Genomic DNA, 72,089 nt, shown 5'->3' with positions numbered 1-72,089 from the left:
ACTGTTACTTATTCTCCATAAAATTGATTTTTTATCGTTTAAAACAAAAAGAAATAGTTGTTTGCCTCCAAAGTAATGTAGCCTTTGAAATTTGGACAATTAAAAATCAAAATCACTGCTGGACCGCTGGTCCAAATTTTAGAATGTCCCCCACACTTTAAACCTCTTATTAAGATTAACGCTTCCACCTTCTTCACTGAATCTGTAGTAACAAAGTATCAGGAGCAGAGAACGAAAGGATTTATAAAATCTAAATCTTCAACTCCTAGTTTCAGAGCGGAGACTCCGATCCAAGTCCCAACGCTTCAAATATGAGACTTAAGTTCTTTACCAGCCAGCTGGATGTACTCTGTTGGTTAATTATCTCTGTAAACTTGTTACTCATTGTTCGACTTTTGTAGACCTGCCTAAAGTCTTGGCTCCGCCATGGCCGTCCATCTGGCCGGTGTGTAGACCTAGTAGAGCTATGGAAAGTTATTCTTGAAGGACAACAAGTGAAGAAAGTCAGAAAAGTGAATCTCAATCTCAGCTACTTACTATATATTGATTCAGTAAGGAGGATGAATCTGAAAAGAATCTCTATTGTGGTGTTCTAACTGGTACAACCATATTTTATTGCCTCTGGCTTGTTTTGTCAACGATACCAACATCACCACTTGGATTATTAGTTGTCTCTTTTTTGCAAATATAGATGTCATCCCCCATGCCAAATTAATAATATCTCTGGTAAATAAGGACAACTATGCCTGCCTTCTTGAATACTATAGTCAAGGATATTAAGTTTAGGTTATTTCCCAAAATCTGTGGTGCTCCCCAAACTATTGAAAGTTGAATCGAAAATGCTTTAGAGACCCCGGTTTTATATCCCATCCCTTATACCCTATTAGGTGTCAAGTTTGTATTGGTCCACTTTTAAAACGGATCCCCTAGTTTTCTAGGCGGGACAGGGTGAGAAAGAAATCAACGGTAGATGTTAGTGACTAAAATGACGGAGTATATAAGCGGGGGCTCTCTAGCACTTCCGTTCCGAAGTTGAATAAAACTTGAGACCTTATGTGCAGCAACTCAGTTACAGTATCCTCTGAGTCTCACATTGGAGAACCATCTGCTGAAGTATGTAGCTCCATGGAAAATGCTAAAAGAAAAACTAGCTAATTAATGAAAAATAAATCACCTCGTAAAGATCAGTATATTTTCACTTTTTTATTGTGAAATTTTTACTAGATCCTTAACATCAAGGATGAGAGTTAGATTCTGGATTAGTCCTAATCGTTCTAGGATGAATGGCACATCATTAATTTGTCATGTCGAAACATAGGGATACCTGTGAAACTTCAACTAATATTCCTGTTAGCTGGAAATCTGAAATGAAATTCTCGCCCCCTCACCCACAAGGAGAAAGAGGGGAACAATGAACTCCATTATACGCAGACAATGAAAATCTAGCTAGCTTAATTAATTGGCATTATTATATATACTACTATATTGTGTTAAGAGCCATGATTAATTAGCTCTACTTTGAAACAGAGATGAGGGCAAATTCATCACAAGCTTGGCAGCTTGTCCTTTTGAAATGACAAACCCAATCCTCTTAAAACAAACTCCGTGGAGAGCCAATTAGTGTGAAATTATTGTTCATCATTCTCTAGACACCCTTGGACAACTCTACCACCTCTTGGGACAAAAACAATCAAATATCTCATAATTAATTGCACAAAAAATATCTTATTGAAAGTCCAGAGACACCTCTGCTGTATGATCCGATTTTCATACAAAATACATATATATGCCACTCATACACTTTGTGAAGATACGAAACCATTCCTCATGGCCCCATTTGGAATATGAATATCAGCTTCATAAACCCTTGATCCTCACATAATTTTTTTGAAGTTGCATTATTATTCAGTGTATTAATACTGATTTTCCATTTCCATCGACGAAAAAGGAAAAGAAGAAGATATATAATTTTCCACTGGAGAGGAGCAATAAGTCACATATTTTATAAAATAGTCAAACATATTATTAGATAATGGCCAATCAATAAAAGACATGCAATGAATTTGATTGGTCGGTTAAAATTCTATCTCTCAATTCTAAAGTCAATACCAACCATTGTGTTTCAGCATTTCCCATTTTTCTTTTGTAGCACCTAGCTAGCAATGATAATAAGCTTAATCAATGACAAAACATACAGAACTACAGTCTACAATCACTCTGGGGATCAATAGAAGAACAGCCTTGAAAGAGGATTTTAAGAATCTGCACAGCATAACACGCTAAAATTTAAATCAATGATAAAACATAAAGTACTACAGTATAATCTACAATCACTGTGGGGATTAGTAAAAGAGAAGCGTTAAAAGAAGATTTTAAGAGTCCGCACAACACAACACGCTAAAATTTAAATCTGTCAGGCATGTTATACAACCTGATAGTTGTTTGCCAAGTTGATGTATAGAAGTTTTGAATAAAACTGATTTTTCGGATTATTATATTTTAGTTACTATAGCTAAATAGTGAGAAGCTAACAGGAGTACATTATACACTGAACGTCGAAGTTCTTTCCTTAATTATACTAATCTGAAGGTGTCAAATTTTACGATCTCGAGTTTACTTGCATTCTCTTAATCAATCAATCAGTTGCTCCCGATCGAATTTGCACAAACTCGAGATGGTGCTTGCAACGATCTCGAGTTTTCTTCCATAATTTTTAAAAAATCTTAATTAGAAGAAAAGATAACAACAAATGTTAATTAAATTTGCTAAATCGATGACGAAGCTGCCCCGAGAGACGACTACTCGAATTATTGAAGTAATTATTACTAATTTAATCCCCAAAGGCCAAGTTAAACCATCTAGGGGAGGTGACATCACAATTTTTATGTATGTAGCGAACATGATAATCTCAAAACAAATTTTTAAAAAACTTAATTATGTGGAAACTGGGAACTCATTAGTTTATTCAATTATTTGAGGAGTTTTGCACTGTTTGTGACATCCATGAGCCACACACTAACTTACAGCTTACACCCTATAAAATGGAGAATCTCAACACCTTATTCCGGACACAAACTCATATATCATTCTCTCTATCTATCTCTCCCTCTCTCTCTCTCTCTCTCTCCGTATATCCCTTCATATTCTTTCTGAACTTAATAGCACTTTGAGTACTCTTAACTGCAAACAAAAATGGTTTCCACTGATGAAACAAAGAGTACTACAACTCTTTCAGATTCTCGGGATTACAAAGGTCGACCTTCAGATAGGTCGAGATCTGGAGGATGGCTTAGTGCTGCTATGATCTTAGGTTCGTCTCCCGTGTAATGTCCATCACTGTGTATATTTAGTTATCACTGTGTAAGTGGATTATATACTGACTTATGTATATGTTTTTGTTTTTGCAGTTGTGGAATTGAACGAGAGATTAACAACGCTAGGGATCGCAGTGAATTTGGTTACGTATTTAACTGGTGTGATGCATCTGGGAAATGCAACTTCAGCTAATGCAGTTACTAACTTTTTAGGGACGTCGTTCATGCTGTGCTTGCTAGGTGGATTCATTGCTGATACATTTCTAGGACGGTCAGTACAATATAACTAGCTAGCAAACCGCAGTTTCGATCTTGGTTTTTGTTTTTCTGATTCTAACTACCACTGTTTTGTTGATCTTGTGCAGATATCTAACCATAGCCATCTTTACCACAATTCAAGCCATGGTATGATAAATAAAGGATAGAAGTTAAAAATGATGCAATAATTATTATTTTTTTGAATGAAGTTTCAATAAAACTCGACTAAGTGCAACTTGATTATCCGTTGAAATACAAATTATTAAAAAAAATAAAAAATAATAAGAAATTAGTTTCAGGTATAGCAATCTGCTCCAATGAATGATTCTCGGATCATAGGTTATTCTTTTTGTAGTTTATTTTTATTTAAAATCTGAACTATTTTCTAACCATAAGGTAATTTTTGATTCTGAATAGGGTGTGACGTTATTGACAATATCTACCGTAATTCCAAGCCTTCACCCACCAAAGTGTGCAGTGATAGGCTCGTCGGAATGTGTTCCAGCAACTAGTACTCAGCTCACGGTTCTTTACATGGCACTTTACTTAACGGCTCTTGGAACCGGTGGTCTGAAGTCAAGTGTATCTGGTTTTGGTTCTGATCAATTCGACGATTCCGATAATAAAGAAAAATCTCAAATGGTGAGTTTTTTCAGCTGGTTTTTCTTCTTCATAAGTCTTGGATCATTACTGGCGGTCTCAGTACTTGTTTACATACAAGATAACGTCGGAAGACAGTGGGGTTACGGTATTTGTGCGGCGACTATTGTGTTAGGCCTCGTTATTTTCTTATCTGGAACGAGGAAATACCGTTTCAAAAACCTCGTAGGTAGTCCGTTAACACAAATTGCAACGGTATTTGTTGCTGCATGGAAGAAACGTCATTCCGAGTTACCGTCGGATCCGTCATTTCTTTTCAACCTCGACGAAAAAGTACAAAACGACGGGAAGAAAACCCAAAAGCAAAAACTACCTCATAGCAAACAATTCCGGTACGTAATCCGGAATCTCTTAAAAGTTAAAAAGTGCATAAAACAAAAATCTAATTTTGCATTGAAAAGTTTATTTATAACAGTGAGAGTTGATCACAGAGACATCTAGATTCCAGACAGTCCAATATAATTTTTGAGAAAGGGGTTATGAATTGAAGTATTTCTATATTTAATTAAAATCTGGTTTGAGACTTTGAGCTGGTGAGATATTTATGTCATTTATCTAATATTAGAGTCCTGATAAGCACTCCCCTTCCAACCATACAAGTCACCTCTGAGTTGAAGAGCGCCTTTGAGCTGAAAATATACCCGACTACATATGAGTAAAAAATATGTCTATTTAGCAGTCTACGTATTGTCCACCCTCAGCGATCAAGTGGCATGTTTTTATTTTTTTTATCCCGTATCATTTTAGCTAATAATTTGTAGCATGATTGCTGATGATGTAACAAAACTAGTATATATGGGAGGGTAGGTATGTTTAAAGAGAATGAGACATAAAAGTGACGAAATCCAAAGAATCACGAGTAGATAGCCTATTATTGTTCTCCTGTCCCATTCAAATCTCCACTGGATTTTTCATCAGCAAAAGTAAGTATATTCTCATTCTCATAGCATGTGTGTATTTTATGTGCAGTTTTCTCGATAAGGCGGCAATCAAGGATACAGATGTAGAGCAAAATATGCAACATATAGATAGCAAGTGGTCTTTATCAACTCTAACGGACGTGGAAGAAGTAAAAATGGTGGTGCGGATGCTACCAATATGGGCAACCACCATACTGTTTTGGACTGTTCATGCTCAAATGGCGACATTCTCTGTCTCCCAAGCAGCTACCATGGACCGTAGTGTTGGAAAGTCTTTCCAGATTCCCGCTGCTTCACTAACGGTTTTCTTCGTAGGTAGCACTCTGCTGACCGTCCCAATTTATACCCGCTTAATTGCTCCGATCTGCCGGAAAGTACTCAAAAACAAGCATGGTCTCTCCCCATTACAGCGTATCGGTGTAGGCCTAGTGCTCTCCGTAATTGGTATGGCAGCGGCTGCTCTAACGGAAATAAAGCGTCAACACTCAGCACGAACAAATGGGTTGACTAATGATCCAAATGCCACTATACCGTTAACTGTATTTTGGTTAATCCCACAGTTCTTAATAGTTGGTGCTGGTGAGGCTTTTATCTATACAGGGCAACTTGATTTCTTCCTAAGAGAGTGTCCAAAAGGGATGAAAACTATGAGTACCGGTTTATTTTTGAGCACACTTGCAATAGGTTTCTTTTTTAGTTCTCTCTTGGTTTCGATAGTACACATGATTACTGGGGACGCGCATCCATGGATATCCGACAATCTAAACCAGGGGAAGCTGTATGACTTTTATTGGTTATTATCTGGGCTAAGCATGCTTAACTTTGGGGCATTTTTGATTGCTGCAAACTGGTACGTTTACAAAGAGACTAGATTTGCAGCAGAAGGAATCGAGCTCGAAGAAATTGATGATCATGCACCATGCGGTCATTAAAATAGCTAGAAGCAGAAGAAGTTCCAGCATATTGCATGTCATGCATGTTGTCATGACAAACAAATAGGTTAATTTTTGGGTTTTGGTTTGATCTTTTGTTGTTTCTTTCCTTTCCAGTGGTGTAAATGACTGTAAGTCAGTATAAAATGTCTATGGCATGTGTGTACAAATTCATAAAAGTAAACGCAAGTTTATCAAAAAAATAAATAAACAATATTTGTGTGACAATTTCCCAAACTTCATGTAAATCTCATCATATTTCCGTGCTCGTCTTTGAAAAGTCGAAATCCAAAATAAAGATCAACTAGGGTTTTACACAAAATAAGTAGAAATAAGAGAGACGAATTTAACATGGTCCGGAAAATTTTCTTATATCTACGGACGAATCCTAGTAGGGAAAATATTTTATTGATCTATCGATTACAATGATTTCTGATCCCTTTTGGGACTTGCTGCCTTACCGGTGTATTTTCATGTATTAAGGTGTGTCCTCTTTAGAGTTGAGATTCTCCATTATTTATACAGTTGAATATCTGGGTTAAACCCTAATTTCGAGATAAACTTCATATGGAAGTAACTTAGCTAACAAGTCTTCTGAACGTTCTAGAACTTTCTTTGCAGCAACTTGGTCAACAAGCAATCCAGAAACTTCTAGAACTTTCCCGGTGGATTCTGGAACTGGACCGGTGGAGGCCAAGCTGTCATGGACCAGCGGATTTGACTGTGGGCCTTGACTTTGACCAGTGGGTTGACTTTTTGATGTTGACTGTGGCTGTCGATCTTCGATTGGCATACTACCTTGGATGGAGACATAGATGGAGACTGGCTGACAGCAGGATTAGTAACATGGCTGGAAACTAGATTGTTGATTGGCTGGTAGCACGACTGGCAACATGGCTGAGAGCATGTTTAACAAACTGGACAATAGATTGTCTCACCGTATAGATGAAGTATTTGACTACGAGCATATATTGATTGATCTGGATGAATCGAGTCCATGAGCCGAGTTGGGTGAGTCGGGTCGGACGAACCGAACTGCTAAAGTTGGCCCAAAAAAAATGGATCGGCGGACCAGGTCGGGAGAGGTGGGTCTTTACCACTTGATGTTGACTTTGATCGTTGACGAATAGTTGATTTTATCCATTGATTGGCATATGACTTTATGGAAAACTGAGTTGGCTGATAAGCTGCATGAGTTGACTGGATGACAGTTGAATGGTGGACCAGAGTCACCAAACAATATTCTAGCCCAATATGTGACAATTTTATAATAATACAAACATTGGCAGAGTCACGAAACTAATGAAGGAACAAAATTTGAAGCCAAAGATGAATAATTTAAATTGTCACAAAACTAATAGAAGAATAAGATAAAAGAAACATTCAAGATCGTTATATTTTGTTTGGATACCATTTAAGTAGCTACTTTTCATCTTCTAGAAGTAAAAAGTTTAAAAATTAGTTTAAAGAACGTAATGATTTCTGCTTCTGAAATAGAAGTAGAAAACACCCTCTTATGAAATGATCATCAAATTGGCAATCTTAGATTGATAACCAAATTTTAATAAAATCATAAATTTTTTTTAATAGCATTTTTTTTATCGACGCTTAATTGGGGGACCTAGAAAATAATTAGGGGCCTCAGCCATTTTATTCTCACCCCAAAAAATCTATTTTCACCCCAAAATATAGTGAAAAGACTGTTTTACCCTTCACTAAAACTAAAACTCAAAATTCTATTAACCCTTAACTCTAAACCCCAACTCATTTTCATTTTTAAACCCAAAATTTTGTTAATATCACTTAATTTGATTTTAACTTTTTTTTTCAAATTTCTTGTTTGCATTTTTTTTTCTGAGACTTGCATGAAAAGTCGTTAGGTAGTGAAGTTTTTTAAATAACGACTCTTAACAATCGTTAAAGTTTCAAAAACGACCCCAAGAGTCGTTACTATTTAAAAGTTGTTTCTTGCCGACTCTAAACTGTCGTTAATATTTATAAAAGAGTCGTTATCTATTTTTAAGAGTCATTAATGACGCAAATACATTAAAGAAGTTAACGACTCTTTTATAAGCATTAACGACAGTTTAGAGTCATCAAGAAACAACTTTTAAACAGTAACGACTATTAGGGTCGTTTTTGAAATTTTACTGTTAAGAATCGTTATTGAAAAACTTCACTACCTAACGACTTTTCATGCAAGTCTCAGAAAAAGAAAATTGCAAACAAGAAATTTGAAAAAAAAAGTTAAAATCAAATTAAATGAGATTAACACTAATTAAGTAAAATTATCACTAATTAAATCAGGATAGATTAGTCATTACCTAAAATATTTGGTTAAGGGGTATTGAAATTAGGTTTGGGTGACCTTTTTTGTCTTCTAGTGTGAGGCCCCTAATTAGTTTTCCGGGCCCCCAATTAAGCATTGTTTTTCATTTTCATTAGAAAAAGAACAAGTGATGAAGAACCTGGCGAGATTGGGATATACCCAGATTAATTGGGGTATACCCATTTTATTCCTATCAGAACTAGTGTGCTAAGGGGTGTCTAAAAGGTGTTAAAAGACTAAATTTCCCATACTAAAAAACCATGCCGACCAAAACATATTAAGGAAAAAAATCAAAATCTTTCTTCTACACTCTAACTATACATGTGAAATAAAAAAAAAACGAAGAATCGAAACGAACCAAAAGTCGGCAGGGTATTTTTTGTCGACCTTGCCGACTAAAATATAGTCGGCAGGGTATAAGGTTGAATACCATGCCGACTTTTCATCTCTGAAATTAGCAGTTACAGGGTCGACAAGATATCCATCTCTATACCTTGCCGACTATATTTTAGTCGGCAGGTTATGAAATTAATACCTTGCCGACTAATCATGCATTTGTAACAATTTCTCTGTATGTAAAAAATCCTATAGTCGGCAGAGTATTTTTTTATCGACCTTGCCGGCCATAAGTTGTCGGCATGTTTTTCATCCGCAGACCTTGCCGGCCAGATATAGTCGGCATGTTCTTCATCCGTAGACCTTGCCGACTTTTCATATTTTCAGAACTGAAAATGTTGATTCCTTCTATAATTTTGAGTATAAAATCGCCCAGCAGCTCTACAATCCCATGTTTATAACTGTTTGGGTAATACGATTTCATTTCCGTTACGAGTAGAATTCTTAAAGAAAAAAATCTCAAAAATCTACCCACATCCATGAGTCCAATCTAAAATAAAACCTAATTTCAAAATTTTAATCAACTAATTAAATTAATTATCCTAATCATATTTATTAGTGTTAATTAATTAAGGATAGATTAATCATTTTTGTAAATATGTGGATAAGAGGCTTTGTGTTTTACTTCAAAATAACCTTATTTTGTCTCATTTGGTATACCCCAATCAAGGCTGGATGAAGAAATAGAGAAAAAATAAAAGACTTAATTTTCCACAAATTTTGGAAAAGATCCTCATGGACGTCTCGCCACTTTACATTACAAAGGGTCGCATGGCCATGCATTATTATAGAGGCGATTGTGATGAAACGAGAAACAAATTTTCTACCAAGGAAGTTTCATTTTTCAACCAAGATAGGCCACATTAAGAAGAAAGCTCCAAGAGTTTGTTTCTTTTTGTAGGTAACTACGAAAAAAAGCTTGAATGGAAACAAACGTAGAGATAAAAGCACATCGAAAACAACTCCATGTTTGGTAATTCAACTATTGACCTTATTAGTCCAAGATGTACAACAAAGCTTCTTCTGGACTTATACTGTGAGCCAGAAATTTTACTGCCCTCTTAGCCTCCTGTTTGTTCTCCAAGTTGTTAATCCATAATTTGACACCGATATAAACAGTAAACAATAATGAAGGCTTTTGAGCAGTACCATCAAGAATTCCAGCTGGCTCCTAAGTCTTTGGACAAAGGTCGTAATATTGTCTATTAGCTTGTCGACGAATGGTAACAAACTTACTCTCTAACTGGCTCCTAACTCTTTGGACATATGCTCCAAGTTGCATTTCTAAACTAGTCACCCATAACGATGAGACTGTTACTTATTCTCCATGCCCATGGAATAATTTTTTGAGCGTTCAATACAAATAGAAATAGCTATTTAGCTCCAAATAATGTAAGCCTTTTGGACCATTAAAACTTAAAGATCCCTGGTCCTAAACTCAGTTTGGGACCGAGTTTAGTGTATAGAGGCAAGCAAGAATAAGTAGAGCAGATTGCCCCCATTTTACAAATTGGCTGAAAACCCCCCTATTTATAACTATATTCCCAATAAATATCTTTAAACGTGATATTCATCGTTTTTCTTAAGTCAAATTCTTTACCTGGTTCCGCCCACGGTAGGCCAACCCCGCCGGCCATCACCAGTCTGTGTGGCCACATAATGAAGCTAAGGAAAGTTATAGCTGGAAAGACAAGAAGCGAAGAAAGTCAGAAAAGTGAATCTCATCCTCAGATACTACTACTGATTCAGTGAATAAGGAGGATGAATCTGAAAAGATTCTCTACTGCTGTGTTTTCTGTTAACTATACCACCACGATATTTCCTTGCCTGCCTCTAGTTTTGTCAAAGATGCTAGCATATGTTTTTTTAATAGTTGGAGGCAATTTCTCCCCATCTCCAAAATGCAGATGTCACCCATCGTGTCATGCCAATGCCAATGCCAATGCCAAAATAATAATAATATCTCTGCTGCTAAAAATGGCCGTTATACGACCACTCTTAAAACTGGTCAGATTGGGATATATCCATTTTATTCCCAACCATAATAACGGGTTAAGGGATGTTTCACTCGTACGAGGTTACCTAATTACCATCCTCTTAATAAATACTAATACTTATTTTATTTTTTGGGTTGTACATCCAAACCTTATTCTTAATTTTCTCCTTCATCATCAATTAATGATTAATTCCTTTCTCCTTCTTTATATTTCATCGTTTTCAGATTAAGAAAAAATTGATCGATTAAATTTTTTTTATCGTCAATTAATTCTTTTAAACTTTTTATTTTGGTCAATAAGCTAATTTCAATTTATTCAAATCAAAAACGAGATTACATGGTCGCTTACAAGAATAGCAAAAACATCAAAATACAAGATAATCAAAATCCTAATACAAATGAAGATATCAATTACAAGTAAATCGTAAAAAGAGAAAGAGCCATAAACTTCAAAGATATCCAATTTTTTTATACGTAATAGGGAAGGATGATGGTATAATCCGGAATCGATTCCGGCCATTTGATCTGATTTTATTCTTCTTCAATATGAGATGCTCCTAAAAGAAATGAGTAATTCGCCCAAAATCTTGTAGGACCAAACGATCCTGGATGCCCTAAATCTTTTGGATTGAATATGAATTTAAAATAATACTGAGTTGAATAGTCGATGTTCTTGAATCGAGAATAGCAAGTCAGGAACCAGCGTTCAAGGTTTGAACAAATCGCCCTTAAAGCGAAGAGAAACTCGTCCAAAATGGAGAAGAAAAGCCGGTCCAAATAGCAAAGAAATATGTCAAAAGATAAACAAAAGAAAAACTAATTTTATCCAATTAAAACTTAAAAAGAAAAGAAATCTTGCTTAGATCTGGTCCAAAAAGGAAAACCATGAGAAGTGGAAAACAGAGTCTAGGTTTGTTTGTTTTTTAAGAGAGAAGATGAAAGGAGACGAGAGAGAAAGAAAAAAAAAACCCTATCAAGTACTTTGTATTGTTGTTTGAATGGCATATTAGGTCGAAAAAAATAAAATAGTTGAATTGCAGTTATACGCTCGTCATGGTATCTCTTCGACGATCATGATGATTTTTTATATTTATTTTCAGTCATCAAGGTTGTAGGATGAATAGCGTGACGACTTTTCAAAGAGTTCTATTTCTGAAAGTAACATTCACAGGTTCGTCATGGTCTTCATCCATAAACCTTGACGACTAGTGATGTAGTATGATGATAGGTGTCTAAATCACCTTAATATTTATCTATTGTTTATGCTTTCTTTACTAAGTTTTCTTGTAAAATATGTTTGCTTTTGAGTGTTTAGGTACTTTGGAGTCATTTGGAACAAAAGAAGAGAAAACATGGCAAAAGTGTTGTAGGCGGATTATTTCTCATTATTTGCTTTTATTTCTTCACCTCTATCTGAAAAGCATGTCGGCTTTAGTGATGCAAATTCATTGTCTGAAAAGCATGACAACTTTAGTGATGAAAAGAAATTGAAGAGAAGAAGTGGATTTGAGAAGTAAAAGATGGCTGTTGTTGGTGGAAGAATTCAAAGAAGAATGTATTCATTTTGAGCAAGAATGGCAATTTGGTCATTCTGCAAGCGAGTGATATTCGGAGCCAATCAAGGACCATGGACAATCTACATCACTAATACTAGTTCAGAAATAATGGGGCACCCTAGTTTGGTGGCCTCTATCCAAGATATGGGTGCCTAGATTCATCCCGGGTATCTTATTCAGAGCTGGGGGTGCATATATCCACAATCATTCCTACACAAGACCTGAAATTCAGAGTCTATCCTATCATTGGTTTCACCAGAGATGAATTTGAGAGAGATTGAGAAGGAAAATCAGAGAGAAGGGTTTTACTTGAGTTTGTTACAGAAAGTTGTTGCTAAAGAAGAATTCGAAGATGAGAGGTTAAACATATCAGTTGAAGAACTAGGGTTTGCTGTTGAGAAAATGGGTTTTAGGTTGAATTCAGGAAGAAGAACCAAAGTCTGATGTCACTGAATCTTGAGAAATGGTGGAGATATAAATAAGCGTTTTAGGAGTTCATATGGTTTTACAACTGGGTTTGAGCTGAATTGAGAATTGGCAGAAGAATTATTTGTGTTTAAAAATGGTGGTTCCAGTTAGGGTTTGCCATTTCTGTAAAATCAGATGAATGAAGAATTGGTGGAAGTGATGTTGCTGTAGGTTTGAAATCAGGGAATGAAGATGGTCATGCAGTAGCTACGATTGGAGGTTTTGCTGGTGGTTGTTAACAAAGAATTGCAAGTTGTGCTGTTAATGTTGAGAAGGAAATGGAGGTTGAAGTGCTATGACATTGTACAGATCTGGGTGACCTGAACTGTTTACTGTGGTGGAATTGGAGCTATAGGGAAGGTGACTTGAGTGGAGTTGAATAGATTGTGGTGGAATTCAGAGGAGAAAGAATTGAAGCTACTGGCTGAGTTCTAAGGATCCATATGGCGCTTTTGATTCAGGTGGACAAGATGTTGGTACAGGGTAGTGCAGCTGCTACTGAAAATGATGAAGTTGTGGGTCTGATAAGACTGTTGGAGTATGGAATTGCAAATGGTGGTAGCTGGTGCTGGTACATAGAGTTGTTGGTGATGTTAAATGTGAAGAATTGGTGATGAATTAGAGACGAGTTTGATTCTGATTTCAAGGTGGAGGTGAACTTACAATGCGGAGAAGAAATGGAATATGCTGCTAGTATACAAAGTCAAGGAGAGACTGAGAAGATGGAAGGAGGTAGCAAAAATGGGTTTGATGCAGTGAACTAAACTGCAGATGATGTTGGATGGAGGCAGTGAATGTGTTGAAGTTGTTGCCGCTGAGAATTTGATTGTGCAGGTTGGAACTGGTGGTTAAATGATACTAATTTGAAATGGAAGATGAGAAGGGGATCTGGTGCATAGAAGAACAACAAGTTGTTGCCACTGGTGGTTTCTCGCAGTTGCAGTTTGAAATGGAGGAACTAATGTTGTAGTTTAATGTTGAAGCTCAAGTTAAGAGATGATGTTATTGCAGGTTGAGTCAGGTGGTTACAAGGGAGCCGTGGTGGTGGAATGGCTTGGCATGAATTCAGATGACATGATGTTGTTGCTATAGCAGCAAGAAGTTGTAGCTGGTGTTGGTGACGAGTGACAGAATCGACTCAAGATGCAGGAATGGTTCGAGTTTCTGGCAGCAGTTGAGAACAAGAACAAGAAGGTTTGATATGAACTGAGAATGCAGGCAGTGATGGCAAGAGTCGCTGTGTGTGATGGAGAATGGAGAAATAAGAAAATGGTGAATGATTACAGATTGAATGCTTGAATTTCCTAGATGTATGTGTAGGAGTGTTAGCAGGAATGGAGCTGAGAAAGGCCTGAAACAATGGCCGGAAAATCACCAGAAACATCCATAACTCGGCCAGAACTCCTTTCTGGTGAGTTGACTCACCTGTTCCGATTCGATCCAGAGAAGGACTTGGACCTGTTTTGATTGGGATTGGCTAATGGGATGTGAGAGATTTATCTGGAGTCGGGAGCAGCACTGAAAAGTCATATAAGAGGGTTTGAGAACACGACTGAATAGAATCTTTGCTTATACTTTTGTTTTAGGGTTTAGAAACATGAGTTTTCTCTTTATTCTTGTTATGAACTTCATTAACATGAGTAGTTAATATTATTATTGGTTATGAAATAATTTAATTTCACACAACATGCTTTATGATATGATAAACTGGTTTTGTCTCCATATTATCGATTATGATTCACTATTTATACTGTTACATGATTTGAATGCCTGTTTGATCGAGTCGCGAATCGGTTGAGTTTGTTTTCATCTCTATTGCTATATTAGGATTTGTTATACGCAAAAGTGATAAATTCCTGATTACAAGTAGCATGATTGTGAATATTTCTTGTAGTGATACATCCTAGTACTCACAAGTGGATCATAACCTTTGTTAAATCGGATTAGTGCTTTTACACGTTCGGTTGCTTTGATTGGCCTGATTTCATAGAACTTAATGCATCTAGGGAATTAAACTTGATTAGTGCTTTTACACGTTAGGTTGTTCTCTAAGATAGCATTCAAATTCGCATCTTTTAATGTGTTTGTTAAGGACAAGAGGAGATTTGCGGGATATACTTGCGATCAAGGTATCCTAGGGCCTTTGATAAAAGAGAGATTAAATATCAATTCTAGTTATTGTTAAAAAGCATGTTTGTGAATGAAGATAAATCTTTCACCAATATTTGTTCTATTTGATTTGCTTGTTTATTTCTTTATTTGCTTTCATTTTATCTTAATTTATAAAAATCAGAAAACTCCCCCATTTGTTTGTATAAGAGACCGAAACATATTGACAACCTAGTCTTCTCTGTGGGAACGAACTCTTTCTTATCACATACTTCATTTATTTCAGTTAAGTAAGAAAGTGAAATTATTTTTGACGCATACGACTGCGATCATATGAATATTTGTTAAGGTTTGAAATGCGTGACGACTAGTGAAAAACTCTATTGAATACGTTGCATTGTTGTTTGAATGACATATTAGGTCGAAAAATTGAAATAGTTGAGTTACAGTTATACGGTCGTCATGGTATCTCTTCGTCGATCATCACGACTTTTCATATTTATTTTCAGTCGTCAAGGTTGTAGGATGAATAGCATGACGATTTTTCAAAAAGTTCTATTTCTGAAAGTAACATTCACAAGGTCGTCATGATCTTCATCCTTAAACCTTGGCGACTAATGATGTAGTATGAATACTTGTTGAGGTTTGAAAAGCTTAATCATGACGATTAATTGCTCCCAGAAAACAAATTTTCCTGTGTCCAATTTCTTTGTTGGTCGTCATGATGTTGTAAAAATAACATGACGACTAACAAACAGTCGTGAGTGTGCTGAATTTTCGATCATGACGGCTATGAATTCGAAAAAGATAAAGATTGGTCGGCATGTTTTGTTTTAGTCGAGCGTGCCGACTAAGTTTGGTCGACATGCTTTCTTTCGATGGAGAATGCCGACTGTTCATGGACTGAGTTATGAAAGTACTCAGTCGGCATGCTTTTTATTAGTCGAGCATGCCGACTTTTCATTCTATGATTTCTGAAAGTGTTGATTTCTTATGTAATTGGTGAATCAAATCATTGAACAATTGTACAATCTCTTTATTAGAAGTGTGTGGCTAGTGTAGTTTAGCCATTTATTAAATATTCTCAAAAAATTTCCAACAAAATACAAAAAGTTCAATCTAACCAAAACAAAATTTCATAACTTTAAAATTCAACTAATTGATCTAACTAAATTAATTAAACTAAAAAGGTTGATTAGTACTAATTAAATAAGGGTAATTTAGTCATTTAAAAATATATATGGCTAAGGGGCTTTGGATTTTACTTACAAATGACCGTATTTTGTCTTATTGGTTATACCCCAATTAATCTGGGTATATCCCAATCTCGTCAGTCTCTTAAAGAGTGTTTTTAAATTTTTTTGCTTGATAAATAAAATTATGAAAGAAGGAAAGCAATTTACAAGCCTACGACGCACAAAGCCACCAAGCATGAAGAAGATACAAGAGAAAGAAAAGTTAAACCAAGAACTAGCCAAGGAGTGTATCATATATTCTGTCGTCTTTATAGGTCATCTCCTCAATCTTTGGTGCTCCCTAAACTAATGAGGATTGGAGACTTTGTATGCTACAACTCATTTACACCCTAAAATCTACAGAATCATCTTGCTTCATAAATAACTAGATTATTTACGGAGAGTTACCAATCCAGTGAATCTTGTAGCGGGATTGTTTTTTTTATATATATAGTTAACATTCCCTCTATAATATTTGGTCATTTCTTACGAGACTTAAGCTAAATAATTCCGTTCCTTATACAAATATAGTACCTTTAAACCGTGTTAAAACCGATCACTCCAGACTCGGTTGACCTAAATCGGTTTTCGATGTTAAAATTCGACCTGTTAGAAACTTAGATATCCGATGGGTATATAGATTTGGATTGGAATCTTATTGGGCTCAATTGGTATTCCTCGGTTATTTATCTTTCTGTTAATCATTTAGAAATTTTTTAATATTTCGTTGTTCGGTGATGTTTTCTCATTTTTTATCTTTTTGTATTTTAATACTTATTAGAACATGAATACAGATATAATAAATAAATAATTTATAAAGATAATTCGGATTCCAGCCAAAAGAAAACAGATTAAGTTTTTGAGCTGGGTATCCAGGACCAACGGACATCCGAGACTTTTATCAGATTCGTTATAGGTACACTAACTTAGGAATCCGATTCAGAGCCGTTAAAAACTAGACCGAACTTTTATAATCGGCTCAGATTGAAAGATGGAGTCTAGCTAACTCATTGAGTCCCACCCTAATTGGAATAGTTCACCATTATAAGAATGAATATATATGGATGGATGCCACATCACACATCACGTCAACAAGCATAATAGATTTACTCAAGAGCAAGTCCAATTGGACTTGGCAAAATTGGCCATATTTTTTTTTGAAGCATAGATTTTATTACAATAAATTTAATTTACAACTTGTCATGGATATGTGGTACTCACAGAGTCTTGAAATAAAATGTGACTGATAAAGGATGGGATTGCCTGGTCCCAGATTTTGGTTGAATAGTTTCCTGCTTGGCTTCCATCCACTGCTTGATTTCCTTTCCTGTAGTTGTGTTGTATAGCGACTTGTGGGATTTGCCTAAGTCTACTTTTTATTTCTTCAATCATTCCTGCTATGTGCCAAGGTGGCGAGGTAGTTGATGTGATGAAACATGGAGGTTTTCCGCGTCTGTTTCAAAAAGGATTCTAGGCCATTGTCTCTCTGATGCTGTTCTTGAAGCCAATAGTAAGGCCCAGGTTTCTGCAGTTAGTGCTGTCGTAATTCCTTGTGGTTGAGCCATAGCTATTAAAGTTCGTGCATCAGAGTCTCTACAGACGAGTCCAGCTCCTGCAAATCCCGGGTGGCCTCTGGATGCTCCATCCGTTTTAATCTTAATCCAGTTGATATTTGGAGTGGACCAACCTACCAATATTGTTGCTATTCTTTTATCTGTTATCGGGTGGTTGAATGTTGGTGTATCTCCTGGTATGATTGATGGTGATGCGTGCAGTGCCCAAGAATATTCTTGTTGTAGTTTTTGTACCCAGGCTACGATTTCTTCTGGTGTTGTTTGTTTTTTTTGGTAAACTAGATCATTTCTGGATAGCCATAGGGTCCAGAATAGAAAACATAATGAGGACATTATAGAAGTTGATGTTGGATGCTGCAGGATTTGGGATATGGTTGTTTGTGGAGTTAAGGTGAAAGTCGGGGTAGGGTTGGTGTTTGGTGCATTTGAAAGTTGATTGAATAAGATGTTCCATGAAGAAGCCGTCGTTGGACAATTAATTAAAAGGTGGCATGCTAATTCCGTATCGGTATTGCATCTTGGGAATATGTTTGAGTTGGTCTAATGGATTCGATGTAAGAGAGAGAAGGTCGGTAGTCCTTCATTGATGGCTTTCCACAAGAAAAGCCGAATTTTTGGTGGACATGGTAAGGTCCATAAGAATTTGGTTGGTGGTAGAGGTGTGTGGGTTGGTTGACCATGGGTTAGACATTTGTATCCCGAAGATGTGCTATAGTTTCCAGATTTTGAGTGTGGCCAGATAGTTTTATCTGGGGTATTGTTTTGGGGAAGGTGGATGTTGATGATTTTCTGAATTGTTGGATTGGGAATGGTGTTCAATTTTTCATGATTCCAGGAGTAGGAGATTGGATCGATGATAGCTTCTACCATTTGGATTGGGTAGCATTGTGTTGGATCTAGATTGGGAGAGTGTGGAATCCAATTAGCCTCTATCGGAGTTGATAAACCATTTCCAATACGATGGAAAATTAAATTTTGCATGGTATGGATAATTGACGCGAGTTGTCTCCATTGAGGACTGGAAGAGGAGGGAATGGAAACGTTTCCTTGTAGAATTGGTTGTTCATTAAGGTATTTGGCACTGAATAGACCTCCGCATATGGAGTTAGGTTGTTCATGCAAATTCCAGATTCTCTTCATGAGAAGGGTTGTGTTATGATCACTGCTTTTTCTCATTCCTAATCATCCTTCGTCTAATGGCTTTGTTTCTTTATCCATCCTATAGGGTGTAGTTTTTTTATTGTTGAGTCATGTCCCCAGAAAAAATTCCTGGTTATACGATCTATTTGTTTGTGTATATTTTTGGGAAGGTTTTGTGTTTGCATTATGTGATTTGTGGTTGGGGTTAGGGAGGTTTTTATGAGAACGAGTCTTCCTGCCGGAGTTAGGCATTTTGTCATCCATCCTTTTGCTTTTCTGGCTAATGTTTGTAGGAGAGGAGTGAAGGTTTGATTTGATGCTCTTCCTTGTTTAAACTGTATGCCTAGATAGGCTGGCGGTTTTGATGTGGTCGGCATATTAAATAATTGTTGAAGATCATTTATTTTGATTGGGTCTAAATTAGGGTGATGGATGATTACTGATTTGGCAGTATTAATTACCTGCCCTGCAGAGGAGCTATAGGCCTGGAGTAGGGTTTTAAGGTGTTGGTTACTCTGATTTGATGTCTTATATGTGATCAGAAGATCATCTACATACATTAGATGGATTATGTGAGGTGCTTTTTGTGATATGTTAAGTCCTGGAACTAATTTTTGGTTTTGAAGGTTTCCCAGGTTTGTGGATAGGATTTCGGCACATATGATAAAAAAATATAGGACGATAGTGGGTCTCCTTGTCTGATGCCTCTACTTGGGGTGATGTATCCATGAGGTGTACCATTTATTTTGATGGAGTAAGTAACTGTTGTGACGCAAAGCATAATATAGTCTATAAAGGCTGATGGGAATCCAAGTTTTGTAAATGAAGTTTTGATGAATCCCCAGTCTAGGCTGTCATAGGCTTTTTGGATATCTAGTTTGAGAGCTATTTTTGGATCTTTTGTGGGTTTTGAGGTTCTAATGTGATGGAAGAGTTCCCCAGCAATTGTTATATTGTCGTGTATTGATCTTTGCGGCACAAAGGCACTTTGGAAAGGGCTTATTAAAAAGGGCAGAATAGGTCTAATTCGGTTGACTAATATTTTTGATATGATTTTATATGTGACGTTGCAGAGTCCTATTGGTCTGAATTGTGAAGGTTTTGAAGGGTGGTCTACTTTAGGTATTAGTGTTATGTTTGTGTGATTCATGAGAGGGTGCATATTAAGATTGTTAAAGAAAGCTTTAACCATCGGTATCAATTGAGGGTGGGTTGTATCCCAGAAAACTTAAAAAAATTTACTTGTATAGCCATCCGGACCCGGAGCACTTCCGGAATTTATGGAGAAAAGTGCTTCTTTGATTTCTGCTGTAGTTACTTCCTTCGTAAGTTGGTCTAATTGTCTAGGAGTCAACCTTGGTCTGATGTTTGTGAACATATCTTCATTTATTTCTGTAGGTGGGGATGCATATTGCTGAGAATAGTGATCTAGGATGAGCTGAACTACGTCTTCCTTTTTGCTAATCCAGTTGTTTTGTGGGTCTTGTAGTTGTTGAATATTGTTATAAGCTCTGTGAATGGTAGATTTAGTATGGAAAAAAGTTGTGTTGAGATCGCCTGATTGAAACCAATGAATTCTAGATCTTTGTTGCCAATATGTCGCATGACAATGTAATAGTTCTTCATGTTCTATTTTCAATTATTTTTCTTGAATCAGCCAAAGTTCTAGATCTGATCCTGTTGGGGAAGCACATTGGTTTTGGGCGTTCTTTATCTTGGTTGTTGATTTCTTGATTCTAGTTGGTAGGTGGCCAAAGGTTTCCTTGTTCCATTATAAAAGAGTTTGTCCTGTTGTAATGAGCTTTAGCTGGAGGTTGAGTGTAGGTTCATTGTCGTATTGTTGTTCCCAAGACGATTCGACTATTCGTTTGAGTTGGGGATGAGAGAGCCAGAGGTGTTCGAATTTGTAGTTTTTTGTTCCTTGCCAATCTATTGCTTTCTTCTGAAGTAGTACTGGGGCATGATCAGATGCTATTCTTGGAAGGTGAGTAACTGCCGCATGGGGGTTTGCCGTCCTCCATAGTTGGTTTGCTAAATCCCTATATGATCTTTTTAGGATATTATCTTGACCCATTTGGTTGTTTGTCCAAGTGTATGGGTCTCATCGGAATCCTAAATCTATAAAACCCATCTGATCCATCAGAGTGAGGATAGGTTGAGCTTGAGCATATGTTACTTGCCTTCCTCATTTTTTTTCCTGATTGATTTAAAACGTCGTTGAAATCTCCTATCAATAGCCAGGGTGTAGACGGATTAATATTGCTGAAGATTGTTGGAAACGATTGCCAAAGATTTTTCTTTATATCCGGATGTGGAGGGCCATAGATACCCGTGAAGAACCATGGTTGTTCTGGAAGCAGTGGTGTAACTTCTGTGTGTATGTAGTTTTGAGATTGAAGTAAAATTTGGATATTTAGGTTATCTTCCCACACTAAGCGAAGTCCTCCTCGTCTTCCAATTTTCGGTATGTTGAAGTAATTATTGAATTGATGGAATTGTGTTAATCTTCTTATGTGTTGATCGTTAGAAAGTGTTTCAGAGAGGAATAAGATGCTAGGATTGTGAATATTAACTAGTCCTTTAAAATGTTGAATTGAGGTGGTAGGTTTATGCCTTGAAAATTCCAAGCAAGTATAGTCATAATGAAGAGGATGAATTTTTGGGTGGGATTTGCAGTCGGAAGGATAATGGAGATTTAAGTATGGTTTTGAAGATAGGTTTAAATGGGTGGCCCTATAAAGGTTTTGGTTGATTGAGTTGTGATTCTTGTGAATGAGATGAGAGAAAATTGTAGTTGCTTTGAGGTTATAGAAGTTGTAGTTTTACCGGATCTGAGAGAGACAACACTTACAAAATTATAATACAACTAAAACTGAACAAGTGTGCTTTATAATACAGCACACACAAGAAAGATTACAAGAGACGATGGAGAAATGTTAAATATATAATAAAGTCTGACTATTGCAGATTCAATAGACCTATTACACAATTGAGAATCTATTGTGCGCAGAAGAAAAAAAAAAACAAATTAAAATAGCAGGGGAGTTAGACGAGTGAAAGAGTAAAAATACCAGCTTGGGAAAGATGATAAGAAATAGTAGTTTAAGTGGACTTACCTGGGGACTTAGGTTGATCAGAGGAGCTTAGGGCTAGAACTGAGGATATAATCTTCATTTGGACACAAATATTTGGCAAATAAAACCACTTAAAAAGCACATCAGAATAAAAAAGAGGTTCTAACTATTAAGACTGCTAAAACTGGCAGTAAACTATCACTAGAACTCACAAAATTAAAACAGAATTGAACAGATTAGGACCACGCAGCAGATAAACAACCCAGATCAGGAAAGGAAACAAACACATAATTCCCATGAAGAAATTCAAAACTATCTAAAGAAACTTACATGGAGAAAAGGGAAATAAGAGAGAAGCAAAGGTGAAGAACTCGCTACAATTAAACAGAAAACTATATGAAGGATCAAGGGTTTAAAAGGAACATAAAGCATTCAAGGATTATCAAAACAAGGCTACAATCAAAACAGAGGAGAAACAGTTCTAATACAATAACAAAAACAGTAGTATACTACATCAATCCAAACTGAAGCAACTACTACACAAGCAAAATAAACTCCAATTTCGAATAGAGACACAAAGAAGCACAAGACCCATTATAAAACTGAATACAGTAGTATACACATCTTCATCCAAACTGAGGCAACTACTACAACAACTCTAAATAAGAATGGAGATACAGATAATCAAAGGTCCAATACAGTAACTAGAAACATTATTAAACAACATCCACACATCAGATGTTACTACAATACAGGCAAAAGAAATAATAGGACCTGGCAAAGATACCACCATAAAACAGCAGACAATAAGAAATGAGCACCAACTATTAGGAAGGATTTCACTTTCCTTCAAATTCAAAGTATCCCTAACAACTCAAAAAAGATACTCCATCTTAAAACACCAAATTGACATAAATCACATAACAAGGTTTTTAAAATTTCTTTCAATACGAAGTAATCATTCTGGAGACAACACATTAGAACATCATACATCAAACCAAGGAATACAAATCATATAATCAAGTAGTTTTAACATAACAAAGAACAAAATCCTAAAACCAACCCTAAGCAAAAGGTACAATTATGAATCATAGAAGATTGCATCAACTTCAAATTATCAAACAAAAAAGGAATTAAATATCCTAAACCAGTAATCATAAGAGAGGCAAATCGAAAGGAAGATAGCGTATCTGGGAGTTCAGACAAGAGGAACATGCACTTGAAAAAGAAAATACATAGACCTTCTTCTAAACATCAAGACAAAGAGATTTATTCCAATCAAGAAAACAGATCTAAGCAAAGCTAGAAGGACTAAAAAATCTAAAAAAACTTACAAAATATTGTGTCTTTCATCAGCTCCTCAATCCAAAACCCTCAACTATTAATCATTATCCGCCCCCAGGGTCCTAAGGTTTACTCTTGTTTGAAATCTGTAGCCATGGAAGCCATCTTTTGGGTTTGATTTAAAGATTGGGTCTAGGGTTTTTGAAGTGAAAGAGGTTCGATATCATATAAAGGCTATTAAAATTGGTTTTTCTGTGAGTATTATGGGTTAGAGTCAAGATCTGACGATATTGATCAGAGGTAGCAGAATTTCAGGGATAAATTGAGTAATCTATTGTCAGAAAAAATGGGAATCGGTGAGATTTGGGTGACTCAATTATCGCCCGATTCCATTATCTCTCCTCTCTTCTTTATTTCTCCCATCGCAAAAAGACATTTTTTACGGTGAGAGAATAATTTATCTGTGATACTGAACAGGTAGTCCCATACATAGAAAGCTACAATTGTTTACAAATTTCTTCGGATTTTTATTTTAGTTCCTTAAACGTCTCGGATTGTGTCTCAAGTCAACAATCAACACTGATGTCGTGGTTTTTCTGAAACCAAACTTAAAGTTGTTGTTGAGAAGATGCGTGCAAGTTTTAAAATAAAAAAGATTATAAAAAAAATGAGAATAGTAAAAAGGAAAGAAATGCGCAAGTTTAATTAAGAAGTTAACCAATGAAAAAGAAATTTATCTATGAACTTCTCGTTCTGTACTGCAGGGATTTGGTCTGACTCTGATGGATTATGCATGTAGAACAATTGAAGAAAGGGGATCTTATGCATCTTGCATTTGGAAACCGAATGGAGTGGTTATAAAATAATCTTCCAAAGTGACTTAAGACCAACTCTTTAGTTTTTGATAGAAATATATGTAAAAAAAAAGACAAAATAGATATAATATTAGTGAAAATTTTGAAATTGAACCATGTACTTGTATAGATTAAGTATCAGCTTTTTTGTTAATGTCCAGATACAATATTGTTAAGGCAGCCAATATTGCTACTTTCTGTAATAGAAATGCCATGAACATTTTTGAAAGTTAAAAGCTAAAGTAACAAAAACAATTAAAAAATTGTTCAAAAGCGTATCGAATGGAAGGTACATCAATTGAATATAACTAGGAGGCCAAAGATTGTCTAAAATTTTATTAAAGTTTTCATTGACAAAGTTTATATCTTGAAAAATATCAGATAATACTATGCTTAATCAATGAAAATCTCTTTGTATTTGCGTCGTTGTATTATCATAACTAATTTGAATATTTCTTATTTTGAAGCAAACCACATTGGACTAAAGCAACCACATTGGATAAAAAAAAACACGAATATATACTTTGTTAACATAACAATAATCTATTATCATTAGATTAAATTTAAATTATAAAACTCGGTAATTAACATCCTCGTACAATACTCGGGTGGTGGATCATTTATGAAGCAGAAGATGTTAAGTCTATGAAGATCTCTGAGGATGTTGAAACAAGTTTTGTAACCAATGCGCCTGGCGCGTCTGGGCGCTCAGGACATAACTCCCCCGATGTGCCATGATGATGCTACGATATGGGCCTTAAAGTTAGGAAAATGCACGTCCATTCGCCCTTGCAAGCATGATTGTGGAGCATGATGCATCTAACTTAGCTTCCACACCGTTTCAGACGTACCCTTGTCCGCAAAAGGGTATAAGGCCATAGGGCCAAGGCGAATGCATATTGCATGCATTTTGACGGAACGACCTATACAGACGAGGCCATTTTCCATTATTTCTTGGCCACGGACTTATAAACGAGTTGGATTAATTTGCTTGTCCCTTCGAGGATGAACTACGGTCTGTGCTTGATCCCTTTAAAGTAGGTAAGGGTATGTAGGAAGCCGTAATGAGTTGCAGCAATATTTTCGGCCCAGCACGTTGTCGCTCATATCATCTAATTGGGAGATGATTACGGCACATTGGCCTCTCATATCATCTGGATCGGCATTTCGACGCAAGATATGATTGTGGACAAACTTGATGAGGCAAGTTGCATTCCATTCCTTGGATGCTCATACTTCCTATCAAGGCGTTCGACGTAGTCATGTACCAATAGTGCATTGGGCATGGACAGGAAAGTAAGTCATATCTGTATGCAAGTAGCGGAGCTTGCATGAGCCTAATGGAGATGGAGTTAGGCCGTTAATGGCATGTGTACAAGTCCAAGCATACCTTATGCCTGGACAAGACTCATAAACCAGTGATGCATGCAAGGTGCATCGTCCATAGCCTTCAAGGTTTTAAACCCTTTGCAGAATAAGGGTAAGTTGGAACGGTGTGGGAGCTAAATTAGTTGCATCATGCTCCACGAGCATGCTTGCAGGAGAAAATGGACATGCATTTTCCTAGTCTTAAGGTTCGATAAGTAGCATCATCATGGCGCATCGGGAGTGTTGTGACCTGCGCGCCTAACCACACCAGGCATAATTTTCTGGTCCATCAGAAAACACTTTGCCACTAGATGACTATCGCATTGCTATAATTTTTATATCACTTGACTAGCAGTTTGACAGTTAAATCTATGGCGCTTAGTGTGAAAATTCGAAAACCTTCCTTTTTTTGGCCACCATTTTGATACAAGTAAGACTGCTAAGAGCAAGGGCTATGGAGTGAGTGTTTTTAACACTCATTCACTGCCAAACTGAGTGAGAGACCAAGTGAAAGAGTGTTTTCTGCCCATGGGAGTCTAAATTTATAGACTAATCAGCTAATCTTTATCCGCTTGGAGAGAAAAACGGCTAAACATATGCCTCCTCGTAGCTTTTTTCTCTTTTTTAATAATAAAACCTAATTATGGTTCCCGCATCTAAGAGTTTTTTTTTTTATACGCTAAAGCCGGACCCAGGCCCCTATCCGAATCCAGCCAGTTGGACAAAATGTTTATGTTCCATTAAAACTCTAAAAATAGGTTTGGGAGACAGACTTTCAGCCGCTCAATGTGTTTTTTTTCCAAATGGCCAAAAAACAACCGCTTGGTCTCTCCTTTCGCCCACTCATTCGTCCAGTGAGTGCATGAGTGATTATTGATGAATGAGTGTGTACTCTCACTCCATAGTGCATCTAATTTGATCAAATCCAGTGAGACTCATCCATATTGAACGAAAACACTCCCTCCACAGCCCTTGCTCCGATAGATCATAGACAATCTATGATATAACTTTCATAAAGTGCATTATTGATTATATTATTATTGGATATAATTTTCCATTGAGGTATTGTCAAACCTATTATTAGATATACTGTTGTGCAATTGCTGTTTTGAATATTTAACGATCAATCAAAAACATGCAATGATTTTAATTGGACGGCTACAATTTTATTTCTCAACTTAAAGTCAAACCAAGCTTTATTTATCAGCTGTGTTTGAGCACTTTTCATCTATCCTTTTTAGCGGCTAGTAATTATAATAATCAGCTTCATCAATGGTAAAGGAAAAGGAGAAAAGTAGAGTTGTTAATTAATTTGTGTAAACACATTTATAACACAATACCGCGTACTAAATTTTTGGAATACACCACGAAACATTGTACTACCTGATATATAGCATCAAATGATATGCTAATTTTACGTACTGTCACTACAAAAAAAGAAGGCTTCTAGGGACGGCCAGTTTTGAAAAAATCGTCCCTAAAGAAGGATATTTGCGACGGTGATGGCCTGACCGTCCCTAATAGTCATAAAATATTTAAATCAAGGCTAAAATATGTCCGTCCCAAAAAGAAAACATGACCAAATAGTATTAGTGACGGTGCAACAGGGGACGGTACATAAACCATCCCTAATACCTCTTGGGACGGTTTTTTGTCCTCTTGGGATGTTTTTTGGCCGTCCCAAGAGACCTTCTGTTTTATAGTGTGTGTTATGCTAAAGCTAATCTGTAAAAATTGAACAATTTCCTATGTTATGTAGCATAAAGCTAAATACTCCTCAAACCCATTTTGTTCACCGGCTCTGAAAAATCGAAAATTAAGGTGATAAAAGAAAAATCAAGTATTTATGCTAAATTATAATTATCATTTTCCTAATTTTTATTGTTTTTCGTATTTGGAAAACATATTTTTAAAAGTCGTGAAATTTTAAAATTCTTACTCATGCTGTTAATAAATTGGGACGTCAAAAAAACAACACTTCCCGCATACAAAAGACAAATGCTATCCCACACGACTTTGTGGGACGGCTTCCCGCAAAAGCGGCTTCTTTACAGTTGGATGATTATATCAGCGGTTAGATTCACATTCAGGAAAGGATCCACTACTTTCAGGATATGACCCACCATTTTCCCTAAAGGGTTCAAGACTGTTAGATCTGTGTTTTTGCATGATCTAAACGTAAAGAAGCCGCTTGAACGGAATAGTTTCCCGCAAGGTCGTGCGGGATAACACTGCTGCAAACAAAATGGGTAGCACACGAGAAACAGGAATAAAAGAACTACGTACATTATGGACACTGAGCATGCATTTCATTCTTTTATCATTTTAGTTTTAGTAGTTTTAGTAAAGCGTTTCTTGCACTAATATAAAAGGGTCAAATTCTACGATCTAGAGTTTACTCACATTCCCTGAATCAACCAATTAGTTGTGCTCGATCAGATATGCACAAACTCGTACATGGTGCTCTAAACATCTCGAGTTTCTTTTCTAATATTTTTTAAAATCTGAATTTTAGAAAGAAAAAAAATGCTAATTGAATTCTCGAGTTGATAACGAAGCTGCCCCGACAGACCGACGTCTTAAATTATTGAAGTAATTATACTAATTTAATCTCCAAAGGCCAAGTTAAATTCATATAGGGTAGGTGACACCACAATACTTATATGGATGTAGCAGATTTTAATTTATCTTTATTTCTGGAATTTTGGAACTCATTTTTTTATTCAATTATTTGAGGAATTCTGCACTGTTTGTGACATATCCGCGAGACAGTCCACGCCACACACTCTTACAGCTTACACCCCTATAAAATGGACAATCTCAGCACCTCATATTCAGAATTACACAAACTCATATATTATTCTCTCTATCTCTCCATCTCTCGCTCGCCATATATCCCTTCATATTCATATTTTTCCAAAACTTAAAAGGAAACAGAATTACAGAAATGGTTTCCGCTGATGAAAAAAAGAGTACTACTACTCTTTCAGATTCCAGGGATTACAAAGGTAGACCTTCGGATAGGTCGAGATCTGGAGGATGGCTTAGTGCTGCCATGATCTTAGGTTCGTCTCTTGTTTCTGTCTTTTGTGATACTCATCACTGTGTAAGTGAACTATATACTGAGTTGTAGAAAGCTTGTTTTTGTTTGTGCAGTGGTGGAATTGAACGAGAGACTAACAACGCTAGGGATTGCAGTGAATTTGGTTACGTATTTAACTGGTGTGATGCATCTCGGAAATGCAACTTCAGCTAATGCAGTTACTAACTTCTTAGGAACGTCGTTCATGCTGTGCTTGCTCGGTGGATTCATTGCTGATACATTTCTAGGACGGTCAGTAGAATCACCAGCACAATTTTTATTAACGATGTTGATTTCCGTTTTTCTGATTCTAATTACTCTAATTTTGTTGGTCTTGTTGCAGATATCTCACCATAGCCATCTTTACCACAGTTCAAGCCATGGTATGATAATTCCCGGAAAAATAAAATAATAATCATGCAATAATATTTTAGATGAAGTTTCGATAAAACTCAGACTAAGTGCAACTTGACTATCGTTGAAATATAAATTATAAAAAAAAAAATTGAAAAAAAAAATAGTTTCATGTCTTTGAATGTGATAACATGGTATCCGCAGAGATGGCCTTTGACGTTAGAGAATAATTATTGAGGCTCATAATAATCTGCAACAATCAATTATTCTCGGTTTATAGTTTATCCGTTCCTAATTTGTTTTCATACAATTTTTGTAATATTTTAAACGTATGGTAATTTTCGATTTTGAACAGGGTGTGACGATATTGACAATATCTACTGTAATTCCAAGCCTTCACCCACCAAAGTGTGCAGTAATAGGATCGTCAGAATGTGTTCCAGCAACTAGTACTCAGCTCACGGTTCTTTACATGGCACTTTACTTAACGGCACTCGGAACCGGTGGTCTGAAATCAAGTGTATCTGGTTTTGGTTCTGATCAATTTGACGAGTCCGATGAGAAAGAAAAATCCCAAATGTTGAGTTTTTTCAGCTGGTTTTTCTTCTTCATAAGTCTAGGATCATTAATGGCGGTCTCTGTACTTGTTTACATACAAGATAACGTTGGAAGAGAATGGGGTTACGGTATTTGTGCGGCGACTATTGTTTTAGGCCTCGTTATTTTCTTATCTGGAACGAGAAAATACCGTTTCAAAAATCTCGTAGGCAGTCCGTTAACACAAATAGCAACGGTTTTTGTTGCTGCATGGAGGAAACGTCAGTTGGAGTTACCGTCGGATTCGTCACTTCTTTTCAACCTCGACGACAAAATACAAGACGACGGAAAAAAGAAAGCTCAGAAGCAAAAACTACCTCATAGCAAACAATTCCGGTACGTAATTCATTCCGAATCTCTATGAAGTTAATTATTTAGTATATTTCCAAAAAGTGCTTAAAACAAAAATGAAATTTTACGTTGAAAAGTTAACTTATACTCCAGAGTCCAAAATAAAATTATATTGAGAAAGAAATTACGAATTAAAGTATCTCTATATATTTAAGTATAAATTGGTTTGAGCTGGTGAGAAATTTATGTCATTCATCTAATAGTTGAATCCAGAAAAATATATGTAATTTATCTAATAGTCAAGTCCTGAAAGTCACGCTCCTTCTTAACTTCCTCGTCACTTTCGAGGTTGAAAATCTGTGGGCATGAATATTAGCGAATCGGAAAATCTACTTGTTTACCGGTTGAAAACAGGAGACTCACAAATTAAGCCATAGATAGGGTTCACCCTTGTGATTTTTTTTAATTGGTGAAGAGTCCGATGATGACTAGTTTTAGGAATGATTTTACCATTTTACTACCATAACAGTGGCTCCACGCTTCTGCATTTAACACCTAGTCACATTTGAGCTGACAATATGTCCGACTAAATATATCTCCACTGGATTTTTCATCAAGAAGGTATATGGATTCTCAGACTCATTGTATGTGTATTGTATGTGCAGTTTTCTCGATAAGGCGGCAATCAAGGACACAGATGTAGAGAAAGATATGCAACATATAGATAACAAGTGGTGTTTAACAACTCTGACAGACGTCGAAGAAGTAAAAATGGTGGTGCGGATGCTACCAATATGGGCAACAACAATACTGTTTTGGACGGTTCATGCTCAAATGGCGACATTCTCCGTCTCCCAAGCAGCTACCATGGACCGTAGAATTGGAAAATCTTTCCAGATTCCTGCTGCCTCACTAACGGTTTTCTTCGTAGGTAGCACTCTGCTGACTGTCCCAATCTATACCCGCTTAGTTGCTCCGATTTGCCGGAAAGTACTCAAAAACAAGCATGGTCTCGCCCCCTTACAGCGTATCGGTGTAGGCCTAGTGTTCTCCGTAATTGGTATGTCAGCGGCTGCTCTAACGGAAATAAAGCGGTTACACTCAGCACGAACAAGTGGTTTAACAAATGATCCAAATGCCACTATACCGTTAACTGTATTTTGGTTAATCCCACAGTTTTTAATAGTTGGTGCTGGTGAGGCTTTTATCTACACAGGGCAACTTGATTTCTTCCTAAGAGAGTGTCCAAAAGGGATGAAAACTATGAGCACCGGTTTGTTTTTGAGCACACTTTCAATAGGTTTCTTTTTTAGTTCTCTCTTGGTTTCGATAGTACATATGATTACTGGCGACACGCATCCATGGATATCTGACAATCTAAACCAAGGGAAGCTTTATGATTTTTACTGGTTATTATCTGGGCTAAGCATGCTTAACTTTGGGGCATTCTTGATTGCTGCAAATTGGTATGTTTATAAAGAGACTAGATTTGCAGCACAAGGAATCGAGCTCGAAGAAATTGATGATCATGCACCCTCCGGTCATTAAAATAACTAGAAGCAGAAGAAGCTCCAGCATGTCATGCATGTTGTCATGGCAGACAAATAGATTAGTTTTGGGGTTTTGGCTTAATCTTTTGTTGTTTCTTCCCTTTTCAGTGTAAAATGTTTATGGTATATGTGTAGAAATTCACAAAAATAAACGCAAGTTTATGAAAAAAATAAATAAATAATTATTTTGTGTGACAATTTCCGGAACTTTTATCTATAAATCATATGTTTCTCGATTAAAAAACTTTTGTTCTTGAACTTTGTAGTCACTCTTGGAGTTTTTATTTTTTTTAATGAGAAGGAAATAAAAAAAAGAAAGACTTAATTTCCTTCCACTATTTTTGGAAAAGATCCTCACGGACGGCTCGCCACTTTACATTACAAAGGGTCGCATGGCCATGCAATATTGTAGTCGATTGATTGAGATGAAACAAGAAACAAATTTCAACCAAGGAAATTTTCATTTTTTTTCCAACCAAGTTAGGCCACATTAAGAAGAAAGCTCCAAAGCCTTGTTTCTTTTTGTAAGTAACTACGAAAAAGAATGGATGGAAACAAATGTTGAGATAAAAGAATATTGAAAACGAATTCATTTTTGTCTTCAATGAATCAACTTGGGGTGCTGATATTAGTTAATGTTTTAACTATTAGGTAGATGTACATTTTAGTCTCAATATCTAGAGGACCTATTTAGACAAGAACCCTACTTGTTTGGGTAGTTCAACTGTATTGATCTTACTAGTCCAATATTGTACTATAAAGCTTCTTCTGGATTTATACTGTGAGCCAGAATTTCGTACTGCCCTCTTAGCCTCTTGTTCTCCAACTTGTTAGCCATAAATTGACTTAGCAAGTTTTAGTGACCTATCCTCTATATAAACCTGACAAAATTTGCATGGCTGCAACCGGACTTGCCCGAAGTCCTGACTCCTGAATGCTTTTCATCTAAAAGCAAATGATCAATGATACAAACAGTAAAAATTAATGTAGGCTTTTGACAAGTAGTATCAAGAATTCTAAGTCTTCTGTCCAATCACTTGGAGGTCGTAATGTTGTCTATTATTTGTCTACGAATGGGAAAAAAACTTACCCTATCTAGCTGGCTCCTAGGTCCTAACTCTTTGGACATAAGCTCCAAGTTGCATAAAGAAGCTTTTTACCGCTTACTTAATACCTTGGCTCCGCCATGGTAGGGCCATCCCCGCCGGCCATCCGAGCAGGTGTGTGGACATAAATAAGCTATGGGAAATTATAGCTTGAAAGACAAGAAGTGAAGAAAGTCAGAAAAGTGAATCTCATTCTCAGATACTACTCTGATTCAGTGAACATGGAGGATGAATCTGAAAAGATTCTCAACTGCTGTGTTTTTTTAACTAATGCCACTAGTACCGTATTTCCTTGCCTGCCTCTAGTTTTGTCAATGAGTCTAAACATCACCACTTTGGATTATTAGTTGTATGTTTTATTACTTGGGGACAACTTCTCTCCATCTCCAAACAATACAGATGTCATCCCTGATGCCAAAAAACAATAGTAATATCTCTGCCAAAAAAGGACAATTATACCTGACCCCACTTGAGATATTAATTAGTATAATATGTTAACTTAATTTTAGGTTATCTCCCCAATCTCTGGTGCCCCCTCCCTCAAGGAATGTGAATTTGAGAGCTACAACTCAGTTATCTCCCCTAAACCCCATTGTGTTTGACATGCCATAGTTCAAACCCTATATGTTTATTCCACATGAGAGGTTATTGTGAGAATTCGATCTGCGATTCCTTTTAATGAGAATTCAATTCTGACTCTCTCACTTACAAGGAGAAAGAGGGGGAAAATACATTGCATTGTACAGAACATAAATTTAGTCGTAATTGAATTAATGATTGGCTTTATTATACGTAAGAAAAACGACAAATTCATTTTAATTCAATGCTTTGTCTTAATGATAATTGTTGTTTTTGTTTTTGTTTTGCATATACATGGTAGTATCTATCTCTTAAAATGCATATTATCCTATAAGAGAACAATTAGGAGCGGAAGAAACTGATGCAACATTCTAACATGCAACAGAGTGAAGTGATCGTAACATTATTTTTCAGAGTGATTCTGAACCTACTTCGATAATGCTAATTGACATATATGCAAAAACAAGGAATATATATATATATATAACTAGTACGTTTTCGTTTTAACCAGTAGGTATGGAGTATTCAAAGCTGCTCATATCTAAAAATTTTCTAATGAAAATGCAATAGAATACATATGGACGGGGTATAGTATATCAACCATCTCGAATAGGATCCACATCCAAAACCATATCAATTATGTAACATCATTTGATTCAGAGACTGTGAGACAAATTTTGTATCCACTGAATGAGGCTCTGCCTCTTAATGAAAAAAACAATAAATATCTCTTGATTTTTTTTACTCAAAAAGGGCAATTAGAAAAATTAGCTCTTCACTAAGAGAAGACTTCACAGAGTTCCCAATTGTATAATACGGAGTCCAATGAGACACCTTGAAAAAAATTGGTCGCATACACCAGTTATAAACGAGGATTTTCACACTGTTGATAAATGCACCCAAAGTGTACCGCACAATCCATACTGCCCACCAGATTGCAAGGGATGATGTCTGACACTATCTTTTTCTTATATATAAGAAAGGAAAATTCATTAAATATGTTTAGAAAAGGTTTACATTGAGTTCATCTCTTATAAGATATTTCAACCATATTGGAAGCTCTGAGTTCCAGTATTCATCCGCTCTAAAATTCCTAGCTCTTTTAGCTAAACTATTAGTTACTTCATGGGACTGTCTATGCACAAAGGTGCATTTCCAACTTGTAAAACTTTCTAATAAAATCCTGCAATCCTGGATTACATTATTATTTGTCCATCTAACAGAACCTAAACTACCATTGATAGCATTTACTACAGACAATCACCCTCCAAATGTAGTTTTTGTACTGCTTCAGCTTTTTCCCACTTTATAGCTCCTAGTGCTGCCAAATCCTCAGCCTGCTCCTCATCATTAGCTACTCCATGGATTGATTGTGCACCTCCACATTGACCTGCATCATTAAAGACTGTTAGTCTTATTCCCATATGCTTACTTTCTCTCACAAATGCCGCATCAAAGTTAAATTTCTGGAAACCATGGTCTGGTAAGCTCCATGGTATTACAACTCTGCTCTGACTTGCTGCAGTTCTATTTTCCAACAGTCACATTATATTTTCATTCCATTCCCTAATATCTTTAGTAACTTGAGAAACCAGATTATTCACCTGAACCTGAGCATTATTAAACACCACATTACATCAAGGATTCCAAATTTGCCACATAGAAAAAATGACAAATTGTATGAATTTTTCCTGCAAATTCATATTATCAATGCTTCCTGCAATATTTCATTCTAGTGCAAACCACAACCTTTCAGTAATTTCACATTCAACAAAGAGATGATTTCTAGTTTCAGAATTCCTTTTGCAGAAAGGACATTAACTAGGTATAGAGGAAACAAACCTTGATAGTTTGCTTCTAACAGAAACACAGTCACGCATACACTTCCACAGAAAATGCTTTATTTTCTGTGGGAGGTCAAGTTTCCACAAAGTCTTCTAAGGGAAATTATCATTTCCACTACCATAAATTTCCTTCATGATGCATTTATGAGCTGACTTAACACTGAACTTCCCATTATGAGTTGGCTTTCATCTAAGAATGTCCTTACCATTAGAGGGTATTCTGATTAGACATATGTCACTAATAGTGTCCCTATCAAAAAGACAACTTAGAGTTTCTCTATCCCACTGCCTTGTTTCCTGATCTATTAACTGGTTAACAGTTTTCATATCTCTAGAAGAAAAATTAGCATTTACATAAGTATTTCTATTAGGTACCCACTTATCTTTCCAGATTTCAATAGAAGATCCATTTCCCACCTCCCAACAATAATGCTTCCTAATCAATTCTAGTCCCTTGCAAATTTCCTTCCATATCCAAGACACAGAATCATTGTTAGTAGCATGCAGGGGGTTAGAATCATAAAAATACTTATGGCATAAGATATAAACCCAAAGAGCATCTGGTTCATTAAGCATTCTCCAGGCCAATTTGGCCAGAAAAGCAGTACTAAGGTGTTCAGTTTTTCTTATATTAAAACCTCCTAGTTCAATGGGTTTAGAGACATTATCCCAGTTAATGAAATAGCCTCCTTTGGCAGAACCTTTATTATTCCGCCAGAACCTCCTATGAGTTGCATCAATTTTATCAGTTAACTTTTTTGGCACGGGAAAAACAGAGAGATCATGAGATACCAGAGTTCCTAGTGTATACTTAATGAGAACTGTCTTTTCAGGTTAATTCAAATATTTTCCTTGCCATGAAGCTAATTTATTTTCACGGGCCTCTCCGAGATGTTTGAAAGTTTCCATTTTATTCCTTTGTAACAGAAGTGGAACACCTAAGTGCTTATCAGCAAAACCAAAGGTTTTTAATTCTAAGAATGGATATAATGTGGGATTTTATCCTAGGATCACCTTTAGAAATAAAAGCTAACCCTAACTTATCAAAATTAATTGCTTGACCAAAATACTTACTAAAGTTATCTAACATGCTCTTTAAGTGCTTAGCTCCTTTGACAGTAGCCCTAGTAAACACAAGACAATCATCAGCAAAGAATAAATGACTTACAGAGGGAGCAGAAGTGGTAACCTTGATAACTTGAATATTATTTTTACCTTCTGCATCAATGAGCATTTTAGAAAGAACACTCATGCAAATGATGAAGAAGTAAGGAGACAAGGGATCTCCATGTCTGAGACCCCTTGTTGGATAGTAAATCTCACCTAGAGCTCCATTTAAAAAAGTATAGGTAGATACAGTAGTGATGCATTGTTCAATTAAGTTACACCAATGATCATTAAAACCAAGTTTCCTTAGAATATCAAGTAAAAAATGCCATTCTATTCTATCAAAAGCCTTGGACATATCTAATTTGATAGCCATAAGGCAGACTTAGTTTTATTTTTCTTCATAGTATCCACAATTTCATGGCCAATCACTATATCATTTGTCATCTTCCTAGATGAAAGAAATGCAGCTTAATATGGTGAAATAAACTTGTCCATAACAGTTTTAGCCTACTATCAAGGAGCTTAGAAATAATTTCGTAACTCACATTACTTAAACTTATAGGCCTTAAATCAGAAGGTGTTCTAGGGGCATTTTTCTTAGGAATTAAGGACACAAAGTTATGGTTCATTTGTTTAAGCATGTGACCAGAGTGAAAGAAACTCTTAACCATTTCAACAGTGTCGGGACCAACTATCTCCCACATCTGTTGGTAGAACCCAGGAGGGTACCCATCAGGGCCAGGACTTGTTCACGACTGCATTTGCCAAACTATGGCCTTAATCTCCTCATCAGTAGGAGGACTAATAAGGAACTCATTCTCTTCAGTAGTAATACAAGGAGATAAAATATCTAAAAAAACCCATATCTCTAGGAGGATTAGTAGTCCTACTTATTTTACTGAAATTATCTACAAGTTCAGTAGCAATCATGTTTTTATAAGTTAACCACACACCAATACTACTCTGCAAACAATCAATTTGAGTTCTTCTTTTTCGGAAATTAACTTTATCATGAAAATATTTTGTGTTTTTGTCATCAAAAGTTAATACATTTTCTCTAGCTCTTTTCATTTGCATGTAATAATCATGTCTAACACCATACCAATATTTTAAAGACTCTTCAAGACTTTTTTTCATAGAGATACTAGCAGTATCATGCATATCAGAGGAGACATCTTCTAACTGTTTTTGAATAATGTTAATATGAGTTTGAAAATTTCCAAAAGAATTCAGGTTCCAATTCCTAAGAGCTATTTTCACATTGTACAAACATTTAGCATGCATATAAGCATTAGAACCCCTTTCCTTAGTGTTCCAATTGTTAACAATAACATCTCTATAAGTAATATTACTGAGCCAACACCTATTAAACCTAAGGGGTCTTCTAGATTACTATCCTCTCTGGAGGTAACTAACAGGATAGGGTTGTGATCACTAGCTACTTCAATCAAGTGATAAACTATAGCTTTTGGAAAAAACTCAAGCCAATCAGAGTTAGCTAAGAACCTAAACAATCTCTCCGGAATAAGAGAATCACCACTTTTGTGGTTAATCCAAGTAAAAGGATTGCTTATGAAGTTCAGGTCAGTAAGACCAAGGTGATCTAGGTGGTTCTTAATGTTATCAAGCTAACTTTGAGGAATTCTCTTTCCACCAACTTTGTCCTCTTGTCTGATTGTAAAGCTCAGATCTCCTATAATTATCCAAGGGAAACTATATCTGGTAGCTACATTATCCAAGTAGTCCCACTGCCTATCCCATCCTAGATCATCCAAAGCACCATACATACAATTAAGAAGAGTATGTACACTTCCAGAGTCCATATTCACTACAACAGAGATGAAATTAATATTCATATCAACTACATCTATGTGTATACCATCTTTTCATAACATAAAGAGACCACCAGAGGCACCAATTAGGTTCACACATAAGTAATTCATATAGTTAAACCCATAAGTAAATTTTTACATCTTTACATTCATGGTTTTGGTTTCAGACAAAAAAATAATATCAGGATCATTAGCTCTAATCAGTTCACCTAGATGTTGTCTAGTATCGTTGTTTTCAAAACCTTGAACATTCCAAGCAAGAATTTTTCATATTTTGATAATTAGGTTTAGTGAGGAATCTAATTTCTAAACCTAGAGCAATCTGATGCAAGCTAATATGGCAGTCAACCTAGTAATTCACAAATTCATAACTATAAACTAAGAACTCAAAGTTGTAATTACCAAAGCAATCAACAATTCGAAAAATTATAAGATGAAAACACACCTGATTTGTTGCACAATTCTTCGTGTAACAGTAGGTGGTGGGTGGTTGGATCCTTCACTTCCCCTTTCATTATCTGCATCTGTCATGCATGTTCAAATCCTCACCAGTATAGGTTGGATTTTGATTGTCATCATGATAAACTCCACCAGATTGAATCACTTGGTTCCCATCATATTTGGCAAGAGGATTATCTAAAATGACATAGTTATCTTCAATTCCTGAGTCGCGGGTTCTTTTCTTCTTTCTCGGATCCGAACCATCATCATTTTCGTAACCCGACCCACTAGAAGAACCATTTTTCTCTTCCACGGCTCCCGCCTTCTCTTTACTTTTCTCATATGCTTCAACCATATGGGCATGGTCAGCATAGTAGTCTTCAAACTCTTTATCAGTTAGTCCATAGATAAAAATCTTCCAAGCAATATCCTCAAACTTGGCTTCGTCATGATCGATCACATAGCAATGCGGGCATGTTTATTTTGGATGCTTTTCAAAGTGATATTTTACCAAGACTTTTTTCTTAGCTGCATTAAAAATCCATACGCCTCTCTTCAATGGTTCTTTTAGGTCAACCAGAATATTTGCAGTCAGTACCCGACCCCTGATTTTATCTCACTTCTTCCCATAGACCTCCACCATATGACTAATGTCCTGATCCATCTTCTCAATGATACCATCATCAGTATGTTCTACGGCAAGATTACGAGAAATCACCGAAAAAATCTGATGAGTAAAATTATAGTTATCCAATGGTATCGAGTTATCATACCCTTGGAGAACTATTAACATAAAATTAATCACCCACGGGATTCTCTTGAACACCTCTAGCTTATCATCCTCATTTTTGAACTTGAAAACAAAGAGATTTCGGCCCATAGTATTCATTTCACCACGCTTATATTTCCTCCAGATTATGTTGATCTCCCTTTTCACAGCATCAGGATCAATAGCATATTTATGGATTACCTTACCAATAAGGCAGTTATTCCATTTTGTTGATGCTTCAGCTATCTCAGAAACTGAGATCAAACTACTTCTCACATCTCTAACTTGACCTAGATTGAGATTTGTATTCTGCATTCTCCTTGTTAAAGATGCCAGCTGCAAGTTGTTTGGTTGAGACATCTCTTTTCAATATTTGATATTTTTGATTTCCTTTGGTTTGTGCAAAGAGAACTTCTCCATTACTAGCTTTATAACTTTTCCTTTAGGGTTAGGGTTTATTCTTCTTTTTCCAATGTTTCCAAGATTAACCTGTTGACCCAGCTCATACCCAGTAAACGCAGAAAGATTTTTCGAAGTGAAAATATGCTTTGACTTGGAAAGTATTTTCAAATTCCAAAAATTCCGCTTTCTTCTTTGGTGCATTACCCGTTTTGCCCTCAACTGACTTGAATCTGCAACTTCTGAACTTTGAAGAAAAGTTCTTATCCAGCCTAGTATATGATTTTGTTTGATAACTGGTAGCAAATCCCACTGATTTGAGTATCATGTGGTCTGACAAGTGAAGCACAGAGAACACAAAAAACACCACTGTTTTTTGAACTCCAATCCTTTTTTAGAATTTGAACATATCCATGACAAATACAAGATTTTCCACTGAGACAAAGAGAGATTTAAAATCTCTTACACCATTGTTTCAAAAACCACCACTGGATCACCACTGTTACATTACTATAGTGCTGCAAAATCAGGAAGAAAGGATTAGTCCCACATGTTTACAAAGGAAATAATTGTTTTTCTAAAAACCATAAAAAATAGACTGAAACGAAGTTGCTAACACAAAATCAAAATCAGACAAAGCAAGAGAGAAAAAACTTGTAGCATGATTAAAGAGAATATATCAGAGATATGATTTAAAAGAAAGATCGTAGAGATTTTAGAAAATCATTTGGATTTTGAGAACCGATTTTTATTACTGGGTTGACTCAAATTCGCCCCTTACTGACATATTGTTAGACTCTCTGACACTATCACCATGTTTGTTTATCCTGACTATTCTGAGTCGTCTGGGTCTGACTGAAATCACCTGACTTATCTGGATCTGACTCAATATGTTTGTTTTGAGTCAGATTTGACTCAGTTGATTCAAAAATACATGAATCAGCGGTTTGGCTCCATGAGTCAGGGGTATTTTGTTACCTTACTCAAACGGGTCTGAATCATGGGTTAGATCTGAGTCATAAGTTGAGTCAGATTTGACTCAAAATAGAAAATACACGGTCTAACTGCTGACTCGGCGCGAGTCAGGGATTGATTCAGACCCAGACGTCGAGTCAGCGGCAAACAAACAAAGTATATGTCTTTTACTTTTTTTCCTCCCTACTCCAAAAATTCTGTTGATCATTGTTTTACTATCTTCGTACATCAATAGAGACTACTAGAGAGGCTAACTTTGTGGTTGATAAGTTAGTTAAGAAAGGTTCAAGTATGTAGTTAGTGGGAGCGCCAAGTTCCCACCTCAAGTTGTTGTTAATCTTCAAGTTCAGTGTAATACCTCTAACTCTCTGATGGTCAGTTTAACTAGCTTTTAATTTTGAGTGCTACCATGCGCCTTATCATAATTTCTTTTTTGAACGGTTATATCATAAAATAAAAGGAGATAACACTCTTTCTCTGTTCTCTCTTTCACTCCTTCTTCTTCTCCAACCAAACCATCAAAAATAACCCTTGTCTGCTCAGATCTAGTCCATTTTTGGAATAGATTGAGCAGATTTCTTCATTATTCCTTGCTTTCTAGGTTACTTAGTAGATTAGTTTAGTTTTATTATGTTTTCTATTTATCTACACCGTTTGGTGGTTTTATCTACTCTTTTGAGGTTTATCTTCGCTTTAATGGTAATTTTGGGTTATTGGGTTGGGTTCTAAGATCAATAGTGATACTCTCCAACGACGAAATCTCCATCTTTGTTGTCTCCGGCGACGAATTCTTCATCGGAATCTTCATCATCAACTTATCCAGCGACGAAATCTTCATCGGTGGTCTTTTTGACGACGGAAGCTTCATCACTATTTACAAGAGATTTAAGCAAATCACTCTTTCTTTCGGAGCATTTCTTTCTAAAGAAGAAAAAAAACTAAATGGTTGGAATTTAATTCCGAGAAAAACCATCCTTCTTCCGATTTAATCGGATCTTATTCATACTTGTATTTGTCTTACTCCGATAATCCTTCTCTTTCTCTTGTCGGATTTCTCGGTATCGTACTCTTACGGTATGTTCTTGTTACTTTGTATTCTCTTATTTTCGATCTTAAACTCATTGTAACCTTAAAATCCCATTAATGAAAAGGTTCATTGTTTATCAAAAAGAAAAAAAAGAATATCATAAAATACAAACCGCCTTCGTTTTTGATTTTGCTTGGTTATTCATCAACACTAATATTTTTCTACTGAACAATATTTTTCGTCAATCAATTTTTCTTTTAGTAACAAGCAAGAGTATTACAAAAAAAAAATTAAAAAAAAATCATATTAATCGCTACAAGAAGCTAAGACCTCCATATATGACTACCAAATCCATATAAACGAAACAATGCTCACTGTTGGATACGTTGGATTTGTAATTTCCAGTAACAGTCTTGTGTGAAATTTATAACAAGCTGGCTTCAGCCGTTGTACATTTAATATGACCAACCCAATCCTCGTATAACATAATCCGTTGAGAGCCAATCAACATGACATTATTGTTCATCATTTTCTAGACACTCCCAAACAGGAGACAAATATCAAATTACTCCATAATTGCACAAAAATATGGACACCCCATTTTATATTTTTATTTGAAAATCGAGAGACAACTATTTATAAGAATCTTGATTTTCATATACAAAATAATAAAATACATATATACTATGTGAAGATACCAAAACTTTCCTTAGCATCATGAGGGTGATGGTGGGCAGGTGTGAGTCCCACCCCTTCTCACACGGTGCTCACCGCTGTGGTGAGATTTCGGTATATCTGACATTTTCCTTTCGATACACGAGTGTTCATAAACCATTGATTCTCATTCAACTTTCTTAAAGTGCATTATTGAATCTATTATTACGTATAATTTCCATTGAGATGAAGTTGTCAAACCTATTACTGAATATTAAAAAAAAACATGCAATGATTTTAATTGGTCGGCTTGTATTTAATCTTTCAACTCAAAGTCAATATCAAAGCAAGTTTTATTTATCAGCTGTGCTTGAGCATTTTCCCTTTTTCCTTTGTAGCACCTAGTATAATGATAAGAAGCTTAATCAACGGTAACTGTCAAAAGCCACAATCACTTCCCAGGCATTTTTGGGTTAGCGGAAAATGGGTTATTTAGAGTATATTTTTGAACAAATGCACCCAAAAAAAAAAATCCATATTAATCCTTTCTTTTTTTTAGATGTTACTATATAAAAAATGTTCGAACATCATGAACTTAATATATATGAAAATTAGATTGTTATTTTATCGTGTCAACACGTTTATAACACAACCCAATATTTTAAAACTATATCACTTTAGTTTCAGACATAGTACCATTAAAAAAAGTTCCTTGTACAAATCAAAGGTGTCATATTTTACGATCTCGAGTTTAGTGGTCTCAGATCGTATTTGTACAAACTCGTGGATGATGCTCGCAATGATCTCAAGTTATTTTTAGCTAATAATTTTCAAAATCTGAATTATATAAAAAGAAATGTTAATTAAATTCTCTTATAGATGACGAAGCTGCCCCGGTAGACCTAGGACTAGAATTATTGAGGTAATTATTCTAATTTAATCTCAAAATGCCAGGTTAATTCATCTTGTAATTAGTCTAGTTGAGTTTTCATATATTCCACAAGTCCTTGTGTTGAGTATATGAACGACTATACTAATCATGTTCTATTGGTTAATGTAGTCGTATATTCCGTAAGGTTTTCCTTATGTTGAGTATGTGAATATTAAGTTAGTCATCTCCGTATGATTACCTTAGTCGTAGCTCCGTAAGTTTACTTATGTTGAGCACAATCAATTAAATTGATCACTTTTGTGGTTTGATTTAGTTGCGTATTCCAATTAAATTAATCATAGGTTTACTTGTGATTAATTTGATTGAGTTTTGGATATAGAAAATCATTCCTATGGTTTTTTGGTGTCCAATTAAAAATCTTTCTTTTCTTTCGAAATTAAGGTCGCTCTTGTTGTTCTTTCGGGAATGACATCAAATGGGGGAGAGTTCTTTTGAACTTGTGCTTAATGGTGACAACACAATATTAATTATGGATGTACCCAAACATGATAATCTCAAAACAAATTCTAATTTATTTTTATTTAAATTTCTGGAAATTCGGAACTCATTTGTTTATTCAATTATTTGAGGAGTTTTGCCACTGTTCATGACATCCGTGATTCAGTCCACGCAACACTCTTACAGCTTACACCTATAAAATGGCCAATCTCAGCACCTCATAATCCGGACACAAACTCCTCCTCTCTATCTCCCCTTCATATTTGCACGTTAAGTACTTCTTAACTGCAAGCAATAATGGCTTTCACTGATGAAACAAAGAGTGATAATAATACTACTCTTTCAGATGCTTGGGATTACAAAGGTAGACCTTCTGATCGGTCCAGATCTGGAGGATGGCTTAGTGCTGCCATGATCTTAGGTTCGTCTCTCGTATAATGTTCATCACTGTGTATATATATATACATATATATACTCATCTGAACTAAGATTCATGATTATTTTTTTTTATTTTTTTTGCAGGGGTGGAATTTAACGAGAGATTAACAACGCTAGGGATCGCCGTGAATTTGGTTACGTACTTAACTGGAGTAATGCATCTGGGAAATGCAACTGCAGCTAATACAGTGACGAACTTTTTAGGGACGTCGTTCATGCTTTGTTTGCTCGGTGGATTCATCGCCGATACATTTCTCGGACGGTCAGTATATATACAATGGCTAGCCGCAGTTTCTATTTACAATCTTGATGATTTTTTTGCTTTACTGATTCTGATTACCTTCATTTTTATTGATCTTGTGCAGATATCTCACCATAGCCATCTTTGCCACTGTTCAAGCCATGGTAAGATAAAATGATATAAAATAATAATCAGACAATAACTTTATTTTATTATTAAGGTTCCACAAAACTCGACTAAGTGGAACTAGATTTTCCGTTGAAACAAAAATTATAAAGAATTTAAAAATAATTCTAAGAATAAATGTCCCCTGCTGGATCCAGTTACATGATCTTGTTGAATGTGATCGGTATCATCGTCTTTAATACAACAATTATTGAAGCTATAGTAATCTACACCAATCAATTATTCTCTCGGTTTATACTTTATTCATTTTCCTAGTTTTAACCGTATGTAATTTTTCCGATTACAGGGTGTAACGATATTGACAATATCCACCGTAATTCCAAGCCTTCGACCACAAAAGTGTGCCGTAGTCGGCTCGTCAGAATGTATTCCAGCGACTAGTACCCAGCTCACGGTTCTTTACATGGCACTTTACTTAACGGCACTCGGAACCGGCGGCTTAAAATCAAGTGTATCCGGTTTTGGTTCCGATCAGTTCGACGAATCCGATATAAAGGAAAAATCTCAGATGACGACTTTTTTCAACTGGTTTTTCTTCTTCATTAGTCTTGGAGCATTACTGGCAGTCACAGTACTTGTTTACATCCAAGATAATGTTGGAAGACAATGGGGTTACGGTATTTGTGCGACGACTATCCTTTTAGGCCTCGTTATTTTCTTATCTGGAACGAGGAAATACCGTTTCAAAAACCTCGTAGGTAGTCCGCTAACACAAATAGCGACGGTTTTTGTTGCTGCATGGAGGAAACGTCATTTGGAGTTACCGTCAGATTCGTCACTTCTTTTCAACCTCGACGACAAACTACAAGACGACGACGGAAAAAAGAAAACCCAGAAGCAAAAACTACCTCATAGCAAACAATTCCGGTACGTAATTTCATTCGGAATCTAAATATAAAGTTGTTTAGTATATTTCCAAAAAGTGCATAAAACAAAAATCAAATTTTACATCGGAAAGTCAACTTATAATACGTCCAGAGTTGATGATCATCGAGACATTCAGATTCCACCTCCCAGACAATCCAATATAAATTATTGATAACGGGACGGGTTATGATTTAAAGTATTTATATTTATTGAGTATAGATTGGTTTTAGCTGGCGAGAAATTTATGTCATTTATCTCATTATATCTAATAATTGAGTCCCAGCAGGGTGCACTCTCTAACATGAACCTCATAGTTGTATCTGAGCTGAAAATCTATCTAGCTGATTACGAACGAAGAAATACCCGTTTGGTAGTTTAAAACATACCAAGCCAGTAGTCGAGTCCTGATAGGATGTAAGGTTGTACACGCTCCTGCATAAACACCCTAATCATATTATCTGTCTGAATATGATCGGAAAAAATCTTTCTGATTAGGGGTTGAAAACACGCCACGTCACCTCATCAGGGCACAAGTAGCTCGGGTTATTTTCCTATCATTTTTTGTTAATAATTTTGAGGTATGATTGACGATGATATCACACAACTAGCTAGTATATACATTAATATCGGTAGGTAGGAAGGTGTTTAAAGAGAGTGAGACAGTGACGAAATCCAAAAGATGATTCACGAGTAAATTCAGTATGGGGCATGACCAGCTTAGCTACTTAGTCTCTGTGTTTGTTCTTCTGTCACATTCATCAGCAAAAGTATATATATAGAGAGAGAGAGATTCTCAGACCGATCATATGATTCACTTTCTCTTATGAGGTCACACTAGGCTTATGATTCTCTTGGACCAGATAAAAAGCTTTACTATAAAACAGCGCAGCGCCCGCCTCACTGTTGTGGATGGATCTAATCTAGCTAGGCGACGTAGACATTAATTTACTCATATCTACGTCTTTCATGGACCACAAACGTCTAGGAAGAGAAAAGAAATATGGATCACGTCCAAACCGACCCAATTGGCATTTATAATTTGTCTAACTGATGCACATGATTTTAGATCTCGGTCCCGTGAATCAATTGTATTAATAGTTTTTGTGTACTTGTATGTGCAGTTTTCTCGATAAGGCGGCAATCAAGGACAGTGATGTCGAGCAAAATAAGCAATACGTTGATAATAAGTGGTGTTTATCGACCCTAACGGACGTCGAAGAGGTGAAAATGGTGGTGCGGATGTTACCAATATGGGCAACCACGATAATGTTTTGGACGGTGTACGCTCAAATGACAACGTTCTCTGTGTCCCAGGCAACTACCATGGACCGGAAACTCGGAAATTTCCTGATTCCTAGTGGTTCGCTTACGGTTTTCTTTGTAGCTAGCATTCTGCTGACGGTACCTATTTACGACCGGTTGATTGCTCCGATTTGCCGGAAAGTACTTAAAAACAAGCATGGTCTGTCCCCGTTACAGCGTATTGGTGTAGGCCTTGTGCTCTCCGTAATTGCTATGGTAGTGGCTGCACTGACGGAAATAAAGCGGTTAAATGCGGCACGAACAAACGGGTTGGCGAATGATCCAAATGCCACTATACCGTTAACCGTATTTTGGTTGATCCCACAGTTCTTGATAGTTGGTGCTGGTGAGGCTTTTACCTATACGGGGCAACTTGATTTCTTCCTAAGAGAGTGTCCAAAAGGGATGAAAACTATGAGTACCGGTTTGTTTCTGAGCACACTTGCACTGGGTTTCTTCCTCAGTTCTCTCTTGGTTTCGATAGTGCACATGATTACTGGCGACACGCATCCGTGGTTAGCTGACAATATAAACCAGGGGAAGCTTTATGATTTTTACTGGTTATTAGCTGGGCTGAGCATTCTTAACTTCGGGGTTTATATGATTGCTGCAAACTGGTATGTTTATAAAGAGGCTAGATTTGCAGCGGAAGGAATCGAGCTTGAAGAAGTTGAGTTATCCGGTCATTAGAATAGCTAGAAGCAGAAGAAGCTCCAGCATTTAGATTAATTTTTGGGTTGTGGTTTGATCTGTTGTTGTTTCTTCGTTTTTCTATGATGCAAGTCAGTAAAATGTTTATGGTATATGTGTACAAATTCACAAAATAAACGCTAGTATTAAAAAAGGTTTTCCCTATTTCCCACTCCCATTTTTCCTATTTCTCATCCACATAATGTCCCATCCCCAATAATCCTATGTACCATCCACATGATTTTCATGTATCCTAAATACCATCTCTTGACTTTTTATTTGCACCCAACAATAAAATCACCTGATAACCAAACAAAAAAAACCTAATTTAGAGATGATATTTATTCTCCATCTTCCCCACCTCTGCAATCCACCATTATCTTCAACCGCCAAGTAAATATCAAGTTAAAATTATGCAACTTGCATTCATGGACTTAAAGGGAGCCCACGTTTTCAATGTAAGCAACATAGTCACAACTTCATATAAAACATTTGTACATGCTCGGGACCCTACATCTACATTAATGTAGTCTATTTCGAGAGATGACTTTTACAGTACCTGGTAGAACATTGAAATTGATTACCTTAATACAGGGGAAACGCAATCCACTGGATAGGTTAATGACCCACAATGGCATTTACAGAGCGCTCATGAACAAAGCCTAATTGAATTAGAAGAAGGTAAACGTAATGATTGAAGGTGATTGATGGACAATTGGCCATGTTAGAAACACTATCAGAAAAAATAGAAGAAAAAAATAATGTCCAGTTATTCAGGAATTAAAAAAAAAACTGAATGAACATCCATTATTGATGATGTAAATGACCTCTAAATCTTGGTCGCATAATGGATTTTTAATAGAGTTTTAATATACTCCCTCCGTCCCACTATTAAGTGATCTAGTTAAGTTTGCACAAATTTTAAGGCAAGCAAGGAAAAAGAGATTTTTAAGCATTTTTTACAATTATATCCTTATGGATAATAATTAATGAAATTTTGAAATGATTTATATCTCAAACTACACCACGGATGTTCGCAAACTTTATACCATTGAAAAGCATTTTAAAACACCTACGTAACGAATATAAACATGCCTATCAAATTATGCATATTTCTTATATTTCTTATAATCAATTAAAAAGGGATGGGAAATAGTAAAAGAGAGGATAGAAAATAGGGAAAACCTTAAAAGAAGGCATATATTGTTTTATATAGTAGTAATACTTGTACTTCGTCTTTTGCCATGAAAACTTTTCCAAGGTTTCAAGCCAAAGATAAGAAGCTGAGCTGATATTCTCACAAGGAAGAAATGGAGCAAAATACGAAAGATCCTTAAGAACTTGATAAACCCAGACATAGCAGTAGTAGATTATTCAAGTGATCATCTATACTCCCCAAATTCCATAGAATACCTTGTATTTCTTATCAGAAAATCAAGATACATTAATAAGGACTTGATGGAAATAACCCTGCACCCAGTATGTAGTTATCACAGTCAAGTTATTCACGAAAATGAGGTCATAGATAGCAATTCTAAAACAGGGTCCAGTGAAGAAGCTCAGTCACGTTAATTGACAGTTAGTCGTTGATCACAGAAAGAAAAATGAAAAGAAAGAAATTTCATTCTTTCATATGGAGTATTAAAACCCTAAAGGCAGTAATACATGACGAAAGATTTACCAAATTTTTATACAAAAACGCAGAAAAGGTTGTCTCACCTATTTAAAATTGTTTTAATAAAATCAAATAACACAAAAAGATGCGTCTGACACAATGGTTTCTAGAGATGAGAGGCCGACATCACACTTCTTAAAATATATGGTACCAGCATTCTTATGACTTCTTCACAAGGAATCCAACTAATAGTCCCAGGAGACCAACCACCACCACAAACAGGAAAGAAACCCCACCAGGGCGGTTTTTGCTAATCTCTTTTCTCATTAATTCCTGTTTAGCACAATAGCGTCATTAGGATACACCTTGCATACTAGTATTGCAATTAACTAAACAAAAAAAGCGTCATTAGGATACACCTTGCATACAAGTATTCAATTAACTAAACAAAAAAAAACGTAATAAAAAAAAAACTAGAAAAAGGTTGTAATCAAAACCAAAGTCCACATCAGCTAAACCACCAAGTAGGTATAACAAAGTAATGTAATGAGAATGATACTAGATACAATAGTCAAAAGGGCCACAAACAGAGAATGATATCTCATTTCCGAAGAAAATAATATCCTAAAAGGGATAAGACAGTCTACCAAGCCAGACCAATCCAAAATAATGAAAATCACTTAGTTCATGAATTATGTGTTATAAGTAATAATTCGGCTATTATTTGATTCTACGTCCACCCAACACCACAGGCAAGCCATCTTGTACTGTCTGCAATCGTTTTCATATAGCATCCTTGAAGAAATTAATGTGTCTATCCAGCAGAATGCATATGGTTTACACAACTACATAACCAGTTCCTTACCAAAGTCAAATCTTTAGAACTGGGAAAAGGTTGGGACAACGGAACTAACACTCAGGTTTTAGTGTTGTTGTAAGCAGGTAACGCTAATATCTGAAACTTTGTGGTGGTTCCAAGTAAAAATTATAGCTGTTTGGAAATGCAGATACTCTTAAGGTTAAAAAATTCTCCTACAAAGAAAGGTGCATCACCGATTTATGCTACCTTACAGTTAGGTTAGTATGTCCTCAAATTCATATGGGAGATATATACTATAAGGCAAACATGAATAATAGAAACATCACTCAAAGCAGATTACTGAAAAACAGTAGGAGACAGTAAGAAGAAAAATCAAGGACTGAGATTTACGAATACTGAATGAAAAAACACTAGGAGTAGGATGCTTGAGCCATACCAGTTCTTGGCGAAGCTTTTGATTTTGTTGAACAGCAGAATTCTTCTCTTCAGTCAACTTGGAAACCATCGACCATGCCTGTTGAATATAAACAGTCCATCACTTAGTCATGCAGATAACATATATCTTGAGAAAATGTAATAAAAATGAACAGCATAACTAGAAATAAGTATCTGGCAACTTTTTCAGAACTAGGTGAAGGCTGGGTCGAGCTCAACTGCCCAAATGAAGCTTAAACTATGAATTGACAGTATAAACATGGAAGCATTTTATCATATCAAAGGAGATACTGAAATCCTACAACAAATTCGGCTTGGAATTCTGATCTGAAGAAATCCTACAACAAATTCGGGTTGGAATACATAATTAATCAAGTTTGAAGACCTAAAGATGAGAATACAGAAATTTGCTAGTAACAAAAACAAATTGCAATGACTAATGCAGTGGCTCTCAGCCTGGGTGTAGAAACATCCAATTTGTAATACAGGTACTTTTTTCTGGCCAAGGCCATCAAATCATTCCCTAAAATACTCCTCAGACCTCCATGAGACGAACAGAAGTGAAAGGCCTATATTTCCAGGACAGCACCATTAGCATTTTATATTGCTTAAACTTTGTTTATTATATAGTATGCATCAAATGCGATTTTAACTGCCCCTATCGACAGATTCACCAATTTAAGCTGTCCCGTCAAGAACATCATATGTAAATTTGTGCACCCCCTAAAAAATGGGGTGCAAGTTCCCACTTTCTCACTGATTGTTTTACCTAACCATTTTTTTCTCCCCTAAGAACCACGATGTTGCTATTGAGTTCTAATGTTTTCAATGCATATAGAAATTAAAAGTACAGAAAGAAAAACACTAGTCAAATGAATAACCAATACGAATGTGGGGAATGTGCACCCCAGTCTTTAGGGGGTTCACAAATTCTCACTCGGTTTAGGATATTCTAAACAAAATGATTCAGCGAAAATTTTCAACCCAGGACATTAACAAACTAATCACCTGATTTCTGACAGAAGGCAAAAGCAGATATTTATCTATCTATACTAGATATAGAGCTTGTTTAAGCAGCACACTGGTGCGAAAAAGAAGATTAACCAACTTCATACCTATAAAGCATTTTTTCTCCTAATTCTATAGACAATCATAAACAGCAAGATTATGCTTTAAAAGAGAAATATTTACCTCTGATTTCTCCTTTGGCTCCTCTAGAGATCTTGATACCTGAGAAATTCAAACACAGCCGAGTTCCATGAAAATAGACTTAAATATTTGCAACAATTTTTGTACTTGCAATTAGAGAGAGCAACATGTAAGCAGAATCGACATAAATTACTGGGATCCTAAGTGTTTAGGCCAGTGAATCAACAATGCCGATGACACCTAAACAAGTAAACAACTTAAATTGCAAACCAAGTATCAGGGGGAACTTTTCAAGGGCATAATATAAAATCAAATTCCCATTGAGAATGGAAGAGAAACATGCAACTAGCAGTCGACACATTTTTTCGATAAATGTGAGCAGATGACATAGATTCGTTCAGTAAGTTATAAGTTATAACTAATAACATAAGAAGTAAATTACTTACAGCAAACAAAGAAGGCCCCTGATTTTCATTCTGTTTCGTCAAGGGACTTCTTTGTGACAGTCCTAAGTGTTTTATCCAATGAATTAACAATGTCAATGGTAACTAAGAAAGTATAACAACCTAAACTGCGAACCAAGTTTCAAAGGGAACTTTTTCAAAAGCGTACTATCCTGTGCAATCATTATAAAGTCAAATTCCCATCTTTGATGGGAAGAGAAACATGCAGCTAGCAAATGATATAGATTGGCAATAAGTTACAAGTTATATAACTAGTATAATTATAACATGACATAATTACTGAATTACTTACAGCATCAAACAAAGAAGTTCCTGGATTCCCATTCTCCATGCCAGATGCTCTAGGAGAAGATCCTTCCTCAGATCCTTCAGGTACCGGAGAAGGTGGATTAGCTGGAATATAAATCACCCTCAATTTGAATTCCTCAACAACCTTTCCACTTTCTTTGTTAAACTACAAAAACACATCAAACCAGAATCAAACCACTCAAAGTCCTCTAGAAAAATCAATGAAAACACAAAATATTTACCATTTCAGGTGTAATGTCTTTCCCTGTGGCACCGTTTGGTGCTGTAACACTCTGTAGAAGGAACTTGTCTTTGCATTGCATATCCTGTGGAGCTTCCTTCTGTGCTTGCATAGTTACTAAACCCAAAAAAAAACAAAAATCAAAACTCAACATCTAAAAACAACAATAGAGCTGTAAAATCAATGAATAAATCAAATCAATCAAGAATCATCACCTGTAACGTCGCATGTTGCTCCAGGCAATACAATTCCTGTATTTGGACGAACACAGTATTTCTTTGGATTCGTCGTTTTAACCTTCAACAACGACAAACACAAACAATTAAATCAACAAAACCAAGAAGGAAAAAACGATGATAAAAAAGGAAGAGAAATCAGAGATGAAATCACCTTGAATGCAACATATTCATTGGTTTTGTTCGTTAATTGCAAAGAACATGAACTCTGCTTTTTCAATTCAACTATAATCACAAAACAAACAAAACAGAAACGCATGAAATCAAACCAATAACAATAATCTAGGGCAAACAATTGACAAAATCCCTAAAACGAAATCAAAAGACGAAGAAGAAGAAGAAGCTTACATGGAAATTTGAGCTCTGTTGGCTGAATGTTTAAAAGATCTCCGCTACTCATACTTATAATTATTGTAACTCGGAAGAATCAATTGAATGGAATGATCTGATCAATCAAATCGACCAAAAGAGAAAAACTATTTACCCCTTTTTTCCTTTTTTTTCTTTCCTCTCTCTGTCTCTCTTTAGAGTTTTTGATCTGTGAATCCGATAGATGACGAACGTAGCCTTGAATCAGTTTGGTTTCAGCTTTATTAAGGACACGTTCTGTCCGATTAGTTCTGAGGTTAAATTGGTAATTTCATACAAAAAGTTATAGGTGCGAGACTGGGCGTCTTGAATGTGCTGGTCTTGACTCTGGTGATGGGCATTAGCCGGCCACATCTGCCTTTGTTTCCTAATTTTAGCCGGTGCCGGCCGGGTCCAAGTAATCGCCGGTATCTTCACCTTTGAAAGTTTAGTAAATGAGATGATCACTTAGGATTATTCCAGTAAGTACTGAAAATGATGTGTGTATGGTCGTGTTCTGTCATATGTACCGTAGAATCTTGTAAAGGTGTAGTAATAATCAAGGAATTTGAGTCATTTTTATGTGTCAAAATTGTATCAAGTGGGTAACTGAGCTCATAGTGAAACATTTTTCAAAATGGGTGGGGAAAGGGGGGGATTTGGAATCAATTGGGTGCGACTGGATAGGCATTGTTTCAGTTGTTGCACCCCAGCCTAATGTTTGAAGAACGGTAGGTAGGCTTTCAACATCAATTGATTTGGAGACCAATGACCCCTCCTTACCTTGATTATTTAGAAAACTGCTATGGTCTCATACTCAATGGTTGCCTGTTAATTCACACCTATTTTTCAATGCTGGTAAACATTAGCCACCGACCAAGTTCGAGATGAGCACCATGTTTTCTTTTTCCCTTCTGGATATGACTCGTCATCTGGATCTAACTCACTTAAATATGACAGAAATCACCTGACTCATCTGAATTTGGTTTAATATGTTTGTTTTTCTAATCAGATTTGATACATCTGACTCAAAAATATGTGAGTAAGTAGCTTATTCTCATATGGATGCACATCTAGTTATTAAAGCAGTCAACGATGATATTCAATCAGCTACCTGGGAGAATCACTCTATGATATCAGATATAAAACGTATGCTATCAAAGCACTCTCAAATTGGATCTGCAAATGTATTAGTAGGAAAGTAAACTCACCGGCTGATAAGTTGGCAAAACATACTAGAGTTCATGAAATTTCTCAAATTTGGCTTGACTATCCTCCAAGTTTTATTGCGAGTGCAATATTGGAGGATATGAAAAATGCAGTTACTTCAAATTTTAATTAATAATAATTCCATGTTTGCATAAAAAATAAAAAAGAAGTAGCTTATTCTCATAAATAAGAGGAATTTTGTTTCCTGGCTTGAATGAATCCTACTTAAGGATTAGGTCAGAGTCAGGTGGTTGTCTCAAAAATCCGGATGCCGATTCAGGTGCAAACTAAATAAATGATCGTGGGATCACCTAAAATTATTACACTAAGTACTGAAGATGATATGTCCATGGTGGTGTTATGTCATGCGGAACCTTGCAGTAAGTTGAAAGAATCTTAAGGAATTATGAGTCATTTTATGTGTCAAAATTGCACAAAAATGCAATCAAGTGGGTAACTGATAAGATGTTGCTTCGTAGAGCAACATTTTTCAAAGGGGATTCTTGAATCAGTTGACGAAGAAGAAGTCTTGATGTATACAATATCTCTAAAGTACGAACAGAAATTCCAACACTGCTCATGATCCGGAGACGTTATCGAGTGCTTTTTAACCCAACATTTCTCATTGTAGACTTGTAGTTAAACACCCATATGCCCACTTCAGGAGTAGATGAAGTACCATTAGTACTAGTTGAAGCACCAAACAGGCTCAACTCGCCTTCCATCTCAAAAAGATGAAGCTCCTCTTCAGGGTGTTTTCTATATTGTGGAGAATCATTAAATAGCTTAACAACTTCCATAGAGCCCTGGTTTCTATATTGAGTGACATTATTGGTCCGGTACTTCTCCCGATAGGCTACCCGAAATATAGTTCTCTAGCAAGTACAATCCCCAATCAACCATCCAATAAAAAGTAGCGTTAATAAAAACAGGCGGTCTCTTTACACTTGGAGGAGCACTTGTTCTATGCGTAGGCCTATTCCTATGCACATGCCAAAAAAACGGTGTTTGGCATACCAGGTGGCATGGCAAACCATCTGCGCCACTATGGGAAAATCAATAAACGATTGACTTTCTAGCAAGCGATATTCACAATATCTACAGCGATAAAGTCTTTATCGTTGGGAAGATAGGTGCGGTATTTGAGAAGAGTTGGGAAGATATGTGTGGTATTTATAGGCGTCAGAAACTCGAACGGTGGCGATATTGATTATAACGTCAGCGATGGAGTAAATTTCGAGTGATATTCACAATATCTCCAGCGATAAGACTTTATCCTCCACACCGCAGAATATATTGTGAATATTGCTCGAAACAATTTCAAGTTGTTTACTTAACTATTGGTAAGAAATTATGTTGTGAAGCTAACACAGTAGTGGTATAACAGAATCTGCAGCATCCAAAGAGACAAGACTATGAGTATGAGATGTTATTACGAATCTATCACGTCCAGATCCCTTCATTTCAAACAACTTCCAAGTACCTGAACTTAGGTTGTAATTAAGCGGCTGCTTATCTCTATCCCAGCGATCATATGCTATGAATTTTCCATTCATCTTGATGTATTCAAAATCATGATTTGAAATTCCAGTAGCGCTCTTGATCCGGAGACGTTATTGAGTGCTTTTTAACCCAACATTTGTCAATGTGGCAATAACAATCGTCATATGACCACTTGAGGAGCAGATGAAGTACCAAATAGACACAATTCACCTTCCATCTAAAAAAGTTGAAACTCCAGTTCGGGGAATTTTCTGCATTGTGGAGAATCACCAAATGGCTTAAAAACTTCCATAGTGTCAAACTCCTCGGTTTCTAAATTGAATGATAAGTTGAAACACCGCTCGCCTTGAAGTACAATGGCCAATCAACCATCCAATAAAAAGTAGCGTTAATAAAAACAGGCGGCTGCTTGGAGGAGAAGGCCAGCTACCAACACTTCTTCTATGCTTAGTTCTTAGATTAATAATCTGAAAGTCCCAAATCTGCTCACCAAGGTAACGCACACAAATCACTTCGTACTCTTTTTTATGTGGATGGCAGTAAAATCCACATACATAAAAATAGATATCCGGGGAAGTCAGAATCACTTGTTCTTTCGTAATCGGATTCGGAATACAAAAAAAATGGCGTCGGATCAAAACTGCTTTTGAATAAAAGAAACCCATCATATGAACCCCAGAGAGTAACTGGCCCCTTGAAATGTGCATTATTATTACATGAACTAAGATCAAAGCTTGTAGCCTCAAGCTTCTTCTTCTCAGCTTTACCATCAAAGCTTGACTTCATTCTCATTGTCACCGCATTCCTTAATAGATTGCACAACAATGGTTGGAGTAGCTCGGTCTTTGTGTCCACCCATGAAGTGCGGGATTTTCATCAAGTCATGTAATAAGTCATTTGACTTGGATTCCCACAACTGGAAGATGCATTCTGCTGGAAGTCTAGCAAAAAAAGCATTCTGCTGGAAGTCTAGCAAGTATGTTGATCATGATATCATAAGGAAGATCCCTGATATGACTCTCGATCGCACAAACGGAATTCTTCGCTTTGTTTTTTGTATGTAAACCACGACACTTGCTCCAAAGGGCTGGAACCCAAGCAATGCATGGATGTTTACCCATTTCATATAACTCTTATGTCATATGATCCCCAAAGAATACAATATTTATACACCTCTACAGCGGACTAATGCGCACCAGGAATGGAAACCACTTGGCCAAGACAATATTTGGAAGTCAAAAAATTCAGTCAGGTGTTTTTCTATTTCCTAAACAGAAACAGAATCTTTCTGAGCTGTCAGAGACTCAATATCAGATCACCAGTTCTTAGCAATTGCCGAGACCCAAATTGGGTCTCCCAATATCACTAGCCCAGATCTCTGGTCAAACTGGAGCAAAATGTAATCCCTGAGTGGCCTGGTGGAATTGTGTCTCCTGTTGTTCTAGCTACTGAGGCGACTGATAAAGATGGGTGCAAGCTAACTTACGAGAAAATTAGAGCATTTATTTGCTTCCCTGGCAACGAGAACCATCGAAAAGTGTTTTGAAAGAGCTACAGATTAGCAAAAGATGTCCTGATTCTCTAGGGACTGCAAGACTTATTTTGGACTAGTTTAACAACCAACTGCAGCTATGACTAATGCAAATACCCTAATCCCAAAATAACTTATGGCACTGTTTGAGCATGTTAAGCATGTTCTTTAAGAAACTCTGGCATTGGATTTCAGACAACATTGAAAAGTGCCAGTGGATTACTGCTAATCTGTACTTCGGAAATTAAGCAAACACTAACGAACCTGGTAGCAGGTTGAACTCGAAATACAGAACATTTTAACACGAGTTTAACCTTTACAAGGTCTAATTAGGTGACAGTAAGAGTCTACATTACTAAAATCTTCACTCCTGGCCCTATTGGTCTAAAGATGTTTATCCTGTCCGTCAGCTAACCAACAGTTGAGCATTTCCAAAAACTTGCTAATGCGGCAATAGAATCAATATATACCTATGTGAAGAATGCAAGACGTGACTCCATTATCATGTTTTACAAGTACAGATCAATAAGATACTAACTTTCATCATCAGAACCACAATTTTGACATTTTTCTCAAGATATTATCTCCTCAAGGATATCTTCAACAAGATTCTACAGATTTTCATCATGAACTTCCAAGTCACTTCCACAGCTTTCACCAAGCTATTTGAGAATCAAGGGAACTATTTTCCAGTGCTTTGAACACCTCGAGACGTGTTTGTCCAAAGAGCCGAAAGCATCATAACTACTAGACATTCTACATTCTATTTCTTGAGCCTGCTTAAGACACCAATCTACAAAACCACTCAGTTTCCTATACATATTATCCTAAGTTTGTTTTCATTACTCTCTGCAAATGCCGCCAAACATCAAAAAGTCGAGAGTACCATAACTACTACACAATCTACATTCAATTTCATGAGCCTGCTTAACACACCAATCCATGAAACCACTCATTATCCAATACACATGTCCTAAATTTGTTCTCATAGACATGAAAAAACCGAAAGCTCAATCATAATTGTCACAACTGTTCTGTTCTATACAAATACAGTTTCCAATTAACACATTCATATTACTCTCTGCAAATGCCACTAGAAATGAAAAAGTCGAGAGTACCATAACTACTAGACAGTCTACATTCAATATCATGAAACCACTCAGTTCCCTATCCATTGTGCTAAATTTGTTTCCACTACTCTTTGCAAATGACACCAATCCATGAAAAACCAAAAGATCCTAATTGTGACAACTGTGCTGCTCTATACAAATGCTGTTTCCGATTTAACTATCTGTAGACTTCACAGATACATATTCATTCATAGAAGCAATGGGATGCAATCCCAAATCGTTTTTGCAAATTAATCAGATGTTACAAAATTTGAAAACTAAAAGAGCATTAACAATACCTAAAGCAGTACCAGCAATTACATCAAATACAAAATGCCTCCCTAACAAAACCCTAGAAATTGATGTAGCTGCAGACCACAAACAAAAAATCAAAACAAACAAGTTCACAAACTTACCACCATCACCATCAGATCCTATTGAAGCAGCAGCAGAAGAGAGATACAAATAAAATGAGATGAACCAAACCCTAGAAGAATGACCACTTGGGAAAGACCAATGATCTACTGAAACAGTCAATTTCATTCCTTTGTTATACACAGGACGAGGTCTTCTGATTGTATACTTGAAGAAACCAACAAAAATGAGATCTGTTATGAACCCAACTAATAAACCAATGAAAATTGATTGAAGATTGTCGTTGGAATTTTTAGAAAGAGGATAAAGGAGGAAAGCAATTGGGATTGGAATCCAGACACGACCATCACCAGAGATTTCTAATGCTTTTAAGATTGAACGTGGGATTGGTGTACATAGAGTGTGGATTTGGAGTGATAATTTCGTATCTAAGCTGATCAGAGAGGTGAGGTATGAATTTTTTGCGGTGGTGGTGGTGGATTTTGAGGATTCATCGATACTGTTGGACATGACAGGTTTCTGTGCTCGTCTTTTTCCTTCTTCCTTGGTTTTGGGAAGCTCAGAGAGGGGTGTAGTTTAAGGTCTCATTTAGACGGGTGAGATGACTTCCCTCGAAGATAAGCGTGGAGAAATCCTATAGGGTAGGACTACGGAAGACATGGAGTAAACAATGCATCATATCCCATATCCAGTAAAGAAGAAGTCAGGGTTCAATCCCCGCCTCGGTAAAGGTTTGTAATAGATTAGTTGGCTTCGGATAGGAGCTTGAGTCCGGCTTTCGCGTATCAAAAAAAAAAATATGCATCGTATCATGAAGGTGAGTTCTAACCAAGTCCTCTAACGATGAAGTTTAGCCATGGTTGCCAATATACAAGCTCAACCCGCGCCTCATTGCCAAAATGCAAGCTCAACCCTAGTTCGGTCCTCCTCGAGAATATGAACTCTCACGAGAGAAACTCAATTGTTTGTTCGTAAGGCGTTTATAACCATGATTTCTATCATATGTCCCCGCGAGACACGCTAGTCGTAAATACTTAATTCTTAACACACGTCTCCGCAAGACACGCTGGTCCTGAAGGCCTTACATCCTCAAAAGTCAGTCGTGGATGACTTGTGAGCATGAGCGGAGATATCTCGTCTCATGTAAGTACGATTCCCCTTATTTGAGCTCCACAGAGTGATTCAAATTACATACCTACGAGATAACAAGTGGTCATGAGTCATGAATCTAGGACGTTAATCGACTTACTGAGGCCTATGAATAATTCCTAGAATAACCCTGAGAGATACACTGGTTATTCTGACTCGAGTCTTGTAACAGACTCCTAGAACATCCTTTCGAGATACACTGGTCATGTCGGCTACATAATATAGACACGGTCGAAGCTGACTCATAGCACATCCCTGTATGATATGTTGGTAAAAGACTATCAGTCTATGATCTCATACATGCATTATTATGCATGCTAGCCCCATTCTTCATCTCGATCACGTCCTAGCTTCCTCTGAAGAGGCTTAATATCATGAGCTCAGCATCATCCGACCTCATGATAATCTGAACTTAACTAGCTCATCAGAAAGAAGAAAAAAAAAGTCGTATAAGCACAAGATTCAGCATCCACAAGCCTCACCAAAGGCACATGCCTCTTTTTCAGCTTCTCAAACACGCTCATGGATAATAAATCGATTTACGGTCTCATAGAGGCATTAGTATGCATGCAAGACCCACTCACTGTCTTGAACACGCCCTAGCTTCCTCTTAAGGGACTTAATATCTTGAGCTGAGCCTCAGCCGACCTCATGATAATCTGAACTTAACTAGCTTATCAGAAAAGAGTCGTATGAGCACAAGACTCGGCATCCACAAACCTCACCTAAGGCACAAGCCTCTTTTTCAGCTTCTCAAACACGCTCATGGCTAGTAAGTTGAGTCTTTGTCCACAATCTTGCCCAAAAATGTGGATAAATATCTCTAAAATCTGTATGCTTATTAGAGAGACCTATCAGCAAGAATTCAACCTCCACATGACATTTGACCGGCCACACAATAGAGGAGGATCATCCTCAATTTCTATCTACTCTACACACAATTTCCAAGGTATTTATTGTCTTACATGAGATTTATCTTTGTCATGCTAACAAATCAGGAAATATTCCTCTATCTCGGCGAATTTTAGCTATAAAGAACATCATACGTACCCTTCCAAATACATCACCACAAAGGATGACTCAGTCACACACATTGAGGGATGCCACTAGGAATTTGGTATGGCGGTCTACGACACGTTTGAGGAATACCCAACTTAATTCTTATTGGAAAAGTTAGTAAAAGTGGTAGAAAGGAATAAGAGGATAAATTCAATCTAATTTATACTTAGCTATTCTCAAAAATAAGGGAATAGTATTACGCACGACATGATCCCTATTTTCACCGACTTAAGATTAGAGAATTCATCTATAAATAGGTCATCTATTTACCAAGCTAAACACAACATTCCAAAAAACTCTTAGAGAAATTCTTATGCAAACTTGGATCAGAGATAATCTCTCTCTCTCTCTCTCTAATACCATCCTTAATCTCTCATATGGTATCTTATAATTGTTCGTGCTCAACCTCCCGAAACTTAGAATTCCACCGATTATAGTTAATTACACCTTGATAACTCAAACGCGAATCTGATGAGGCAACGAATCATCCTTTTACCCTCTTCCGATGATAAGAACAAGAGTAACAAAAATATTGATTGCAGAAAACCTACCATTGTACATTGGTGAATATAGTCTTTAATCTAATTTATGTTTCCAACAAAGTGGTATCAGCCTCATAAAATCCTAATGACTAGTGAAAAAGTGGGGGTCTAACAACCACCCCAAATATTTGTCTTAGCAATCTGTATGGACAAACTCCAATATACTTTCAAGAGAATCAACTAGACAGTCAGACTCAATCTTAAGAAAAGTACATCCAAGAGTTATACTATTATTTATCAATTTAATATGCAATCAAACCAATAGGAGTTTGCGATCCCGATTGAATATACGAAATAACTTGGACGGTTTCAAAAATCAATATCCAAGTGTCAATCAATATAATCAACAACCAAATGTTGGATTCCAATTGATTGTACTTACGCACAACCTGTGATGTTTCGATCATATAAACAAATATAATGTGGAAAATAAATAACACGGACACCAGAAATTTCGTTAACGAGGAAACCTCTAATGAAGAAAAACCTCGGGACCTAGTCCATATTTGAACACCACACTGTATTAAGCCGCTACAGACACTAGCCTTCCCTTAGTTAACTTAGGACTGGAATGTAGTTGAGCCCTAACCAATCTCACACTGATCAAGGTACATTCGCATTCCTTACGCCTCTGAATCCCAGAAGGACTCTGCACACTTGATTCTATTAGTTGATCTCACCTACAGCTAAGAGATTCTAGGACCCAAAGTCGAAGACTTGATGAAACAATCTGTCTCACATAGAAAAGTCTATTGAATAGATAAATCTGTCTCCTACGGAAATACCTATGAGTTTTGTTCCCTATTTTGATAAATCAAGGTGAATAGGAACCAATTGATATACCGGACTTATATTCCCGAAGAACAGCCTAGAAACATCAATCACCTCACAATAATCTTAATCGTATGGAGCGAAACAAGATATTGTGGAATCACAAACAATAAGATGAAGATGTTTGTGACTACTTTTTATCTTGCCTATCGGAGATTAAATCTCGAGCAAATATTAGATAAGATAATACTCAATCACGATAGAAAACAGCAAGATCAGAACACGTAACTACAGAGAAATAGGTTGGCCTGGCTTCACAATCCCAATAAAGTCTTCAAGTCGTTAACCTATAGGATTTTGGAGAATCGACTCTAGTTGCAAATAGTATCACACAGTAGGTGTGTGGACTAATTTCCCAGTTTCTAGAGTCCTCCTTTATATAGTCTTCATATCGGGGTTTTCAATCTAAGTTACCTTGGTAACAAAGCATTCAATATTCACCGTTTGATGAAAACCTGATTAGACTCAAGCTAATATCTTTAGAACGTTAGATCGAACTTAACTTGTTACAAAAAAATGAAAAGTGACTTCATTTAGATATGAGTAACCGTACCTAAACGTGTACCTTTGTTGAGTCAACAATAGTTAACCTAAGTTATCCATATGAACACTTTCATATCAACCATATTCATCTTAATCACAACTAGTTCAAATGACTACTATGAAACTAGTTATGGAGTTGTTCAATTGTTTATATTCTCGTAGAAGTATACAAGACACAATTGAAGCAAAATCTATTTTGATTCACATGAATCAATTCATGAACATTATAGCCACGGTTTGCAAAAGATTGCATTCATTATTATATAAATGTATAGTTCATGAACAAATCGATTTTAGAACATAACCTACTCAAGTATGCAAACGGGTACGCATGCTTAAGTATCCGGACTGGGTTTGGGTTCGCCAGTATGTGAACAGGTACGCATACCTTCCAAACTCAGTTGAATTTCCGGGACTTGAACCTCACGCCAGTACGCATACCGGTATGCATACTGAGTTCCCGGACTTTCACAAACCAACCAGTACGCATATGGGTATGCATACTATGGTTCCCGGACTTTCACCAAACCAAGTAGTACGTATACGGGTATGCATACAATGGTTCCGGATATGGACAACATATATGCAAGTAAGCATACTATATTATATCCAATCATGGTTAATCGTTATAAACTCCGTTTCAATCATTAAAACATTCTTAGATAATAGATGTCTCACACAAACTATTAGCTTCAAAGAAATTTTCAAATGATCGAATGATCAATACGAAATATTTTGAGCCTACATCAAATGATTTTCTCATACAAATCACGTAAGATGTTACAAGGCGATTTTCACATGATCATCTGTTGACTTTCGCCAAGAATATAAAATCAACTTGGTTAAAGCAAAAGCTTATCAACACATATTTCGAGAAATATGTAAGCGAGTTAAACTTAGCTCGAAATATCAAATATGTATAATTGAAGGCTATATAGCTATACGACTTTTGTCTCAAATAGCATATATAGTAGATAGACTTTTGAGTGATAGATGAGTTCAAGTTTCCACATACCTTTTATTGATAAATTTTCACAAGCTCCCCTTAGTAGTTCTTCGTCTTCAATCGATGAATGTCGTGAAGTCTAAAGATCAACTGCACTTACTATCTTAATCCGAGACTTAGCTATAAGTAGACTAGAAATCAAGACTTATAGTTTTGGCAACTAAACTTGACAAACAAGCTTGAGATAGCAACGCTTGCGAGTTCGACCGAGCAGTGCTCTAACAATCCCACCCCCCCTTTGTCAATTTTAGTGACAAAAGTATCAATACATATGGATTATAAAATAAATAAACTTTGTAACTTCTCATCCAAATGCTTGATCTCCTTAGTTATTCAACATTACTCGAAATCTTTGTCACTTCCAAGTACTCTAGTGATTTTGAACGTGTTCAACTTAGCATCATTGTTGTTAAAGATCCGTAGCTATAACAATGTATAAAACCAAGATATTTTCGTATTGTTATATAATGTCATAGTATGATTACACGACATCAAAGTCCAACTGTATCACAACTTTGAAAACAATACTATGGTGATATGTATCACTTCCCCTTAGTCAATACTTCATCTCTCATGAAAACCACTCCCCGTTACGTAATGATTCGTGAACCATATGTATTTGTAGTGTGAACTACACATTAATTCTCTCCCTTTTTTCAACATAAATTGTCAAAGGTACAAAAACTAGTGGGATCCTAATGAAATTTTCATAGAGATTCTTCATGACTAAAAGAGAACATATCAACTTTGTTTAGAAGCAATCACATGGTCGAAACTAAATGCATTCATCAAGGAGTTAATAGAGATACAAGAAAACTCCTATAATATTCCCCAGCCGCACTTCCCACAGAGATTTGACAATTAAGCTCAAGTTCAATTAAGAACTCTCCCCCATAAAACTTCATTCCCAAAAAACAACAAGAGCGGCCTTTGTTTTATAAGAAACGAAGGATTTCTTTGGACATTAACAAATTACATGAAACATGAATTTGTATCCAGAAAACTAAATTAAATTAACCACAAGAGAACCCATGATTAATTTAATCGGAAATGATCAACATAAGAGAATTTACGGAGCCGCACAGTACATTCACAAGAAGTGGATCAGGGAAAGATCAATACTGCGGAATGTACAAAGATTCATTGTATTTTTCATCAATATTTGTATAAAGACATATAATATACTTAATCTTTTCCATCAAAAGTTCATCATATCTTCCATTAATATTTGCATAATGACATAATAGGCTTAACTTTTGACATATATGGGACAATCATAGTTCACGGACGCAAACACACATATCCTGTAACTTTATTTGCAATATATTAAATCAATAAAGATTTAAAACTGAAAAATCATCTTCCAAAAACTAAAAATGAGTTTAGAAGAGAAGTACTCCAAGAATCCAAGTTCCCAAGTCCAAGAAAAGTGGAAGAAGTGTGATGAAACAGAGCAAAACACTCAAAAGAATGATTCTGGACAAAGATCAATCTTAACTCATCCAAATTCATACATTCTCATTACCATTTTTAAGATAATTCAAAGAGGAAGAGAATGCAAAAAGAATGAGATCATTAAGAGTTCGGACGAAGAAGTTACGGCCAAAACAAGTTTATCGAAAATCGACGTCTACATGCCAGTATGCATACCGGTTTGCAAATGAATTTTCGTGTCGTGGAGCAGTATGAAAACGGGTTTGCGTACTAAAATCCCTGGATTTTGATTTTAAATGAAGGTATCCATTTGCATACCTGGTATGTGTACCATGAAGTCAAAACATTCTGAACTACTACTTTCAGACCTAAACATTTAAGAAACTTAAACACATATCAAGTTAGGTAGAAATAAACGATAAGCAAGGTACATGGATTATTATAACTACTCTAAGAAAATAAATAAAAACACAAATCTTTCTCAAGTTTATAGACATACCTTTTTAGAAGAATCCAATCGAATTCTACGGCGTTATCAAAGATTCAAAATCATACCTCACACAATATGCGTGCCCCAATTCTCATGCTTCCCTCACTGTATACATAGAAGGGAATTACTTGGTTAGGATGAACTTACAACACAATCAAGTTGTGTTGAGGTGAAAAATTCCTTGCTCACTACAAGTGACTGAAACAGACTTTTCTGCAACTAAGGACTTTTCACCATCTATAGTTTTTGGATTATTCCGTTTTTCTTTTGGATTATCATGAAAGAGATCGCTTTTAGAACCTTTCACATCCAAATCCATATTTCAAAAGAACTCTTTAAGTTCCAAAATCATGGATACTGCCTTCTTCATAGTCATGGAATTTTCTGGAAGATCATTCCTTTTCACACTCAAAGCATCATTGGCTTTCTTTGGAATACACTTATGAGTACAGTTTTAGAAACAACCGGAACCTTCTTACCATTATTCTCTTAAAGATTTCTCGAAAAAGAATTGGATTGACTATTCTTTTACAAGTTAGTCTTTCTCCAATTGGGAGCATTGATAAGCACGTAAGTGCGACGCTTTTTCACCCATAATTACATTAGGTAGGACTCATTTTATTGCTAATAATCTTGTTTTAAGTGTTTTGAAGGAAATAAAGCTCGACGGACTAAAATACGGAAATCTGCACGTAAAATATGGGAAATGAAGTGATTTATGATTAAATGGGCTAATCCCGAAAGGAAATATATGGAGAATCATTTTATTAAGTCCAATCATGTGAATATGGGAGTGTGGTAAGCATGTCAAGTAAAAGTGTGTCACGACGTGTGTAGAAGTGTGGAAAACATGTGAAAGACATTAATTATGATAAATGATATCTGAAGATATTTTGTTTAATGAAGAAAATATTTCTTTACGATGTGGATTAATGGAATATATGGAGATTTGGGAAAGAATATTATTCTTTATGGTTGGAAATAATAATTAAGATATTGATTGCAGTATTTGACACATGGCGCATTATGATTGGAGGATTTTTATATTATTTGACACGTGGCATACTTTCATTGGATGATGATGTGGTAGTGGATATGAAAAATGGAAGTGATTTTCTTTGAAAACTATAAATACTGGTTAAAGCAAATGGAAAAGGCATGCCGGTTCCGTCGAGCAGTAGAGTTTGAGTTTCATGTTCTTTTCTTCTTCCTTTTTGTAATTGTCATGTAATCTCTTTACTAGGGCTAAGAGGAATCCCGATGATGTATTTTAGAGAGTTTAATTTATTTTAATAATAATTCTCCTGGGTTCTATATTCTCGTTTATCATGATAACAATTCTTTTTACATGTCCTCGTGCTTGCTTAAAAGAGTTTATATTCTTGTTTAGAGATCAACATTTTTAGTATTGAGAGTTGTTAGTATTTTAAGAATCGAATGGTTATAAAGTTATATTTTTCAAGACATCCGATGTGTCCTAAATCGTCTTGAGTAGTTGTTGAGAGAATATTATTTAAAATAGTTATAATTATCTAATTACGTCATAGTGTTGAAATCTAAACCCTAGGTTTTTCTTCTTATTTGTTTATTTATTTTATTAGTTTAGTTATTATTACATCTTTTTGGCGTATAACTTAATTAGAAATTAAAGGTAACAATTTAGTCCCAGTGGAACGACCCGTGCTTGCATACTATCTAATCGATAGCCGTGCACTTGCTGTACAATTAAAATCCCATCAAGTTTTTTGGCGCCGTTGCTAGGATTCATTTTATTGCTTATAATCTTGTTAGGCTACTTTAGATTTCATTTTATTTCTTTTATTTGCTAGATTTTATTCTTGGTATTTTTCTTATTTATTGTTGCAGATTTTACTGGAAGCCAAAAGTGGAAAGTGAGATTTGCTAAAACAAAGGTAAGTAAAAAAAATATATCTTAGATTTTATTTTTATTTCCTAGATTTCCTTTTATTATCTAGATTTTGTTTTATTTTTAAATAATTAGTGTAAGATTTTCTTGCATGTTTAGTTAGATTTTTATTAAAAAAAACGCAAACACAAGCACACGTGCACACCATATTGCATCGTCAGACAACCGATTTTAGGAAAAAACTCGTGGAAAAGTACGTTGAGCCCGTGCCTTGGGCCTTATGGGAGATACCAGCCGAAATTCCACAAACCTTAACCCAGTACCGTTGACCAGTCTTTGACTGTAGGTATATTCAACTTAAGGTAACCCGAGCCTACCAATTTAGTCGACCCTGCATTTGCACGTGCACAAAAAAATGTCGAGTTGGCATTATAAAGACCAATATAATGATTATTCAACCAAGTATCTAAATGGACAATACCCGTACTTTGACCATAGTGTGGATAGTACTTGCGACCACTACCGACCATCTGAAGGTTATGGTTCTTACCACGGTGATCCCAATTACTATTCGCACGTCCACCAGTCATATAAACGGGTAAGTGAGCAATATTATAATGAAGAAAATGTAAGCTCTTCATCTTTGGAAGATTTAATGAAGCAGTTGTAACAAAATAATTCTTATGATCCTAGTCTTTCTTTAGAAAATTCACTCAAGCACTTGACTGAAAATTCGAATAGGAATGACATACTAAGGGAATAATTTTATGAAGAGTCACTCAGGCATGACTTAGATAGAAAGGAAAGAATTGCAGCTTTAAGTATTGCTCTAAATGAACTTAATTGCAAATTATATAAGGTTCAACCATCTTCATATTGTGATGATGATGAGGATAGTACTGATGAAGATTATGAAAGATGTAGTCATGATGACGAGGAAATTGTTACACCAATTGAGCCTTATGATGATAATGTTTTTTTCTAGTTCAAATCCTAACAATATTAATGATTATTCACCTATTCAAAAGGATGAGGATTTGTCTAGGGATACAATTGTTTTAGACGGTGTAGTATATTATTGTGATTATGAAGCTGATGATGGTTTAGAGGAAAGAGTTTATCCTGAGACTAGTTTTTGAGAGTCTAACAATTCAGAAACAATAGTCTCTGCTGAGGATTATAAAAATGTAGAACCATATGATTACGACTTAGAAGAAATAAAACACCATTTTCCTAAGTCTGATAATTTAGAAATTAAGGAAATTGTGACTAGTTTATCCAAGGATATTGACAATTCTAAGTTTGGGGGTGAATATCATTCTCCCCGTGGTTTACCTTTGACTCTTGCAAAGGTCCCTAATTTGGGACTTAACTTATGTGCCTCTACCATCTTAAGAGACTATCTTCATGCACATTTTCCTGAACCTAGTTGTGTCCAGAAAGAAACTCAGTTGATAAAAACCCATCCTCTGGTTGATGTGGTTAATCCGGTCCATGATACCATTATTGACTTTGTTGTCCCACCAAAATTTTATTTACCAAATGTGGGAGTATCTCAATTTGAAATGTGTCATTATATAGTTTTTAGAACTCAACCTAATTATTTTAGGAAATTAAGATCGTCGACACATTTTCTTAAAAATGACCACCATTATGGTCAACTGTGTAAGTCCAATCTGATTAACTTTAAGGATCCACAATTATTCAGGTTATTATTATGTGCTTATAAGTATTTATTTGAGTTCTTCCAGACTTTACAACCTGATCCTCCGGATCCCGTCTATGAGGAAACTCAGGCAATTAAAATATTTTATTCAGACCTTTTTATAGAGCCTGAACCTGAACCACAGCTAGATATAGTTGTCTTAAATGGAAAACTTGATAAAGGGGTATTTTGTTGGTTCACTTTCTTGGTCTGCTGCAGTTTTATTCAATTTATTTGATTCAGATGACCCACAGTTGTTCCGACTATTGTTAAATAATTTTATGTGGTGACTAATTCTACTTAAGTCTGGCTGAAGACACTAAACTTAGCGCTTCATGGGAGGAAACTCATACTCTTGTTGTACATTTTCCCCATGGAAGGATTGCGACGCTTCATCCAGGTACTATCTTTCTTCACTTTTGGTACTGTGCTTTCATTAGAAACATTGAGGACAATGTTAGATTTAAGTGTGGGGGAGTAGTTAACTCTTTTTGCATACTATGACCAGTTATTGAGCGGGTCTATTTTATTTTCTTGCATATTGAGCCTAGCTGTTGAGCGGGTATATTCTTGTAAGCAAAAAATAAAAAATAAAAAATTTGCATGATATGACCAGCTTTTTAGCGGGTCTTTCTGTCCAGCTGTTTAGCAGACATCTCTCGATCTAGCTGTTTAGCAGATCCGTCTCGCTGTTTAGCAGACATCTCTCGATCTAGCTGTTTAGCGAATCTGTCTCGTTGTTTAGCTGACATCTTTATACCACTGTTTAGTGGTTTCGTCTAGTTGTTTAACAGACATCACACTTTATCCAGTTGTTGAGAGGATATTTATTTTCTGTTTTGCTCGAGGACTAGCAAAATGTAAGTGTGGGGGAATTTGATAAGCACGTAAGTGCGACGCTTTTTCACCCATAATTACATTAGCTATGACTCATTTTATTGCTAATAATGTTATTTTAAGTGTTTTGAAGGAAATAAAGATCGACGGACTAAAATACGGAAATCTGCGCGTAAAATAGAGGAAATGAAGTGATTTATGATTAAGTGGGCTAAGCCCGAAAGTAAATACATGGAGATCATTTTATTAAGTCCAATCATGTGAATATGGGAGTGTGGTAAGCATGCCAAGTAAAAGTGTGTCACGACGTGTGTAGAAGTTTGGAAAACATGTGAAAGACATTAATTATGATAAATGATATCTGAAGATATTTTGTTTAATGAAGAAAATATTTCTTTATGACGTAGATGAATGGAATATATGGAGATTTGGGAAAGATTATTACTATTTATGGTTGGAAATAATAATTAAGATATTGATTGCAGTATTTGACACAGGGCGCATTCTGATTGGAGGATTTTTATATTATTTGACACGTGGCATACTTTCATTGGATGATGATGTGGTAGTGGATATGAAAAAGAGAAGTTGTTTTTCTTTGAAAACTATAAATACTGGTTAAAGCAAATGGAAAAGGGAGGCCGGTTCCGTCGAGCAGTAGAGTTTGAGTTTCATTTTCTTTTCTTCTTCCTTTTTGTAATGGTCTTGTAATCTCTTTACTTTACTAGCGCTAAGAGGAAGCCCGATGATGTATTTTAGAGAGTTTAATTTATTTTAATAATAATTCTCTTGGTTCCTATATTCTCGTTTATCATGATAACAATTCTTTTTACATGTCCTCGTACTTGCTTAAAAGAGTTTATATTCTTGTTTAGAGATCAGCATTTTTAGTATTGAGAGTTGTTAGTATTTTGAGAATCGAATGGTTATAAAGTTATATTTTCCAAGACGTCCGATGTTTCCTAAATCGTCTTGAGTAGTTGTTGAGAGAATATTATTTAAAATAGTTATAATTATCTAATTACGTCATAGTGGTGAAATCTAAACCCTAGGTTTTTCTTCTTATTTGTTTATTTCTTTTATTAGTTTAATTATTATTACATATTTTTGGCGTATAACCTAATTAGAAGTTAAAGATAACAATTTAGTCCCAGTGGAACGACCCGTGCTTGCAAATTATCCAATCGATAGCCGTGCACTTGCGGTACAATTAAAATCCCATCAAGCATCGGATCTTGTATTCATCTTTACGAAGTTACTCTTTTGATAACAATTACGATTATGAAAGGGCTTTGTATGACGTTTATAGGAAAATCTAGGTTTATCACAACAATGATTCCTTTTCCTAAAGGTTGGAAAGTTACCACTTGTAATGTTAATGGGATTAGCCTTAGCATATGATTTTGGTTTCACAACTTCTTGTGATGCCCAAACAAGAACATCATGAAGTTTCTCATTCCTTATACGAAAAAGATATCTCCTTTCCAGATGACCTTTATTTCTGCAATAGTGGCAAACATAAGGAATGTTCTTACCTCGATCTGTATATGCTGACTTTGGAGGTTGATATACATTGCTCTTTCGAACTTTAACTGCCGGTGAAGGTATTTCAATTTTTCCATCAGTGAAAATATTTTGTTGAGAAGAATCACTAGCCTTGAAATTTTTTACCTATTTGCTAATACATGGAGCATCTATTCCCTTATAGCCCAATCCTCGTGTATTACGATGATTTTTACTTTCTCCTAGCATAGTGGTTAATTGGCTTGAACTAGTATGAACTTTTTCAAATCATCTTCCAACATCTTGATTTTATCAAGAGCAGCAGCTAAATCAGCCTCAAGGCGCTTTTCTCGAGCGAGATAAGTGCTTTCTCTGTCATCAAAACTTGTTTGCTGAGAGTTAATCCTTGCTTCAGTTTCTGCAAGTTTCTCTTCCAACAAGAAGTATTTTTGATAAACATTATCACTTTCAAGTGACTTTATACTCAGGTTTTCCTCAGAGTCTTTGAGGATTGATTTGCAAGAGCGATTCCAAACATAAAGACCTCCTTAAACCCTTTTCAATTTCTTGTTTTCTTGACAAAGAGGAGTTAGAAGAGGTGTGACATGA

The 72,089-nt window shown here is 36.0% G+C and overlaps 4 protein-coding genes across 4 annotated transcripts; 3 read left to right on the top strand and 1 right to left on the bottom strand.

Annotated features, from left to right (window-relative positions):
• The first annotated feature begins 3,001 nt into the window (after positions 1 to 3,001).
• On the top strand, positions 3,002 to 6,312 carry LOC113355488 (protein NRT1/ PTR FAMILY 6.3-like). The gene is made up of 5 exons (XM_026598358.1): positions 3,002 to 3,310; positions 3,408 to 3,585; positions 3,680 to 3,719; positions 3,990 to 4,564; positions 5,202 to 6,312. Exons 1-5 carry the CDS (start codon positions 3,193 to 3,195, stop codon positions 6,082 to 6,084), a joined length of 1,794 nt encoding a protein of 597 aa, XP_026454143.1. The 5' UTR covers positions 3,002 to 3,192; the 3' UTR covers positions 6,085 to 6,312.
• Positions 6,313 to 28,300: 21,988 nt separating this feature from the next.
• Positions 28,301 to 31,539, top strand: LOC113355487 (protein NRT1/ PTR FAMILY 6.3-like). The gene is made up of 5 exons (XM_026598357.1): positions 28,301 to 28,532; positions 28,624 to 28,801; positions 28,893 to 28,932; positions 29,259 to 29,836; positions 30,457 to 31,539. Exons 1-5 carry the CDS (start codon positions 28,415 to 28,417, stop codon positions 31,337 to 31,339), a joined length of 1,797 nt encoding a protein of 598 aa, XP_026454142.1. The 5' UTR covers positions 28,301 to 28,414; the 3' UTR covers positions 31,340 to 31,539.
• A 12,098-nt stretch (positions 31,540 to 43,637) lies between these two features.
• Positions 43,638 to 47,356, top strand: LOC113355486 (protein NRT1/ PTR FAMILY 6.3-like). The gene is made up of 5 exons (XM_026598356.1): positions 43,638 to 43,888; positions 43,990 to 44,167; positions 44,271 to 44,310; positions 44,619 to 45,199; positions 46,321 to 47,356. Exons 1-5 carry the CDS (start codon positions 43,765 to 43,767, stop codon positions 47,189 to 47,191), a joined length of 1,794 nt encoding a protein of 597 aa, XP_026454141.1. The 5' UTR covers positions 43,638 to 43,764; the 3' UTR covers positions 47,192 to 47,356.
• Positions 47,357 to 48,790: 1,434 nt separating this feature from the next.
• On the bottom strand, positions 48,791 to 52,995 carry LOC113355485 (vesicle-associated protein 1-3-like). Its single transcript, XM_026598355.1, has 8 exons — positions 52,788 to 52,995; positions 52,594 to 52,664; positions 52,419 to 52,500; positions 52,205 to 52,320; positions 51,967 to 52,128; positions 51,253 to 51,291; positions 50,063 to 50,140; positions 48,791 to 49,139 (listed from the first exon to the last, which is right to left on the bottom strand). The coding sequence occupies exons 1-8, from the start codon at positions 52,837 to 52,839 to the stop codon at positions 49,026 to 49,028; spliced, it is 714 nt and encodes a 237-aa protein (XP_026454140.1). The 5' UTR covers positions 52,840 to 52,995; the 3' UTR covers positions 48,791 to 49,025.
• Positions 52,996 to 72,089: the final 19,094 nt, after the last annotated feature.

The sequence above is a fragment of the Papaver somniferum genome, chromosome 3, assembly GCF_003573695.1.
Source record: "Papaver somniferum cultivar HN1 chromosome 3, ASM357369v1, whole genome shotgun sequence".
In the NCBI taxonomy this organism is placed as follows: Eukaryota; Viridiplantae; Streptophyta; class Magnoliopsida; order Ranunculales; family Papaveraceae; genus Papaver; species Papaver somniferum.
Note: the sequence above shows the minus strand (reverse complement) of the source record. Positions and strands in the feature narration are given on the sequence as shown.

Excerpts from the sequence above, each read along its gene's own strand:
- LOC113355487 (XM_026598357.1), top strand. The coding sequence starts at position 28,415 with ATGGTTTCCGCTGATGAAAAAAAGAGTACTACTACTCTTTCAGATTCC. Across the intron at positions 28,933-29,258 it reads TTACCACAGTTCAAGCCATG|GGTGTGACGATATTGACAAT; the intron begins GTATGATAATTC and ends GATTTTGAACAG. Across the intron at positions 29,837-30,456 it reads CCTCATAGCAAACAATTCCG|TTTTCTCGATAAGGCGGCAA; the intron begins GTACGTAATTCA and ends TTGTATGTGCAG.
- LOC113355485 (XM_026598355.1), bottom strand. The coding sequence starts at position 52,839 with ATGAGTAGCGGAGATCTTTTAAACATTCAGCCAACAGAGCTCAAATTT. Across the intron at positions 52,665-52,787 it reads AACAGAGCTCAAATTTCCAT|TTGAATTGAAAAAGCAGAGT; the intron begins GTAAGCTTCTTC and ends TTGTGATTATAG. Across the intron at positions 50,141-51,252 it reads AGCCAAAGGAGAAATCAGAG|GCATGGTCGATGGTTTCCAA; the intron begins GTAAATATTTCT and ends TATATTCAACAG.
- LOC113355488 (XM_026598358.1), top strand. The coding sequence starts at position 3,193 with ATGGTTTCCACTGATGAAACAAAGAGTACTACAACTCTTTCAGATTCT. Across the intron at positions 3,586-3,679 it reads GCTGATACATTTCTAGGACG|ATATCTAACCATAGCCATCT; the intron begins GTCAGTACAATA and ends GATCTTGTGCAG. Across the intron at positions 3,720-3,989 it reads TTACCACAATTCAAGCCATG|GGTGTGACGTTATTGACAAT; the intron begins GTATGATAAATA and ends GATTCTGAATAG.
- LOC113355486 (XM_026598356.1), top strand. The coding sequence starts at position 43,765 with ATGGCTTTCACTGATGAAACAAAGAGTGATAATAATACTACTCTTTCA. Across the intron at positions 43,889-43,989 it reads TAGTGCTGCCATGATCTTAG|GGGTGGAATTTAACGAGAGA; the intron begins GTTCGTCTCTCG and ends TTTTTTTTGCAG. Across the intron at positions 45,200-46,320 it reads CCTCATAGCAAACAATTCCG|TTTTCTCGATAAGGCGGCAA; the intron begins GTACGTAATTTC and ends TTGTATGTGCAG.